The sequence below is a fragment of the Cavia porcellus genome, unplaced genomic scaffold, assembly GCF_034190915.1.
Source record: "Cavia porcellus strain 051 isolate PalLab524CR breed Dunkin Hartley unplaced genomic scaffold, mCavPor4.1 scaffold_8, whole genome shotgun sequence".
Classification (NCBI taxonomy): Eukaryota; Metazoa; Chordata; class Mammalia; order Rodentia; family Caviidae; genus Cavia; species Cavia porcellus.
The window spans coordinates 92986633-93047580 of record NW_026947491.1 but is presented as its reverse complement, the minus strand read 5'-3'; the positions used below and the strand labels follow the sequence as shown (position 1 = coordinate 93047580).

The following is a 60948-nucleotide window of genomic DNA, read 5'->3' as shown; positions in this document are numbered from 1 at the left end:
CTTATTTAGCTTGCCTTTAATTTTTCTTAACATGATTCTTTAAAATACAATTAAGTTTATTGGTACGATATACGACGGTCACACTCATCGCAGGGAATTTGTCCCTGTATGGTACACCTCGGTTTGCCTTTTTTGTCCCATTCCCTCCCTTCAGCCCTGTTTTCCCTCCTTATTTACAAAGCTGTGTTTCCATTTGGTTCCTTCGTTTCCCATTTTTCTCAACACGCTTTTATAGATGCAGTGCCCTGTTATTACGTAGTGTTAGTTACATTTGTCCCTATGTGTTGAACACCTTTGATAGGATTAGGACAGTATTTTTTACAAATCCATTTTCCATTTATTTGTGAATAATATGAAATAGAGTTCAATTTTATGACCACTCATTCCATGAGACAGTCCTGGAATTTTTTTGAGAGTTAGGGTATTTTGTGTACACAGCTTGTTTTTCTGGTTCCTTGCCTTGTTACAGTAAAATAAAACAACATCCATCCCGTACTAGTGCCTGTAGTCTGCCATTGAGTAGACGCACGAGGGAGAGAAGCCTTGTTCCCGGATCCGAGCGGGACATCAGCGGGGTCACCCTGTGTGTCACCACTGAGCCCGGTAGCTGGAGCCGCCCTTTGTGGGCTGAGGAAGTCCTGTTATGACCGGAGCCGCGGGAGACAGGAGACCAAACTCGAGCAGGATCAGCTCTCAAACTTTATTACGTACAGCGAACCGGACCTAACAAGGTCCGCCACCCTCAACGTTGGTTCCTCTTCTGCCCGTTGGGGGCAGGAACAACCTCTTATAAGGGGAAGCAGTATCCAATCACAGAGAAGCGCGCCTAACAAGCTGATAGGCTAGCGTCACGGGTAACTGGCCAGATATGACAATTTGGCGGGCTTGTTCAGGCCGGGAAGAACCCGGAAGCAGGAAATGGGCGCCATCATAGGCGGCTTCCCACATCTTCCCCTTTTTTATTTATTAAAATAGGATGGTCTGTGGGTCCCTCCAAGGTGTCTATGACGTTGTTGCTGTTAAACACCTAGGAGTGGGCCTACCTTGTAGGCCGAGGCATGAGAGAATGTAGAGGTCTATACCCCGCTGTGCATTACCCTGTTTTGTGCATATCCTTGCACCAGGACCATGCTCAAGGTGAGTGGTTCATTTTTTCGCAGGGCCAGGCTTTTGTGAACCGAACCTGGATGCATATAGACATTCATTCCTGCCTTCCCCCCAACCTTTGGGGCAGATGGCACTGCAGTACCCTTGGTCTCGCATCTCAATGCCAATAATTTGACTCCAGAAGGGACCCCTGGCCTTATAGGCCATGTATATCTGAGTGGAGCCTGTCTTAGGTTGACCGGGAGGGCTTTTCCCGTCTTACCCGTCATTGGCTTGCCCACTCAGCTCTTATAGCTGATGTTCTGCAATGTGAAGGAGATATGCGGCGGCCTGCTGGCCTGATGGGCCACCTGCTGCCATTTGCATGGCTGCCATAGCTGTGACCTTGACCTGTTGCTGGGTTTGCATGAGGCGATCTAACAAGCATTTAATAACCACAAGCCCCACTAGGATGGCCACGGCAATCAGGATCCAAGTAGTCAGGTTGGGCCAGGAGAACCAGGAGGTGACGCGTTCCCACAAACTGGCTATAACACTGCCTAAAGTTGATAAATCGAACCTGACTGGACCTAGTTGGATACCGTCCATATTGTCAAGTTCCTGACCGACTATGAGGGACAAATTGTGAAACTTAGGTAGGTGTCTTGCAGCCAAGCTGTCATATTTTTAACAGTGTTGGTCAAATTTGTGCGAACAGGGGTGATTAATAGGAACCCACAGAATAGAAAAGACTCCAAACCAGACATTTTAGTTTGTAGATGGTCTCGGGCGCTGAGCGTCGGTCCCAGAAGGGTCGAGTCAATCTTTCCGGGACCCACAGCGGTTCGTGACCTGGTTCCTGTGGGAAGACACAAACCGCACCTCGGGTCCAGCTAACCACTGGATCCGGGCCCATCCATTGTCCTGTAAGGACATCTTTCCATCTCACCAGCCCTTAAAAAATTTATGGTAAAGAGTGCCAATGATATTCTTCCTTTGGGCGTTAGGCCGTGGCCACCCAATTCACGGCACAGGCGTGTCCACTCTTCTAAGGACCTATTTTTGTTAGTTCTTAGGACATCACGGCACTCCTTAGTGCACTGTTCAAAAATCAATTGTTTTATGAGAAGGTGGGCCGCCTCAGCATCTGGAAAAATCCTGTTAGCGGCCTCAAGCATGCGGGCCACAAAGTCTGAAAATGGCTCTCCCTGCCCTTGTATAATTTTTGTAAGGTGACCCGTATGTTCTCCCTTTCCAGCCAGTCGTCTCCAGGCCTGGAGGCCACAGCGGCTAATTTGTTCATAAACCTGGCGAGGGTATTGAGTTTGATCTTCCTCAAAGGCTCCTCGCCCTAATAGCATATCCCTGTTCCACTCTCTCTGGTTATTTTCCCTGTTGGCTGCCGCCTGCTCTACACAGAATTCCTCATTCCAGGACTTCCAATCTAAATATTGTCCGGGGGAGAGGCAGGCGCGTGCCAGCTGGGTCCAATCTCCAGGAGTTAAAAGCAGACCTGCCAATGCCTCTAAAAGCGCCATGGTAAATGGCGCATTGGGCCCATAAGCTGAAACTGCGTCCTTGATAGTTTTAAGTTGTTTAATTTCTAAGGGCTCATAATATCCTCCTCCTCCCCTGCCTCCTACTTGTACCGGGAATGCATGGAGACCGGAACACTCAAAGGGAAGCCGCGACCATACCCTCTGGTGGAAGGAACGTCCTCCTCCCTCCCCAGATGGGGGCGCAGAAGGCAACCCAGGAAGTAGCTCTCCCTCTAACCAGGGCGGTGCCATAGGTTGTGGTGGCAGCCCAGGGAGCAACTCCTCTTCCGGCCACGGCGGTGCAGTGGGGCCTGGCGCCCTGAAGGGGGTGATCGTGGGTCGCGAACTTGCCAAAGGGCGGAAGGGCTTAAGCTCCTCCCGTAAGGCGGAGTAGCTCGGGCAGGGTGGTGTTTGGTTCCCCTTTTTATCTTCCGGAGCCCTAAGTTCCTCTTTTAATGGTGTAGGAGGGTCATGCTTAGCAAAGACGACCTCCTCTTCTGAGCCTTCCGAATCCGAATCAGAATCGGAGCCCTTGTGTTTCTCTGGAGGCCCAAAGTCAGGCGTGACTTCGGGCTCCTCCGAGCACTCGGATCGAGCTTTGTCAAGAGGCTGTCGGGCTGAGCAAAGCCCGGGGGTTTGTTCGTCCGTCAGACAAGCCCTAATCAGTTCCCACAGGGGTAAAACCATGGGATCCAAGCGTCCCTCTTCTCGGGCGCATCTAAGATCCCCTCCTAACTTCTCCCATGACGGGAGGGTTAGAGAGCCCGTGGGCCAAAACCAGGCCAGAAATCTCGAAAGGGTGACCCGGTTTATGTAGATGCCTCGGGTCCGCAGCAGGACTCTTAGGGAGTCAGCGAGGGGTTTGCGAGCAGCGTTGCCCACAATGGCAAAACGAAAGCGAAACAAATGCAAGGGAAAAAAAAAGAAGACCGGCGTCCACCCGTGTGGCGCTCAAAATCTGTTAGGTGCGTCCACCCAACCCAGGCGATCCAGTACTCACCTGTCCCGGGAACCGCTGTATCTCACGTAGCTGATCAGGGTGAAGAGAAGAGGCGCTCGGGGCCTTCCGTTGTTATTGGGCCAGGTCCTCCGTCGTACTGCAGGCGACAGCAATCGCACCTCCCGGCCGAAGAGGCACATCGCTGAGTCTTTTATTCCCCGTACGGGGGCCACCAGATGACCGGAGCCGCGGGAGACAGGAGACCAAACTCGAGCAGGATCAGCTCTCAAACTTTATTACGTACAGCGAACCGGACCTAACAAGGTCCGCCACCCTCAACGTTGGTTCCTCTTCTGCCCGTTGGGGGCAGGAACAACCTCTTATAAGGGGAAGCAGTATCCAATCACAGAGAAGCGCGCCTAACAAGCTGATAGGCTAGTGTCACGGGTAACTGGGCAGATATGACAATTTGGCAGGCTTGTTCAGGCCGGGAAGAACCCGGAAGCAGGAAATGGGCGCCATCATAGGCGGCTTCCCACACTGTTATATGCTCAGTTTGCTGAGAATTGTTCTGTTGTTACCGATAGTTGTAGAGATCTGCCTAGCGCTTCTTATTTTGAATTTATTAGTATAGTTTCCTGACTTTTCTCTTTTACTGTGTTAACATGGTGATTGCATCGATTGAGTTTTGAAAATTCCTGAGATAATTTCCACTGTGTCAGTGCTGCATGGTGCTTTCTGCATATTGTTGGATTTTGATTTGCCAATATTTTAAAACAGAGTTTCCGTGAGAAATATTGGCTTACGCTGTCTCTGTGTCTCTGGCTCTGTCTCGCCCTGTCTCCTCTTTTGGTTTAGTTTTCTGAGCGGTGCAGTGAGAAATGTTACGTTTCTGCTGTCTGCCTGCTCTCACGTCTTCACTATATGTTGGGTTTAGTTCCAGTGAAGCTGTTTGGATTTGGGGTTCCCTTCATGTGGAAGGGCTTGCAAGTTTGAGTTTAATTTCTCGCTGTAGTGTAAGGGTGCTTACGTTGCGGCTTCTTCTTGAGTTGCTTTTGATAATTCTCTAAGAAATTAGCCCCGGCTGCTGGGATTGGGCGTGTCATTCATTCCTGCCGTTTCGTGAGTTTCCTTCGTAATTCCTGAGGGATTTCTAGTCACGATGCTCCTTTTTTTCTTAGTAGCTTTCCTCTGTCATCTCCCTCCCCTTTCCTTCCTCTCTATCTGATTTTTAGAATTTTATCAGTACTGTTTTCCCCTTTAAAGAATAAAGTTTTGGATTCATCAGTTTTAAGGAATTGTTTGTTCTTTTGGGGGATATCTGTTCTTGATTATTTTCTTCCTTCCACTTACTTTGGGCTTAATTTGCTTTTGTTCCTTAGATTTTTAAGAGCATAAGTCATTAATTTTGAGGCTTTCTTCTTTTCAAATATAAACACTGACAGCTGTATGCTTTTGTTTAATAACTGCTGAAGCAGCATCCACAAATTCTGATATGTTGGGTTTTTATATTCATCTGGCTAAAATATTTTTCTGGTTTTCTTGTTGAGTGGCCCCCTCACCATGGGTTACTCAAGAATGGTGTGGTCTCATGTCAAAAGATTTTTGTGCTTTTTTTTAGGTATCTTCCTATTACTGATTTTGAAGTTAATTCCCCTCTCCTGAGATAAGCCGTTTTGTTTAATTTTGGTCTTTCTGACTTCATGGAAACTAGCCTCGTGCTCAGGAGCGAGTGTCCCCAGGCAGGAGGACACACTCAGCTGTGTTGGTGCTGTCCCTAAGGTCAGTTCAGTCCGAGTGATTGGGGGGTTTTCAGCCCTCCTGTCTCCCGGCTGGATTTTGGTCTGTATCTCCTATCAGTACAAACCTCACCTGTCGGAAGCCTCTATGGCTGAGAGAGCTGTCTGTTTCTCTTCTCTAGCTCGTTCACGTGTTTGCAGGACGTGCACATCCTGGATGGGTACAGTTGTGTCCTTTGTTGAGCTGACGGCGTCAGCCCAACAGTGTCCCTCTCCCAGGAACAGCACAGGCAGAGAAGTTTGACGATAGTACGGCCATTCAAGCAGTAAAGTTACTACTTTAAAGTGATTTTCAAATAAGTAAGTACAGTTACCCTAAAAATAGAAGGCATGCCTTTTATATGTACCCCAGTGTTACGTTTGCTGTGTTTTCACCCAGCGCGTGCTCAGTTTACCCTGGTTCTGCTTTTCTCCACGAGGAACTTTCGTTGACATGTCTATTGAGAAGTCAGCTGGAGGTGATTTCTGTCAGCTCCAGGTTTTAGAAAGGCTTTACATCGGCTGCATTTGTGAGGGAGGTTTCTTCTGGCTATCAAAGTTCAGAGGACAGCTTTTAGTCTCTTGTCCCCCGAAGACATGCTTCTGTCTTCTGCTTTGCGGGCTCTGGTGTGGAGTCCGGGCCGAGACTTCTGTGTCCGCTGTTCTCGTCTCTTGTGTGTGTGCGCTGCGGGCTTATCGTCAGCTTGGTCCTTGTGTCTCTAGCAGTTTGATTGTGAATTTCCTTGGCACCGCTGTTTGTTGCATTTTGTCTTCATCGACCTTTTTGAATCTGCAAGTTTAGGGTTTTCATCAACATTTGGGTTTTAAAATATGGTGTTTTTTTTTTTTTCTATTTTTCTGGCCTTTCTGATGGATTTCTGGTGATATCTAAGCTTTACCATTTGGTGCTGCGACCCAGTTTGGAGAGCTTCTGTCCATAGTTTTTTCCATCTTTTTACCCTCTGTTGTTTGTTTTAAAATTTTCACTGATCTTTTCTTTGATATTATTTAACCTGCTCTTAATTGCATCTAGTGAAGTATTTTTATCTGCATATGATATGTATATCTTTGTATTAATTTGTTTTCTTTCCTTTGCATCAACATCTCTTGACATACCCAGTAATTTTTGTTGAATGCGAGGCATTGTACATTTTATATTGGTTTTCATTGGACTTTGCTGTACCCCTGTACCCCTGTAAAGAGCTTTAGACTGTGAAGATATGGGAGTCTGCATGCCGGTCAAGTGACGAGCAGATAAACAAAATGTGGTATAGTGACCGGCGCAGCTCCAATGAAACAGGAGACAGGAGACGCTTTTGTGGACGACAGTTAACTGCTAGTTTATTTACGCGGGCTCTGGTTTATATATTTGGCCGTGACCAATCACAGGCTGCCACAAGGAAGCAGGGCGGGAATGGGACGCAGGCTCTGGCTACTATATCCAGCTGTGGCCAATCAGCAGTTGCCACAGAGTATGGAGTGAGCACGAAGTGCGCACGGGTTGGCTAATTTAAAGAGGGACGTAGCGCATTGCGGAAGCTGGCGTGGTCCTTAGTCCCGGGTGGGGTATGGTATGTTGAGCGCCTGCGCCCAACAGTATAGAGACACAGTGGAGGATTATCATTATACAGAACTGCAGAATTATTCCATTTCTAGGAAAATGGCTGTAACTGCAGGGCCATGATGTTAAACAAAAAGTCCCAGCCTCAGAAAGACAAGTATTGCGTATTTCCCCCAATACACAGGACCTATAAAACAAACAAAACAACCAAGATGACATGAAAACATGAAGATTCTCATTAGACAAGAGGAAGTGAAGAGGGGTGTGAGGGAGGCTAACAGCGGAGGGGATGTGACGGAAAGGCGTTATATGCATGTAGGAAAATCATACAGTGACGCCCAGTATTTTGGAAAGTTCAGATGCACATCATAGTATGTATAATGTATATAATATATATATGTGTAAAAGAAGGGGGGCTTTGTTTTGATAGGGAGTTAAACTGCACGCAGCTTTCTTTTTTTGGGGTCCCGTCTTGACATTTAAGTAGCTAAAGATCCATCACTCAGGTGCTGACCGAGCCCTGTCCTGGCAGTGTGAGCTCCGTGGGCACCACTGTGTTCCCCACGTGGGTGGCGGCGCCTGTCTACCCTGCCCAGCTCCTGGGGACCTGGATGTTCGCAGCCCCCCGCCAGCTCTGAGAGTCGTGTGGCCTGCAGCTGTCTGGTGACCTTTTGTACGTTTGCTTGTTTTTGTGGGTGTCTTCTTCTGGCCCCCTCACGTGCAGGTTCATATTTACCCAGAGACCCGGGATGCATGGATTTCTAGTGGCCTTTCCTCACACGGTCCCTACCTCTTCTACTCGGGTCCCCAGGTCTAGTGCCCTGGCCTCTCTGCCAAGGTGAAGCTGTGGAAGTGTGGGTTAACCTTATTTTTCTTTCTATGGATGGAGGTCCTCTGCATTTATGCATTTATTTTTGGTACTAGGAATCACACTCAGAACCTAACACTTGCCAGGTAGGCGCTGGACCACTGAGCTAAATCTCAGGCCCTGTTGTTTATTTTTGTCCTGGTATGTAGCTGGCTTTTCCACTGGGCGGGGACTTTTTTCCCGTTCTCCGTATCTCTTTCTCTCTCTCTCTTTTTTTTTTTTGTTAGCACATGGCTGCAGCAATGCAGCTTGCATTCAGCTTGGGGAGCGGGCACTTGTACATAATGCATCTGGATTCTGTCTTTTTAAATCCCCTTCCTTCCTCTAAATCTGCTTCTTGTTGATATTTGCATCTTGTTGATATTTCAATCTTATCAGATGATTAAATGAAGAAACTGTTGTGTCTATACCTAATGGAACACTACTCAGCTGTAAAGAAGGACAAATTAGAGACTTTTGTAGGATTTGGACAATATAATGTTTCCCGAAGTAGCTCGGACACACGAGCGTCAGGACCATATAGCAGCTCTCATCTGAGTGAGGCCAGGTACAAACAAGGCACACAATGAAGGCTGAGCGGAAGAGCAGGGCTTTTTGGGGGAGAAGCCAACGCTGACCTTCGTTTGTCTGATCACAGAAATAGCTGATGGCAGAACCCAGGTCGGACAGACTCCTGTGCCCGGGCCCTTTGCCTTTATTAAGCTCCTGTTTTTGTTCCATTCTAGAAGGAAGACAGGAGTCCGTCGAGTGCACGGGAGGCCTCCTGCTCCTGCCGTGTTGATGACGCGGGGGGAAAGGAGGAGGCGGGAGCTCCAGCGGGGCTGGCTGTCCTCAGAGCGCCCGCCCATGTTAGCTTTCTCTTGTTTCTTCCTTGTGACTCGTGGAGAAAGTAGGGGAGAGCTCCTCCTGCGTTTGTCCCCCTCACTGACAACCCTGCCTGTGTGGACTCTGTTCAGTGTCCTCCGGTCCCTGAGCCCGCAGTCCCCACAATGAGCACTACCCCGGAACTTTAGGGTGCTCAGAGTCATTCTCTTTTGGGGTCTCCCTTCGTCTGTTTTGGGTTTCTGCCATTTGTGACCAAAGGATTCTTGACTGATAGGAGTTAGAGTGAAACACGGAAGGAGGAGACAGGGCCGCTGTCAGTGGTAATCAAGGCAGACTTGGCCTTGGCTTTTATGGTGATTGTGGCCCACAGGGACGTCATTTCTAAGGCTTGATGAGCCAGAGTTCTGAGCTTCAAACACTGGAAGAAAATTCTGCCTCTTCTCAGCAGTAATGGACACTGTTTCAAGGCTACTTTGTAAGCACAGAATCTTTAGGAGGGTCAGATGTTGAGACTACACAGGAAGAAGCAAAATTCTGTGGAGGACTGGCCAGGTGGGGACATATCTTCATCTCTTTCTCCTTCCTGGGATACAATACCCAACATGCACAGCTGGAGGGAGGAGAGGTCTACTGTGACTCGTGTTTCAGAGGTTTAGGTCCGGGTTCAGCCAGCTTAAACACAGGAACATCATTATGGACGGGCCTGGGCAGAGGAAAGCTGCTCAGGTCACGGCAGCCAGGAAGCAGAGAGCCAAAGGAGGAGCCAGGGCAACAGACATGTCCTTCCAGGTCATGCCCCAGTGGCCTGCATCTTCCAACCAGACCCGCCTCGTAGCAGCAATCATGTATTGCCAGTGTGATTCAACCACTTTCCAAAAACCCTGCCTATGACTGCGTACGGCCTTTGAGGAACATTCTCAATCCAAACCACAGCTTCCCACCCCTGGTTTCCAAGACACGCGTGCCCATCTCTTTATGAAAATGCACTTAGTCCATCCCTAAGAGTTGCCAAAGTCTTAATAGTTCAAGCATTGCCGAAAAGTCCAAATTCAAAGTCTCCTCTGAGACTCAAAGCAAACTTCTAGCTGTGAGCACCTATAAAAAACAAAGAGTGTGGAACAGCTCCCACGTACAATGGCATAGGGAGAATATTCCTGTTTCAAAATGGAAGAGTAGGGGAAATAGAAAGGAGGCATCAACACAAGTCCAGTCTCCAGCAGAACAAACATTAAGTCCCATGGCAACACATCCACCACTTTGGGAAAAGAGGCAAATGCCAAACAATTTGTGTGGCCGTGTCTCTATAGCATTGCTGGTTGTAGCCGGCATGGCTTTTCTGTGGACTTGCTCACTGCCTGTGGCTTTCTTCGTGAGACATTCCCTGTTCCTGGCTTCTCCAAATTCGTTGGACCTTCATTGTACTTTATGCAATATTTTCATGGCTTCATGCACTGCCCTCTCAGGGGCACATTGCTTGGTCTTCTAGGCCTTCTTCTGAATTCTAGGAAGAAGTCCCTACAACTTTTGCATCCTGTATACTTGTAAAACCAACATCATGTGGATCATACCAAGGTCTGCTGCCCACCGGAGCAGTGGCCAGGCCCCGCTGGAACCTGGTTGCAGAGGCCTCTACCTGCTGTGCACTACAAGGTAAATCTTAGGGAACACAATTTCTAGGTGGATTCCTCTCAAAGCAAAGTCTTTTATTTTGGGTGAAGTGTGGGTTTTATTTCTTCCTGAACTGCTCTCAATTCATCTTCCCTGTTGTCTTTTTACAAAGTACTTGGCTCTTTTCAGCAACTAAGCTGTCTTGGGTCAAAATCTCTAGGCCCCAATTTTATTGGTGCTTCTTTTCTGGCCACCAGAAAAACTTTTCACATTATTAGCTCTGCTCTTCCGTCCTGCTTCTCAAGATAGACGTGGCCAAGAGCTACTACCAGAATGCATGCCATGGCCTCAGCATTGGGGTGTCATGAAATTTCTTTCATCACATTAATTGGTTCATGGCCTTTAATCTCAGTCTCATGACCTGAGCAACATATAGATAAACTTTCTGCCAGACATAACACATCATGCAGCCTGACTTCCAAGGACACTTTTGTTCCCACCTGAAGCTCCCCGATCCTGGGGTTTGTCATCTGAGTTTTTATTTGCAGTGAGAAGCTTCATCAAGCTTGGATTACAGCATTCTAGGGGTTCCTTAGCTGACATCCTCAAACCTTTCCAAACTCTTCTCTCAAAGCAGTTCCAGAGGTTTCTTAACCACGTGACCAGCTGTCTTCACAGAAATGACCTCACTCTTGCTACCCAAGTCTGGCTTAGTCATTTTTCGTATCCCGGGGACAAGGTATCCAGGGCCTGCAGATTCAGGAAGGAGAGAGATGCAGAGCAGAGGAAAAGTGCTCGTACCACAGAGGCCGGAAGTCAGAGGGAAAAGGAATGAGACCTCCAGGTCACACCTGCGACCGCTGCTTCTAAACAGACGTCACCTTCCCTTAGCGGTCAGCTGTGTCCCGTCGTGATTCAGTCACCCCAGGAGCCCTGCCTGCGGGAACAGAAGGTCTGTGGAGGGTGCTCTTGATCCAAACTATAACAGACCTTCACTGCCAGCTCTAGTAGTCGCAAACAGTGCCCTGAATCCTGCCAGGTGTGAGAGGTTGGTATCGGGAATCGGACATTAATGACATTTGTCAGGCTGCTTCTGGATGTTCGAGGTCTTGCGCTTCTCAGGATGCACCTCCTGTGGGATCTGCACCGGGGTCAGAGTTAGGCAGGGATTTGTCCAAATAGATGGTCCAATTCCTGCCCCCTAGCGCAAGAGAAGTGAATACCTGATTTCTATGGTAACCTTCACCTCACTGAGCCTCCGAAAACAGGAACTTGGTCAGACGCAGGAGGGGCGTCCAGGGATGTGAGGCAGCCAGATAGGTCGCGGTACCCGCGTGTCAATCACACCAGGAAAGGCAGTTTAAACCTGCAGTGTCTCGAGGCCTTGCGTACAAGATCTGTGGCGCGCGCCCCTTTGCAGGAGACGCAGGTGCGCAGGCTTTGCAGGTGCAGGCGAAGGCTCATGGGAAACCTTTCCCCGGGGAGTGAGCAACTGCGGCTGCTGCTGTTTGCTGGCAATTTCCTGTTCACAGAATAATTATAAAAACACAAAGCTTGCTTCTAGGCTGGGATCGGCAGGGTAATGAAGACTCCCACTTTGCTTCAGATTCTGAATGTATTGAAAGCCCAGCCCAAGAGTAAGCTTTATTATTAATCATTGCTAAGAAAGGAAAAATGAGAATATTGCTTGGATTTAAGGCCAGAATGAGGTTCTGGCTCCGTCTCTCTCCAGATGCCCCTGTTGGCCATGGCCATTGCCGGCAGAGCGAGGGCTGATGGCCGCAGTCCTCCCCTTCTCCTGCCCCCCACTGTCATCGCTCTTGGGCCACAGGGAACGGCCTGGGCTTCCAAGGGCAGGAGGGGAGCAGGAGAGTGGCTGAGAAAGTCCTGGATGGCGTGCCGTGCTCCCGTGCTGGTCTCACCAGACGGAGTCACCCTGTCTATGGGGAAGAAGGGTAGAGACAAGGAGACGTGTCCTCTATACCAGTGTCCTCTCCTGGCACGCAGGGAGCAGTGCCCTGTCCGTAATCAGCACAGGAGCCACGAGCACCTCTCTGACAACATCACTCCTGACGTCGGATGAGGCGTGAGCACTGACACTGTGTCTGCAGGGCACCCTAGAAACAAGAACTAGCACTCGCCCAGCATTAGTGACCTACCCACGGCATGGGTGCGTCCACTCATTCCTCACCAGCTTTTGCCTGGACCCCGGCAGCAGGCGGGATGTTTGAGACAGCAGTAAGTAAAGGCCGAGGCAGGGAGACAGGCTTGGGTGGCAGGAGCGCGGTGGCAGGGAGTCTGCAGTGTTGGGGACAGTGACGATGGTGTGGAGAGCAGCAGTGGTGAACTCCGGACGACCTGGGAACCCTGAAGTGCGGTCCTGAGGGAAGAAGGGAGTGTGTGGGGTTAGAAGTCTGAGGAAGCCTCAAGGTCTCTGGGTGGCCTGAGCACGGAAGGGGCCGCCAGCCAGGAGGCTGGGAGCTGGCTCTCGGCTTCACAGATCTGACTTCTGCAGACAGGCCGATGGCTTGGGAGCGGGCTGCGCCTTGGAAGGGGAGACAGTGGCACCTGGCTTTGGCGCTGTGGGGCACTAAGCAGAGTTGGGTCACGTCAGGCCAGACTTCTGGATGGTGGGACTGTGGGGAACGCGCAGGTGCTGTCCTTAAGTCCCTACACTTGCGGTCCTTTCTTATGGCCTTCCTGATGCAAAGTAATACAAACAGGAAATGTAGACAACAGGGAAAGCTCTGACTCCGGGCCAGGCAGGGCCCCGGGGTGTGCCACGGAAAGGAGCTCCAGCCGCGGCAGCAGAGAGATTCATGACGGAAGGTGGGGTGACTCTGGGATCCTGAAGAGCAAGGCTTGAACTAGCCAGGACCTACGAAAGCCAGGTGCCCTAACCAGGCAGAGCCCAGGTGTGGACTCAGCTGCGTGGGCTCCGAGGGTAGGCTTGGGTGTGAATTCTGCTCCGTGCCTGCTTGAGTCATTGCTTCCCGATTTAGAACCCTGAGGAGTGGTCTGTGTTCCCCCGGCCAGAGGGTTCCAATGTCGGGGAGCCAAGAAGCAGCACAGCACAGTGAAGCACCCCACACCATTTCATTTAATCCGTTCAGGAACCCACTTCCTGCTTCTCAGGTGGGGGAACTGGGGCCCGGGGAGAGGAAGCTACTTTCCCACGGTCCTGAACTTGCCCAGAGCAGAGCTGAAATCTGAACCTGGGCATCTAGAGACTGAGTGATCAGAGGACTTCAGCTCAAAGTCAAGGTTCTTTTCCCTTTGGGGTCAGGAGAGTCTTGACTGGGGTCTGGTTTTGAGTTCTCCTGGGGGATGTGAGGGTAGAGGCAGGAATTACTGAGGGCCAGGAGGAAGGGTTATTATCCGTGTTGGGTCAGATTTTGTGTGGGATTTACTTCACCTGAAAGGGTTTTCTCTTTGAAGTTCAAGTTAGGCAGGCAGGCCGTGGTTTTCCTCATTCAACTTGGCAGCCCCGTTCATTCGTGCCATGACACGGCGTGACAGCCGTCCCTCCGCCATGACAGGGTGACCACCACAGTCCCTCACTCACAGCAGTCCCTGGCTCAGGGGCCGGCAAGGAGTCAGCTTTTTCCCACATAACTTAACACAGTCATTCCTCGCCCTGCATGTGCAGTTGCGGGCTTGCAAGGTCCCAGGCATCTCGCAGACTCACTGCCAGGCTTCACCAGGACCAGGCAATGCACATGCAGTGCACAGCTAGGGCCCCAGAGGCTAGAAAGGCGAGCAGACTTCCATCCCAAGCCCCATGGAAGTGAGATTTGACGTAGGCTTCCTGGATGCAAAACTCACCCTCTGGCTTGTGCTCCAGGCTGTGTCGGGAAGTCCCAGGTGAGCTGGGAATAGTGGTTCTTTCATCCAGCAGAGGCCTCCTGTGTGCTGTGGTAGAGGATACAGCGGAGAACGCACCAGAGAGGTTGCCATGCTCTTGATGTCTGCATTTTAATAGGGGGAAGAAGCAATAAGTGTACAAATGAACAGTGTAAATTCGGACCATACCACTGGTTCAGGGAAAACCACAGTCGAGGTGCAGGGTGGGAAAAGCCAGAAGCTTGGGTTTGTCGGGGGCATGGGGGGTCACTTTCATGAGGAGAACTCAGTCTTTTTGGAGACACCAGGGGATGAGCCTCCCAGGTGAAACGGGAATAGTTAGGAAGGACACAAAGTCTCCAAGGCAGGAAGAACTTGTGAAGCTGAGGATTGCTATAAATGGCAGAAAGGAGGCTGAGGGATGGTGAGTGAGGGAGGAAGGTGAGATGAGTAAGCACTGGAGGCAGAGATGTAAACAAAGGTCACCTTGTGTGGGATTTCATAAGCATGAAGGGCAGAGCCTGTTAGATATCGTCCTCATCCCATTGGACACACAACTGGACTACATTTCCCAGCCTCCCTTGCAGCAAGTGTGGTGTCATGTGATCATTCTAGCCAATGGCAACTGCCAACCTCCATAGTCCCCATTGTTTCTTCAATATGGTGCCATTGGAGGCCATTGGTTTAAGATGGTGGAGTCATCAGAAGGAAGGAGTGGAAATCTATGTGAAACTGCTTGGAGTTGAGCTGCCCTTGGATTAGGGATACTTTATTTGGAATTCAGATATGCAAGGAAACAATCTCTTTTGGATTTAGCCAGTGAGATTTGGGGATGTGTTCAGTACAGCTACTGGGTTCCCTTAACACTGAATGTTTTCCCCAGTGCCTGGGAAGCCATGGGCAGATCTTCAGCAGAAGCCTGAGGTCATCTGAGTTAGGCTGTGGTTGATCTCATATTCCTAGCACAGTTTGTCAACTGCCTTAGTGGGGTGGGTGAAGGAAGCCAGTGAGGATTTCATTGTCTGCACCTGTGAGTTGTGCCCTGTTCAGTAGCCTGACACCCTTAGCACACCTGCGGATGTGGGGATAGTGGGTGATCCTGAGTGGGATGACTCTTCCTTGACGACAATCAGGTGTCAAACTCCTGAGCCAGTCTCCGTTGTCCCCTGGGACAGACCTCTCCGTTCCACCCCACATCCCTTGCTGGGGCCTGTTCCCTGCCACTGGCACAGCTCACTCTCTGTAGGTAGGACCCTCCCTGAGGTCCCCACGTGGGAGTGATTTCACTGCCTTGCTGGGGTCTGCCCCGCTTTCTACTTTCTCACTTGTGTCTGTCTCACTCCTGTCCTTGCTCTCCTAACTCCAGCCATCTTAGTACCTTGTTCTCTCCCTTGAATAAAAGCCAGTTTGTGGCAGCCTCCAGGTCTTTGCACAACCTTTCCATTCCTCTTGGAGCACTCTTGGCCCAAGCCCTTTGTGTGGCTGCTGCTTCTCATCACTCAGGTCTTAGCTCGAATTTTACTCCTCAGGAGGATGGCGTCCTACCCACCAGCGGACCTCTTCTGGCTCTCCAGCCCCACAGTGTCTTCCTGACACTCCTCATTTTCTGATGCAGATCCCAGGAAGGAAACCGGTGGGAAGGTGGGAGGAAAGGTTAGTGGAGCCATGCTGGGACCCTTGTCAGACCCTGGTGACTCAAGGCAGCTTAGCTGTGTAGCTTTACCAGAGGAAAGCAGGGAGGGAATTGAGCTGTGAGCTTCCCGACCTACAGCAGAGTGGAGAAGCAGGTGGTACCCTGAGGCTTGAGCAGGCAGCATGCCCTTGATTATTACCCAATGCTAGCCCCCATAGGGTAGACCCCTGGAGGTCAGGGTGCAGAGGTGGCTGTAGAGATCAATCTGATCTGTGGCATGGTGACAGGAATCCCCCGACTCCGCAAGATGTGCATGTCTCCCTGCTCCAGAAACTCGAGTGTGTTACTCTGTCTGACTAAAAGACTTCACAGGCATGATTAAGACGGTTGAGGTGAGACGCTCAAACAAACCTGGTTTCCTGTAAGTTGCGGGGTCAAGTATTGTGTCGCAGCCACATGGAAAGTGACTAAGAGAAGGTGATTGTCTTGGTGGGCCAATGTAACCACAAGGTCCTTATTAGAGGGAGGATCATGTGACAAAGCAGAGGTTCGTTAACATGCTGTGCCGCTGGCTTTAAAGGTGGAAGAAGGGTCCCCAAGCCAAGGAGGGCAGAAAAAACTCCCCTGGAATTCCCAGAAGAAAACACAAGCCTGAGCACCAGGAGTTCAGTCCTGTGAAACGCGTGCTGGGTATCGGGTGCCCAAGCCTGGCAGGTGAGGAGTTGGGTTCTTGAACCCACTCCGGCTGTGGTATTTTGTTGCGGCAACAATGGGAAACTGGTGTGGACTCGTGGCATCAGGCAGCCTCCCCCTCCTGCTGCTTGGTGACTGGCTGTTGTGCATGGGGTGTGAGTTATGGTTGGGTCTGCAGTGTCCCCCGAATGCCCCACGCATGTGGAAGGTGATTGGCTCATGGGGCTCCAGTGGATTAGCCCACTAAGAGCTCATAGTTGATGGACTGGAGGCCGGGCTTGGTTAGAGGTGGTCACCTGGGGCGTGGCCTGGAGAAGTTTATTTCCCGCCTGCTCTCCTCCACCCTGCTGTGGTGACTCTCTGGCCACCACGATGTGAGCGTCTGTCCGCTGCTGGACACTTCTGCCTTGCTGCTTCTCTCCTAGAGTCTGCCAACTGTGGACTAAAACTTCCAGAGCTCGAATTCATACAAACCTGTTCCCCTTACACCCACACCCGAGTTGTGGGTGTAAATATTGTGCTTGAGGGATGAAGAAAAGTGACCAAGGTGAGGTAATCACCAAGCTCTGGACTTGTGTTTTCCAGTACGGTGGCCACTAGCCACGTGGAGATACGTGAATGAGAATAAATTTAATACATTACATTTTTTAATGGTGAAGTTTTACATTTATTAAAAGTAGGAAACAAAACAAAAGAAACTCGGACCCTGCGAAGTTAGTTTGGGCCAAGCTAAAATAGGAAAAAAGGAAAAAGAAATACATCTTCCTGCATGGGGTAGGCTATTGTGGAGAGACCTGAGACTCTGCATCTTAAATTTTGAATGAATTAAATAAAAATTTCGGATGCCCGTCCTCAGTCACACTAGCCACGTTTTAGCAGCCCAGCAGTGCCGTGTAGCTTGTGGCCACCTGTGGGTGGCACAGACACAGGCCGTGTTGGTCACCGTGTTGGTCACCGTGGAAAGTTCTGTTGGACAGGTCTGGGCTGGAGGTATCGGGCTCTCAGGGGCCCACCAGGCTGGGGTGGGGCAGCCCGTTCTCCAGGTAGGCAACAGCGACGGGCGAGCTGGAGCTCACGCCCTTCTCCCCTGTTTGTAGTTCTGGAAAAGACCCATCGCCATTGATCGCCCTCAGAGCGTACCCCGAGCTTCGAACACAGGCACCCCACCCTTCTTACCACTCCCCAAGGCCATTCTAGAAGCCCTCTTTCCCGAGGGTCTTTAGTTTCCATGTTGTGGCTGCCTTGATATCTGTAATGGATTTGAAATGTTACCTCTTCATGGTCATTCTGACTTCGGGGACAGCTACAGGTTACCTGGGGCCAATCTGGTGAGTGAGGTGGGTGAGGACACACTCTGGGGTTTTTATTGTCCACCTTTCTGTCGGATGGCACTTGGCAGCGGTGTTTACCGTACAGTATGTTTGGTCATAGCTGGGGAAGACACTCACGGAGGGAGACGCCCAGAGCTGCGTCAGAAAGCGTCAGAACAAAGGGATGCGTGCAAAATGAAGGAGACTGACGGCAACGTGTCTTGTACCGTCACACGTTTTAAAAATCAAATATTCCCTGTATGTTTGGATCACCCTAAGAATGTGTGTGTTTGTGTTTTGAGATGCCAGGGATGGAACTCAGGTCCTCGAGCGTGTTAGGGAAGCTCTCTACTGCCAATCTACACCCCAGATTTCTGAGTTTCCATGAGAGTCTCAAGATCATTTTTGGCTGGAGTCGAGCATGCTGCCCAGACCTGGCCCCTAGCAGCTTCTTCTCTGTGTTGGGAGGAGGGGCAGGTGGTGGGCAAAAACAGTGACCCCGAAGTCAGACTGCCTGTTGGCGGTCACTTACTTTTGGACCTTGAACCACATACCGAACTTCTCTGTGTGTGAGTGTCCTCAGCTGGAAAACTGGGGTAATAGTTAGTTTGCTGTGAAGACTGAATGTGTTAATTTGTGGAAATTTCCAAAACAGTTCTTAGCACATAATGGGCTAATTTGCAGCAATCTTTACCACAGTTCTTGGGACATAATAAGTCTGTAGTGAGGTTCACGGAGAGAGACCAGGCTGTGTGTCCCTCTGCACAGTTCACAGCGCCCAGCTGGCCGTTCCTGGTCTGCACATTCGGCTTCTGGTCCTGCAGGCCCTGGATGTGGGGAGCCTGCCGCCCTCTGCTGCCTTCTCTTCTCTCCCCTTCTTTGGGGGTCTCCCAGCGGGGTCCCCACTGGTCATAGCTGGCTCTGGGGTTTTATAATGCAACTCCTGCCAGTTCGAGAGGAGTTTGCATCTTCGCAGATTTATTGCTCTGCATGAGTTCGTGCCAGCGGACCTGCAGACGAAAATAGCTGCTGTTATCTCTGTCACAGGAAGTGGGAGATGCCAGGGTCTAGACGCCGTGTGAGAGCTGTGGCTGCGGCTGTGACTAAGTCCACCCCTGGCCCCTTGTCTGCCGGGTCAAGGCCGGGGCCACACCGCAGCTGATCTGAGGCTTAGCTGGGTGCTGCCTCAGCTTGGAATAAGCGCACCCCAAGAGGGACGACGAGGCAAGGACCAGCGTGGGAAGGGTGGGCGCTGCTCTGGGGAGCAAAGACCCAGGTGGCCCCCAGCTCTGCCGCTTCCCACATCTGTGGCCTTGGGCAGGTTACTTCCCCTCTCTGCCTCAGTTTCCTAAGGTGTAAAATACTACCCTAGGCAACATTGTCGCCTTCCAAGGCTGTTGCTGCACATGGGATGTTTAAAAGGCAGCTGCGTGTTCAAAGCCCCTGCGTGCAGAGGGTGCCCAGCAAGCAGGCCTGAGGAGCCTCAGCTCACAGGCGTAAGCAGGCCACCAGGCTGGGGGAGACGGCTGGGGTCGTGCTTGTCAGCCGACGTGGAGTTTGCAAAAGAAAGCAAAATTCTGCCAAATGCTTCTGAACTTTTCTGAACTGAATTGTTTGCCAACAGAAGCGTTGGTGAACCAACACGTCACCATACTCATAACCTCCTTTCTTTAGTGCTTTCACGTTAGTAGGAGTCAGGTGCCGTAGTCCTGTCTTGATAACGGTTTGCCACAGTCGCCAGGCTAGTAGCTCTGGACCCAGGATGGCCCGGCCAAGTGCGATGGTCTGGTCTTCACATAGCAGGCGCAGAAAGCCATGGAGACGTTTCCTCTGTGCACGCTGGAACGCTGAGGTCCTGCCTTCTCCACTGCGAGGCCGGGAGAAGTGTCTGCAGAGGGCCCAAGGGGTGGGGCTTTGGCCCCAGTCCATAGCACTTTTACTGGGGGGGGTTGCAGGGTGGACTTTGCGACATGGAGCATGGAGCAGTCTGTGAGGGGGTGCTGGAACCCCACTCCCCTCCACTTCCCTTCTCTCTCCGCTGCATCTTGGTTCTGGAGGAGCCATTCTGTCACCCCCTCCACCTGTGGTGCCCCACGACGGGCTCGAGGGCAGGAGCTCAGTGGCCAGGGCCTGAGAGCCCCGGAGCCGAGCTGAAACAGCCCTGCCCACCCTTCGGGTTAGCTGTCTCACGCATTCGTGGTGGAACCGGAAGGCTGAGCGCCCCCAACCTGGTTCTCCTGGTTTAATTTGACCACCGACGCTTGCTGTGTGGGAGTGGGGCCATCTCTGCAATGCTGCAGAGCGTGGTTCAAACATGGGGCCTCTCGTGCTCTCCGCCTCTCCCTGCCTCTCCCTGCCTCTCCCTGCCTCTCCCTGTCTCGCCTTCCGGTGACTCACTGCTGACTCTTAGCTCTGTATCTTGGAGGTTTTTCCGCAGCGGTGTGTGTAACGTGTACCATCCTTCATGGCCACCGCCCACTGTGCCACAAAACTGCAGGTGTGATGTGACGCCATCGGGACTGTGTCTGGCCTCCCTCCTGGAAAGTGCAAGGCTGTCTGCAGCGTCTGTCCTTTAGCTTCACGTGTTGGCTTTCATGTGACAGGACTTCTTCCTCCTCCTGGCTTCTGAGCACTGCCACCCGCCCGCCCAGCAGCAGGAAGGCTTCTTCCCTTCTCCAGACTGCGGAGAGTCCTTCCACCTCTCCGCGCCCAGCGCAGTGCTCGAGATGGGGCCTGAAATACGCTGCGGTCACTTCCAGGGCGGCCAGGGTGTGTGCGAGCTGGGGGAGGGGAGGGGCCATCTCCCCTGGCCTTGAGGTGTCTGAATCCATCCATCCTGCAGTCGCCCCGCAGTGCAGGTTTTTATCTTGGATCTCACGCAGCTGGAGTTTACTTTTCTAAGGGGTGTGAGCTAGCATCTGATTTATTTTCCCCCCTTGTGAATGAACAGCTTTGTGGGGACAGCATCCTGGGTCATCTTTCCTCTCCCTTCCTGCTTCAATGGTCCCCTTTGTCCTGAAAGCGCATTCCCGTTCATGGGGCTGTTTCTGGTCTCCTCCTCTGTTCCTGTGTTTTCAGCCTTTCTCGTATCGTTCATCTTTCTGTTCCAAGGTTGGAACAATGCTCCTGGAGCCAATGCTACACTGGCAAAGGGTAAGTGTTAAAAAGACACACACACACACACACACACACACACACACACACACACTAAATATTTTTGAATGAGTTAACACAGTGAGTTACAGTAACGGATGTCTTACTTCATGATCCTGGTATTTCTTTGGTTATCTCTAGATCGGGTCTGTTAGAATCTGCCTGGGCTTTTGTAGCAAGCATCCTGTGGACGGGTGATGGTTTGTGGTCACTTCTTGCTTGGCGTTGGTAGCAGGTAATGAGTCCCCACTTGTCTGCTGAGTCACACTGCTTCGCCCTGAATTTCCACATTGCCGGCAATGGATTTTGTTCAGGCTGTGAAAGGCAGTGACTTCAGAAAGCACCAGGCTCCGGTCCTGCGTGACCCTGCTGGCCTCTGGGTGCCACTGGAGAGAGAGGTGCAGGCTGGGCGCTGTGCTCCATGGAGGAAGGAGGCATGGGTTCTGGGGTGACTGCCTTGAACTTGGGGTGCCAGGTTGCTGGGGTGTGGGTGTGTCTCTATGGAGTGTGTCCGTGTGGGGGTTTGCACGTGTCCGTAATGGCTAGTGTATGTGAGGGTGCCCTGTGCTTGTGTATGGACATGGGAATAGGCACACTTGCCTGTGAGTGTGTCAGGAAGTGTGTGTGTGTGTGTGTGTGTGTGTGTGTGTGTGTGTGTGTGTTCTGTGTTCGCTTGGGTGGGTGCTTGTGCAGGCACTGATGCCATCTCTGTGTCTCTCCAAGGCTGGCACCCGGATCTGACAGTGTGGTTTGGAGGAAGGCCTTCTCTCTGCCCTGCCCCTCCCCTGCCCTCCTGCTTAGTGTAGGACTTGGAGACCCTGATTTGACCCAGCTTGGGTCCCCGGGGACTGAGTTCGCAGGTGCAGGGACATAGATTTCCACGGTGGCCTTGTGCTGTACTTCCTGCTGGGAGTGTGGGGCTCAGACAGGGCAGTTGGTATGGTCATACACCTGGTGTCACTGGGACTGCACAGGCAGAAGACAAGGGAGCGAGATGATCTTCTGCCCAGGAGCCTGAGGGAGGCTACTGTCCAACGAGGCCCTGGCCAAGTGGAGAGCGCCACCGTGTCCTGCAGAAGATCATAGCTTACATAATAGAAACAAAATGAGGTGAAACAAATCCTCCGGTCCAGTTAGTGTGAGGGAAAAGAAAAATTTGTTGGCTCATGTAGCTTGCAAATTCAAAGGTAAGTAGCAGGTACAGCTGGATCCAGGCCTGACCCTTTGTTATGGATTGAGAACTGGTGGTCAACTTATCGCCAGCTGGATTACATCAGCATGCATTGAGTGAAGATGCTCCACCTGAGGAGGGTTGCCAGGATAAATAGGCGGAGAAGAAGAGAGGTGTTGAGAGGGATTGAGGCGTTAAGGAGGCATTGTGGGTTCTCCTACGAGCTGCTGTCTGAGCTGTTGGTTCTCCTGGAGAAGCTTTGGTCTTCACATCAAGCATTGCATCCTGGCTCCAGAGGGGAAGACATGTGCTGCTTGGTCTCCAGGATGAACTCGTCACGCTGCTTCCTGGCACGTACCCGACTGTGCTTGTCATCGGAGGAGTTCAGGGCCTCTGTGTCGCTGAGGACAGCTGTGGTGCCTTTCAGGACAGCCCCGCTCTTTGTTGTGAGTGTGACTTCTCGGCTCCAGTGTAGAACCCTCATCCCACTAGCACAGCTCCTTCATCCTGCTGGCATAGACTTTCTGGCTTCGACTGCTGACCCTTGGGTCTTCCTGGCACCGATCCGTAAAAGAGACTGGTGTGAGTCCGTCTTGTGGGTCTGGGCCTCCAGTTGGACTCATGGAGGCGTTGTCCTGAGCTCTGGTTTTTTATCTGGACTCATGTGGGACATTGCCGTGGGGTTTAGGCTTTTGACTAAATAATCTATGTCTTTGATATTGTGGATAGATTTCCTGCATTTTCCTATGTTAACTTCTGGTGACCATTATAAAAATATTATAAACCCCATGTCCTGATCTGAATTGTTCTCTGTGTACAACCCCTGACTACAACACCCCTCTTCTGAGTGAACCCTTTTCTTTGTCTCCACACTTCTTTCCCCTCTGCACCAGCACGCTTGCCTCGTTAGGGACAGGTAAGGTCAGCATGGTGGAGTAGGTAGCCAGTAGCTGTCAGTCACTTGGTATCCCCTTAGATCCTGCGAGACAGGACGCCACCTTCCCACATACGGCAGCAGGAAGTCTCAGGGAAGACGGGCTTGCTGGCTGAGGTTCAGTCTGCCCTGTGCAGTCACCGTGGCTGACGACACTCGTGGCTCTGGATGGCCGGCATGGACCCCGGGCCCAGCCCTGTGGCTGGAGCAGGGTCAGCAACTCTGTGACAGCTCCTGGACGCAGGCATTTCTGCCTCCTGGGAGAAGCATAAAGGATGGCTCAGTGTGCACAAAACAGGCGCCTAACTTGAGTCACCATCCAAGACTCGGGAAGCAACTTTCCCATTGTTCTGGATTCACCTCGGCATGGAGGGCATAGGATGAGGTGTGTGCTGACCTCTGTCTCCAGCCCCAGTCTCCACGGGCCTTTGCCGTAAGGTCATCGCTGGAAATTGTGTGTACAAAATTATCTCCTCCTGGAGCTTGGGAACCCGCTCGGAAAGAGCACTTCCACGGTCCAGACCCACTGGGGAAGAGGAAGGGAGCACTGGGTGCACATGCTGGAGAGGGCCATCGAGAGGGTTTGTGTCTGGCAGATCCCGTCCACATTGTTCTGGAGAGATCGCCCCAGCTGGGAAGGGTCCTGAACATTTTATTCCTGTGAGGAGTCACTAAGGCAACTGGAGAGATTATTTATCATGAACTCCAGAAGCCTTGTAAGAACTGCTCGGGCTTTTCTCTAAGGAGGACTGGACTGTGGAAGTGCCTTAGTCAGCGCAGGCTGTCCTGATGACAGGCCACAGATGGCGTGGCCTGAGTGTAGGAATTTATTTTCTCCTCATCCTGGAGAAGCCCAAGACCGGAGTCTGGCAGGGCTGTTTTCTGGGGAGGGTTCTCTGCCTGCCTTGCAGACAGCCACCTTGTCACTGTGTCCTCCGTGCTGGGGGAGAGAGCAGGGGAGCTTTCCTTGTAAGGACACATCCTCACGACCTCACTGGTCACCTCCACGAACGCAGTGGATCTCCAAATACAGTCACGCTGCGGGGGAGAGTTTCAACATACAGAAATTCCGGGGTGGTGGTTGTGGTGGAGAACATTCCGTCCATAGTAGACATGAGCAGATGTATTCTTGACTCCAGAGGATTTCAGCTTCCTTACATTGAAGATTGACTAAAACTGCACATGAATTAGATTTAGTTCGGTTTTGAGGAACCCTGAAACAAACTGAAAATTACAGTTGCATAAAAAGCTATATCTCACGCTTCCTTCTTCCACACGACTTCTGCCTCGTGACCCAGCATGATGGTTCTGGTACCATTGCTTCAACCTCCCAGGCATCGAGAGAGGTGGAGGAGACGGGGAAGGGCGCTCCTACTGTCTTCAGCTGGGACAGTGGTGCGAGCACTGTCTCCTTTTATGTCAGCGTGGCCAGCGCTCCCGCTCTGCGCTGACCGGACTAATGACCACCACGGTGCCTTCCGGTCTGACTCCCTGTGAGGCTCCCCGAAGTGAAGAGGGCCCCGAATGCTGGCCCTTGAGACCTTCTTCAGCATCACTGACTGCACACTTGTGATGGCTCAAGGCGAGGACTAGTTGAAATAAACGCGCGTCCTCTGCAAAGACGGGGGCTTGGGAAATGAGATGAGAGATGAGGTACAGGGATAACGAGTGTTTGGGAAGAAAAACCCACTTAAAACCAGCTCACACAGTCGTCCGAAGTGGGACAGTTTATCTGCTTGGTGCTATTTATCACTCAAAGCAGATGCAGTGCTTTTACTTTAGTTGAAGGTCACAGACTCGGAAGAAATGACCTCCAGGGAACGTCCTGCCGCAGCTCTGACAACCACAGTGCCTACCGCAGTGGATTCTAGGTTTGTCCCATCTGGTACTGGGGGCCCCCAGGAGCTTCCTTTCCTGTTTCCCTTCATCGAGGCAATGGCTCACCATGCACCGATGCCATCACAGAGCCAGATTCCAGGTGCCTGCTGGATAGGTCTCTCACAGGTCATAGCCAACGTGTTGGCCAGGACTGGGTTCCCTGAAGGTCCATCACCCCTTCCTGCATGGCAGTGTCACACAGACTGTCCTGTGTCTTCCAGCCTCCCCAGTGGATCCGCCTCTCTCTTCCTCTTTCTAAGGAACCAGCAGCATGGAGACCAAAATGTCCCCACCTTCATGCACCTGGGGATGCTTTTCAGCTCTGAGAGCAGAGGCCCAGGACCTCTCAGGACGGAGCCTACTATTCACTAAGGAGCCTGCTATTTTACAGGCCAATTAACTGGGGAGGCCAAGGCAGGGAAATTCCAGCATTGTGCAAGGCGGCCTCTCCCCCTCCTCTCTTTGTCCCCACTGGAGCTTGGGTCTCTGCCACCGTTTAAATTTAAGCTGATTTGCTATTCCACCATCTGCACTTTGATTATTTGAGTATTGCCTGGCTCTTGGTCAAACCACCGAGGAGCCCACTAGCCAGTGATTAAGTCTGGGCCATGATTGTAATGGTTTTATTTTCCTTGGGCCTCTGTTTATGGGCCCACTGATACTAGGGAGTTGTGTTATTGTAATTAGGTATTAACCTCCTAGAAATAATCATGCACAGCGAGGGGGCAGAGAGATGCTGGATAGAAGATGCCCATTATTTCACTCGTGCGTCTCTCCTTGATCTTTTATTTTGTTATGACAGAGAAAGAGTTGGGGAGCGAAGTACAGGGACTGCCTGTTCCTGAGTTCCTGGCATGTGGCAGGCATGACCTGGGCACTGCTCTTTGTCACGCATTTTGTTTTCCGTATATATTTTAATTAGTCCATGTTTACCGTGTGCAGTGATTGGTTCATCCTGAGGTGTCGGTGCAGGTACAGGGCACATCTTTGCTCTTGGCATCCGCTGTGCTTCCCCTCTCCTCCTACGGATGCACTTCAGAGCAGGCACAGAGAGGCTAAGGAAATTGCCCTTGGTCACACAGCCAGCAGGTGGAGGTGCGTTTGCTGGACTGTCTACTTGATGCCAAGCTCTTTCTTTGCTTGAGGCTGGCCACAGGACAGCCACTCAGACAAGCACCTCCCGCTCCTGTGGTCTTTGCTGTTTTGTGCTTGGGCTGACATCCCCAGCGCTGGACCTGTTCCCTGGTTGATGTTGCATCATGGATGAAGCCACGGCAGGTAAACATTCAGGTGGGGACCCGTGTAGGAGAATCACCAGGCTCATTTTGGAGGTAACTTAAAGACTGGGGTTGTCTCGGTCCATTTTCTCTTGTTCCTTCAGACCATGGTAGAGTGGGTGATTGGGAAGAAAGGAATTTTTTTAGGTCCTTGGTCCTGGAGGCTGGGAGGTCCTCGTACACTCTTGACCACGGATGGCCTCAAGCTGCCTCAGCTCAGGGCACGAAGTGGGAGGACAAGAAGCCTCGTGCCAAAGCAGCGGAACACTAGGAGTGGACTTGCTTTACCAAGACTGCATTCATGGAAACTGATCCAGGCCTGCAAAAGAAAGAGCTCGGTCCTGGAGACGGCCCACGTCCCACACCTGCTGCAGACCCCTCCTCCTGACACTCTTGCATTAGGCTCACATGAATCCTGGGGGCTCCACAGCCACATGACAATTGCTTCTTGGCTTCTTGGTGAGCGCGGTCAGGACAGAAGGTGCGCGGAGCAGTGAAGCCCCAGGCAGCGGCCAGTTCCAGCTCTCTGCTCATATCTGTGTCTTCCCGGTCTCTGCTCCTCCATGCTCAGGTCCCTGTCCACGTTCCCAGCCACTTTCTGTCCTGCTCATGCTACTCAGGATGCAAGTAGTTTATGTGGCACGTGACCCTAGGAAAGGTTGGGATCCATGACAGGACACACACTCAGGGTGATGCCACCCCAGGGCAAAGAGACTTTCCTGCTGTGGCTTTGGAGAATGCACTCAAGGAGTTCCAAGTTCTGGCAGGTGGAAGGCTGGCTGGTGTGCAAATGGTCCAGTCCCAAGAGGACATGGGACTGTCACTGGCTGTATCCTGATGCAAGGAGAAGGGTAGGGCAGCTGCGAAATACATCAGAGGGGCGACTTCCTGTCATTTGCAGCAGGATCTCTAAGGCGAACTCTAGCTAAGGATGTTGCACTTCTAGCCCCGTGGACCCGGTCTTCCGGCACGGGCAGGGACCCTGCTCACACCCCTGCCTCTGCCTGCTTGTCCTCCCCTCCCGCAGCTCCTGCTGCCCTTCAGAGAAAGGCTGTGTCAGACCAGACCGTCAGAAGTGGCTGCCGCTCTGCTTTGTGAGCCCAGCTCTGCCCAAATGCAGACAAAACTGTCTCTTTTAATTTTTTATGGTTGGATTCCGTCGTTCAGCCATCCCTGTCTTGTTACTTTTCCCATGGCTGGGACTGAATATCTGATACCCACAGCTTGTGGGAAGAGATGTTTGCAGTCTGTGGTCCTTGACACCAAGGCAGGGCGGCAGAGCAGAGGACAGGCTGCTCAGGGCATGGTGCACAGGAGGCAGGGAGTGAAGGGAGGAGCTGGGAAGGAGCTGTCCACTTCCCGTCAGGCAGGTCAGCTGTGACGCCGCTGTGAGCCAATCACCTTCCAGAGGCCTGAGGCCACAGGGGCTGCAGGGAGACCCCGAGACACAAACTAAAACAAGCCTCTACTCAGTGTTCCAAATACTTCTCCCTGATTCCCGTGTCGACTGCGAGGTAACTTCAAGATCATGATTGTCTCCGTCTGTTTTCCGTTGCTGAATCAGAATATGGGAGACAGGGATTTGCAAAGGATGGAAGTTTTCAAAGCAGAAGAAGCAGGAATCCCTGAGCCTGAATTTGCCTCTGTACTTTGAATTCCTAACAAGCTAACTGCAACCTATCTTTGTAGGTAGAGAAATAGATTCCAAATTTGGGAGAATATAGAGATACCTCGATTCTCCAAATTGATTCTTCCCACAGTTTGGGTTGGTTAAGAACCAAATCAAATTCAGTGGTTACAGGCAACGCAGAGCTTAGAGGGAAGCTGCTTCGGTGCGCCTCAGTTCAGTTTGTGACCACAGCTGTGCCGAGCGTTGCGTTCGTGAACTGAGGCACCTCCACTTCTGCAACAAAGAGCTAGACTTGAGCCACTAACCAAGGCTGAGCTCTTGCCAGTCACAAGCAACGAACCCATCAGCCCATGTCCCAGAGAGGTTAAGTAACACCTCCTGTGACTCAGAGTCCTCTCTGTGCCTCGTTGTCCTGTTTAGCCTGTGAATGCTGACCGCCCACCCCAGGGGCGAGCACTCCGGAGCCTCTTCTAGTCCCGAGTGCTGCCTAATTCATGAATCATTCTTTGCTCAGATCAGCTTTGTTAAATATTTTGCCTAAAATTGTGCTGACTGTTACTGGGTAATACTGACTATTACTGGCTTAACAGCAAACTTTGAAATTCTCTCTCCTGATTCCTTTGGGTCAGGGATTTGAGGAGGACTCAGCAGGCCAGTCCTGGCTGGAGTCAGTCCTGGCTGGGGTCTTTCTGGTGGCCGTAGCTGGGACATGATTGGAGCACGAGCTGGCTCAGGGTCTCTCCTCCGTCTCCATACAGCTTTAGCCTCTTTGGCAGCAGGTCGCTCTTCTGTGGACTCCATTAGTCGAGCAATCACGACTGACGTGCGCCCATGTTTATGAAAGGGGCGATGGACTCTTGGTGAGGTCGTGGAAAAGTTCTAGAAAAGCACAAAAGAGGGAAAGCATACGCAGCCACCTTTGGGGTCTGCCTCCTGTGGGGTGGCGTAAAAGGTTACGGGGGAAGAGAAGGAAAGCAGAGGCGTCTTTGGTAGGTTTAGTGAGTCTTGGTGAACAGTGAAGTGGGCGTATTGCAGAATGGGAACTGAGACAGACAGCCATCTATACTGTATTAGAGGCAGGAATCGCAGGACTGACCAACAGGAGAGTAGCGGAGAGCACAGCAAGGTACCGAAGGCTGCTGCGCTGCTGGGTGGAGCGGTGGGTGCAGTGCCAACTTGATGGGTTTTGGGGTCTGCCGGGGGATTGGTGGGGCACACTTCTGGGTGGTCATGAAGGCGTGGCCTTGGGTCCAAACCTTCCCCTCAGCTTCTTCTGTGGGACTGTCCTCTGCCTCTCCGCTCCACCGTGCTCTGCCGGCATGGTGTCTCTGCCTTGGATCCAGCCGGCCATGGACCAGCTACCTTGGAACCATGAGCCAAATTAAATCTCTTGTGCCCTAAGCTGCGGATGTGGGGTGCTGTGTGCAGCCACGGGAAGCTGACTGGTGCAGTGGGCTGCTCACTGAGGGCAGGTAGGAGGAAGAGCAAGAATCAGGAGTGGGTTTGTGGCTGGGTTTGGTTTTGGCCACCTGGAATCAAATTCATTAAGATCCTGCCAAGTGTAGGCCTTAGGGTCAGAGCGGAGAGGAGAGAGGCTTTATCTGGCTGTGCAGAACCGTGGGTCTGCACGGGAGCCTGGGTCAGGGCAGATTGAGGGCCATGCGGCAAAGGGCCCAGACTTGCCTGTCTATTGGGGTCAGGGAGGCATCTGTCAGACAAAAGCACTCCCAGGCCCCATCCCAAATGCAGAATCTTCAGGAGGGGCTGGGAATCTGGTTTTACCGAGTGCCTCAGGTGGGTCTGATAACCAGGCAGGTTTGGCAGACATCAGGGAGGTGATGACAGGAGCCGCATTTTCACAGCAAGAGTATTATGCACCTGCACCTCCCCAGAGCATGGCACCCGGGGGCTTGCGAGCTGGCACCCTCATTAAGAATACATCAGCCCTGAGTGGACAAATCTGCGCATGAATTCTGGCCTTGCTGCCCCCTACTACGTCGTCATGGGAACGTGCAGCGTCTCCCAGCGGCAGCTTCTCCCCTGGGAGGAGAGACTGATGGCCTTGCGGCGAACATGAGTCTCTGAGTGCATCTCACGGTCCCTTCTCCCGCAGAAAGTGTCTGGCCATCCACTCCAGCGCTGCTCCGGCTATCTGCAGTGAGCCTGGCTTTTCTCCGGCAAAGCCGAGGTCCCTACGGAGTGCCCTCGATTCAGGTACCAGCTGCGCGTGGAGTCCCCAAGCCAGCTGTACTTCTGTCCAATGTGGTTACAGATTTAGGGGCTCCCACCTTGAAATCCGGGCTTGACAATTCACCAGAATAACTCACAGGACTCACGGACACTTCATTACAGGATCCAAACGAGTGGCAGCTTCCCTGGTACATGCTCAGGGTTGGGGCCCAGCGGCCTCTGCCCCATGGGATCAGGGTGAACGGTCAGCAGCCCAGAAGCTGCTGGAGCTCAGGGGTGAAGGTTTTAATGGGGAGCCATTGCAGGCACGGTGGGTTAATTCCCTCCTTCCTGAAGACTGGGGAAGAGGCGGAGGGTGCCAGCCTTCTAGACATATGATTGATTTTTCTAGGAACCAGCTCCCACCCCGGGCTATCAAGGAAGGGGTAGGGCTGGGCCATTCCTACAGGACAGTGACATTCTTATCACTCCGGGATTGCCAGGGGTTTGGAAATGTGTGTGTGTGTGTGTGCACGCGCGCGTGTGTAAATGAATTTCTTTTGTTGCACCATGGTGGGGCCTTCATGTCCTGAACTGAACAATCTCTCTCCCTTTTGCAGTCCTTGGGGAAGGGCCTGAAGTCACAGTGCCAGATTCAGTAGAGAAGGTGGCTGAGGACCCGGGGTCACCTTTCTGTGAGCTGCCTTCCTGCTGGATGGCCCTCGGCAGCAGCGTTCACCGCACTTTTAACCATACTTTGAAGATACTCCTGAAAGAGGGCTTCCAGAACGGCTGCTGAGGTGGCAAGGCTGGAGGTCTCAGTGTGACGGAGGAGGCTGGAGTGCCTGGCACCGTGTCCTGTCTGTGACACCCTCGTGGTTTTGGACATTTGCCTTATTTCCCCCCATCTGTACACCACAGTGACCGGGACGGGCTGATGCCACAGAGCGTTGACCGTGGTACCCGGCATCGGGCAGGAGTTTCCTAAACGGTGAATGTGGTGGTAAAGTGTAGTTAGTAAAGGTAGCCATGGCAGTCACCGAGCGGGCGCCGGGGCAGGATCTGAGCTGTCGGCGCGGCCTGAGGATCCCCGAAGTTAACAGACTGCACCGAGGTGCTGGGCTGGCGCTGGAGTTTGTGGCGCACAGCAGCAGGTCTTTGACTGGGGGTCAGGCTGTCCCCAGCGCTGCCCCCCACTCGCTCTTGGGTGCAATGTGAAAACCGATGTGGCTGCTGAAAGCAGAGATTCTAGGATGGGGACGGGGCCTGTGTGCCGGTCGTCCCAGTTCTGTAGGCGGCGGTGATCACGTGCAGGTTGGAGGCCACTGTCCAGAGGCTACGTGAGAATAGAGTTGCCCAAGCTGCGAGGAAGAGGGACACTGGCAGGGCCTGGGTGGGCACCAACCTTCCTCTCACCCCTGAGGCCCTAACAGCGGTGGGTTTTGGGTGCCGGGTGCTGTGCCCTCTGGAAAGCTGGGGCCCAGGGCGGGTCGTGATGGGGAAAGCCAGTGTGGGCAACCCTGGGCCTCTTGTCACCAGTGGGCTGGGGCAGCCAGGGAGACACAGACAGGTGGGCAGATTAGACAAAGCAGGTGCCACTGGTCCCTTTGCTGCCTCTGGTCCCACAGGGACAGATGGTAACTGTCGGTGGCAGCCCTCTTGGGAAAAGTAGAGCACCAGGCTGGGCAGGAGCTGGCCCAGTGACATCAGCACCGACTGGGGTGATGTCAAGTGAGAGGGTCCCGGAGACCAGAAGGCCCTGATAACTCTCAGAGCCACTCACCCTCAGGAGCCTTGATTTTCTGTGTGGGGACTGAGTGAGTCTACAGCCTTCACACTGGGCTGCACCCCCAGACCCTCTTTTTTTTAAAATTTTGAGCCAGGGTCTTGCTAAGTTGGTAAGTTGCCTCAGCTGGGTTCAAACTTGTGATCCTCCTGCTTCAGCCTCTCTAGTAGCTGAGATTAAGGCGTGTACCCCAGCGCCCGGCATCTGGCACTTTTAATACAAAGAATAAGGGTTTTTAATGGGACTTCTAAAATTTTTCTTCCTGTTCCCTCTTCCCATCCTCCAATGTCATCTCTGAGGAGTTGCAGGCCTCAGTCTTGGCCTGTGGGCTGTTCGGGCTGGGTCTCCTTTGTCGGTTAGGACGGTGTCTGAGGCTGTTGTGCATTGCTATAACAGAGCACCACAGGCTGGGCAATTTATAAAGAAAATAAAATTGCTCCTCAGGATTCCAGAGGGTGAGTGTCCAGATGTCAGTGCACTGGCATCTGGAGGAGGGCACTGGGCAGGGAGTGAGAGGCAGCAAGAGAGGGTCAGCCGGGCCCACTGCCAGGATCCAAAGCTGCTCCCAAGACAGCAGCGTCCACTCATCCATGCCAGCAGAGTCCTCTTGACCAGGGTTCTGCCCCTAACACTCTGGGGGACACTCTAGGACCATGGCGGCCATCCTGTGAACTACAGGATATCTCTGCCTTGTCCCTCCAGAGCCAGTGACCACTGAAAATGTCTCCTGACGTTGTCATGTTGCATAGACTCAGAGCCAGGCCATACCGGCTGGGAGTTGGGTGAGCAGAGGGTTCCTAGGATGGGATAGGAGATTTGGGGACTACTGCTGGACGCTGGCCAGAGGGTGGGCAGTATAGGACAAGGGGGCTGCAGCAGCAGGTCTGGAAGAACGAGATCGAGGGCCCCAGGATAGGAGAGTCCCCGCCACAGTGGGTCATCTTGCAGGCTTCCCTGTCTCCGGCAATGCTGAGGCGTGGATAGGGCCGTGCAGAGTGACCTGGGGAAGGTGGGGGTGACAGTCAGCTGTGGGTGGCTTAGCTTGCTGGAGAGGTGCGGTGGTGGGGGGAGAGGACCAAGGCCGGAGTCCCAAGGGCCACACGGCATCTCCCTAAGTTACACAGATGGCTGCGAAGCCAGTTAACAAGGGCAGCACCACCCAAACCGAATCGAGTCAAAGAGAATCCTCTCCTTGTCCTGTCCTGCCCCTTCCTTGGGTGTGTGTGTGTGTGTGTGTGTGTGTGTGTGTGTATGCATGTGTGCACAGAATTGACCAGAGCAAGTGAGAGAGAGAGGGTGAGGGACAGAGGGACCTTGCGGCTCTTGCCTCCTCTGTACAGGAGGCCTCCTGGCTTGAGGGTGGTCCCTGAGGGTTCTGCTGTGAGGCCAAGCTCCACTTAAAGGAGAAACAGTTTCATCAGCAGCCAGAGCTGGGCTCTTGCTTCCTAAAACACAAAAGGAACAATTAATACCTAATTAGAATGTACACTCTGAAAAGCTAAGGGCCCTTCCCAACTCCTTCTCTGTAAGAGGTGAACAGCATGGATCTTGGGCTGGGCAGGCCACCGGGCTCTGTCTCCCATGCCCAATGCCACCGCTGTAGTGTGGACACCTTCATGGTGGTGTGGAAAGGGGCAGGCGTGGCTGTGGCCCAGAGGGGCTTTATTTACAGGGACAGCAGCTGCCAGGTTGATCCTGCTGGTGAGTGTCAAACCCTAACCTACAGGTTCATGGTCTGGCGTCAGGGAGCCGTGAGCTGAAAATCTGAAAGACGAAACCGTCTCCTCCCCATAGCTCGGCACGTTTGGTGAGCCAGTGTCACGGACTTCATGGCTCAGGTCCTCTCGGGGGAAGCCGCTGCTGTGTTGCTGGGGCCAGGTCAGGGACGGCGGGGCGGGGCCTGCCTTGCCGTCACCATGCCGTCAGCCCTCTGAACTGCTGCTTAGCAGGGATTACTGGGGTGGAAAGGAATTCGGCGGTCATTGTTCCTAGCTTTTTAAAGCTATGATAAAAATAAACTCCACGCACTGTGGCAGTTATTACCTTCGCGCCTGCTAAGCATGGGGCTCAGTGTCAAGCCCTGCAGTCCCCGCTATCATGAAGCAGAGCTCCAGAACGCTTCCAGCTTGCAAAACACACAAGCTCGGCTCCCCGCTTCCCACCAGGCAGCTGCCAGTCCGTTCTCTGTTCCTCTGCCTGACTGTTCCTGGTGCCCCACACAAGCCGAACCCGTGTGTCTTTGCATGACTGTCCTCTGGTCCTCGGCCTGACTTCGCAGAGATTCACCTGTGCGTGGCGTGCCCCATGTGTAAACCGCTTCTGACTCCCCTGTCCTCTGCAGGGAGATGGGGCTGCTTCCAGCTCTGGGCTGCTGTGCACAGAAGGTGGGGAGGAAAAGTCTCTCTGAGAAGCAGCTCTTAGAGCCTCAGATCTATACCCGGGAGCCGAATTGCTGGAGCATGCTGAATTAAAAGTAATTAAAATTATTTTTAATTTTTTGAGGAATGTCCATATTATTTTCCATGGCAGTTGAACCATTTTGCAGTCCCAACAGTGCTTTTATTTTTTTCCTGTTGACTTTATAAGAAAATGTGGATGTTTATTTTTATAAGTGAAAAGCAGCCTCTTCCATCTCTCTCTCCAACTTCCTTTGACCTAACTGATGAAATCATGGTCCGGGTTAAGATTTTCCTAGACCCCGTGGAGCACCCTGGCTGCCACACACTTGCCCCGGGATCCCCCCTGGGACGCAGCTGTACCCTCCCACAGGCTCTGCGAGGACAGAGTGAAGTTTGCCTCCTTCCCTTCTCCAGCCCCGCTGGTGACACACAATAGGTGCTCACTAAACGAAAGCCTGCGGATGAGATGGGCTGTGGCCCCCTTCCCGTCCTGTCCCCTCCTCCTCTCCTTCTCCGGCCGGTTGTCAAACGGCCTATTGGAGAAAAGGGCAGGGATGATGAAAATGTGGACAGAGGAGGGGGTGAGGAATTTTGTGCAAATGAACCACATTCAGCAACAGCAAATTCACCGCATTCTTCGGAGGCCTGTACAGATCTGGCAGACAAAACAGCAGCTTGTGAGTGGGTGTCCATGCTGAGTGTAACCCGGACGGACATTTCTTTTAGGGGTGTGGAAGGGGCGAGGTAGCCCTGTGTCCCCTCGGACAAGAGAGTCAGTGTCTTATGATTTTAAAGAGCCTCTCTTCCTCTATAAAGGGCCGATTGATGGGTCGGGAGGGCTTTCTCTCCTGAAGAGGGGACTTCCGCTGTGCTGGTGTCAGTGAGGGCGCCTGCTCCGCCTCTAGGCAGTGTCCTGGAGGTGGGCTCGGGTCGGAATCCAGCTCGGCAGCCCGCGTGCTCGGTGGTTCCTGGACAGCAGCAGGACGGAGATGTAGGTTTCCTTCCGCGAGGCATTTTAATTTCGAGACAGTTCCAGGTTTCTTGCTGGTGTCGCTTCACTGTGGCTGCTTACCTCTTCAGGCGTCACCATTGCTCGAGAGGAGGTTGCAGAGTGAACCGAGTTTATCTCAGAATTATTCTATATGGCTTCCCCCAAGAATCAAGGATATTCTCCTACAGCAATCAAAATTAGGCGGCCCATTTTGACACAATATTATGATTTAATCAACAGACATTATTCAGATGTCACCAATTGGCTGAAAACGGGGCGAAGCGCTCTCCCGTTTGGAGCCAGTGCAGGACTGTGTTGAGCTTTGTTGTCTCATCTCTTCAGCTCTTTCCCATCTTTAGGCTTTTTCTTCAGGACTTGGACATTTTTCAAGAGCGTATTTATATTACCTTTCCATTGCTATGACAAAATACCCGAGAAAACCAATTTAAAGGAAAAGAAATATTTATTTTGGCTCATGGTTTCAAGGGTTCAGTCCATAGTTGCTGGCTCCATTGCTTCTGGACCCGTGATGGGCCAGAACTTCATGGTGTCCTACAGCACAGTGGCTCACCGCGAGACAGGAGTAGGAGAGTGGAGGGGCTGGGGTCACTCTCCAAGGACGTGCCCCTGGTGATCTTCTTTCCCCAGCGAGGCTCCACCTCCAGCAGTTCCCACCAGCTCGCAATAATCATGCAGGTAAGAACCGATCAGTGGGTTAAGCCATGAAAGAGATCAAGCTGCATTCTGAGACTCACTCTGTAAGGTGACCTCGCCTTGTGTGACCAGCGTGGCTGAGCTCTCAGGCTAAGAGTAGACCTGCTGTACATAACTTGTTTTTTAAAACTTAGCTCCTGTTTTCATTGTAATAAACTAAGGACAGGCACACACATTAGCCTGGGACTACACAGTCAGGCTTCTCAGCGTCACTGGTTTCCACCTCCACGTCTTGTCGCCCTGGGAGTCTTCGGGGACAGTAAGAGGCAGGGAGCTGTGTGCCACTTCCCGCGATAGCAAGGCGGTCTGCAGACGCCTCCTGCCGTGCCTGCCTGGGGCTCCGTCACAGCTAACACTGTTTTTAGTAAGTGGAAGGTGGGTACTCTACAGTACGGTAAAAATTATGGTAAACTCCAAGGCCAGAGCCCACGAACGAGGAGTCACTCAGTGACGGGAGGTTTTTGGTTTCCTCAGGGTGTTATAGGACCTCTGTCGTATAAATGGATAATTTTTAGCCAAAAGAAATGTCCATACGAGGTGGAAGACTGGTTAGAGCTGCGCTTGCCTTTTGGGAAGGATGCAGCAAGAATGCACTGCGCACTGAGGACTGATTGAAAAGCCGATCATTTCAAGGAGTTTCACACTCCAGAATGTGAGGAGACCTGGAGTGGTCCTGGCCCAGAGCGTCAGATGGCTTACCTGACATGCGGGGCAGGGCTGTGACCTAGGGAGGGCCGTGTCCCCTCTCTGCTCTCTGTTCCTGACCTGCGCCTTGCTCTGAGGGGCGTGGTGCTCGTGTCCTGTACACTCACGATGTCCTGACGCCGTCCCCATGTTGCCCAGCACATCCTCATGACAACCTTACACGGGGAGGTGTTTTACAAGAGTTTTTCTCCGTTTACAGATGAAGAAGGAGAGGCACAGAGAGGCTAAACACAATGCGCTGAGTCCCACAGCTGGCATCGGTGGGGCTGGGCTTCCACCCCGTGACCGTATCTCTGGTCGTGTATTAATCGCCGCCCCAGACATCTCCTCCAAGTCCCACTCGGAGCGCTCACTGTTCATGAAATCCAAAGCAGGGGACACGGGGCGAGCCCCTGACTCAAGGCCTGGCACACAGTGTGCCCAAGGTGAGCATGGTTAACGTGTCTTTGATCCCACTGGCGTTTCTGTCTGCTGCTGGTCTGAGCAGGAGCGGCTTTGATCAGAAGCCGACGTGCCCAGAATGCAAGGCCACCCGCGGCCCAGCTGCCCTTCTGGGGGTGCTGGAACTCACAGCCGGGAAGTCAACTTGGGTGGTGGGCAGGACTCGAGAAGCACGGGACTCAGCCCCTGCTGGAGGCCAAAGGGGCTCCCTGGTACCCACAGATACCAGTGCCCAGGGGTGGCGAGGCCTGTGAGGGCAGCCAAGGCTGCTGGTGCTGGGCTTTGGAGGGCTTTGGGGAGCCTGCAGTCTTCGCGGCCTGTTAGCAGACTCCCCTTAAAGGGTGTTTGCATTCCCTGAGTTCCAGCTAAGTGGGAACGTGAATGTGTCATGTCGGGAGGAGGAGGAGGATGGGCACGAGGGGAGGTCATTAAGTGTTTGCAGGACCGACCTCCACCCCATCATCACTCTTCTCCTTGCTTGGGTGCAAAGAGAACCAAGGTTGCCTAGGTGGGGGGCCGTGGTGAGAACCAGGGCGCAAGGCAAGGAGCCCCAGAGTTCTGTCCACAGCACTGAGGGTGGACATGAGTGTGTTTACACGCGTTTTCCAGGAGAGATTCTCAGTTTTTGCCAAGCCCTCAAAATTTTCTGTTTGTTATTTAAAGCAGACAAAAGACTCCTGTGAGGGTCGGGCAGAGGAGAGACAGCGGGAGAGAGGCAGGGAGAGCAGGTCTCCGGCACAGCAGTTAGACAAGCGGGCACTAGGAGACCATTCACCGCTCTGTGAATGCTGAGCATTTTCTTCTAAACCCAAAACAAACAGATCCCCTATCAGTCTATCATGAGAACGCAGCTGCTCGTGAGGTGGGCAGGAGCAGGGATGGGTGGTGTGTGTGTGTGTGTGTGTGTGCACGCTCCAGGCTCTCTGGGGAAGGAAGAGACGAGGTTTTCGAGTTTCTTGTCCACAGAAGGAGCACGAATGTCGCTGCTGCAGCCCTCAGTGGGTCCCTGTGATCGTGAGCGCGGTGGCTGTGATGGCACCAGGTGGTGACAGAACCTGCCCTTGTTGGCCCTGTGGGCTTTCTTCAGCCTCACCAGTCTCAGCAGAAAGACCTGGGCTGATGGCCTTGTGGGCGCTTCCCCAGGCTCCTTCTCCTGCCCGACCCCTTACTGTGAATGTGCCATCTGGACTCCAGCCCTTCAGGGTCTCCCCGGGGGTCCCGCCCGCTCCCCGTCTGCAGGTCTGCAGAGTTTGCTCTTTGGCAGATGAAACGCGCACACAGCTCCTGCCCCTTCCGCCTGGACTAAGGAGCTTGCGTTCTGCTTCCCCGGTGACCCTGCTCTTTGCTTCAGAGTTCTCTGTAAGAGCTGCTGCAGCCTCTGCGTCTCCTCCCCTCCTGCTCTTCCAAGGCCACCCCGTTCAGACAGAGGCCTTTCCACCGACACTGCTGCCCAGCCCCCAGCGAGTGCCGACTGCAAGACCGTACCCAGCGGTCGGCTCTTGGCTTTTATTGGTCTTCAACTGAACATCAAACAGCTAAAATTTATTTCTTCTTTTCCCTCTTCCTCCTCTTTTTCTTTTTCTCCTTCTTGTTTTTTATGTTTTCTCACTGAAATACATCCCAAGCCTTTTAATATACATATTAATATATATAAAATTATATATATTTGAGAGTATTTCCAAGTTGCTGAATTACTCTAATAGGCCAACAATAGTGTCTGTTGTTGCCTCCTGGAGTCTGGGACGTGAGCCTGTGCCACCACAGCGGCCTTTGCCTCCTTGGTCTCCTCCTCCACCTGGCTGTCGGGTGTCCCCTCCGGGCTCACTCCCTTCTCTGGGCATTGTCCTCCTCGGTTTCCTTGGCTGGTTTCTTCTCTCGTATTACTGGAGAGCCACTGGGCTCGGACTTGGTCTCCTTCTCTGTGACGCTCACATCCTCGGTAATCCCACCCCCCATGGATGTAAATTCCATCCCTATGCTCTGAAACTCTGAAATTTAAATTTCCATCCCAGCCCTCTTACCTAAACAGCAGCCACAATATCTGAGTGCGTTCTCAGCATCACTTGTGTGTCAGATTTTCTTCACACTAAAAAATGTTGCCAGTTGAGGTGATTTCCACCCCACGACTGCTCCCCAGTCTTCCCATACATGGCCGGTGACAGTGATTCCATCCTCTGGTTGCTCAGGCCACAGTCTTAGGAATCTCCCTGGGCTGTGCTCACCATGTGCACTCCGTCAGGAAATCCTGCTTGCTTCTTCCATCTTGCTATTTCTTTCTTTTTTTTTATTTAAAGAGAAAAAAAAGAAAGGACATAAAAAAACAAAGCAGTAAAAGGGTACAAATAATACAGTATTTCAAGAAAAAATATACAATAAGAAATCACCAGTTAATAGGTCACACATTATCTTCCCAGGAACAGTTGTCCAAATTACAAAATTAAAGCATATAAAGTGGACATTCATACAGTGAAATTGGAGACAGTTCCGTTCAACGATCCAACAAAAGCTCAGTAATATGGTTTTCCATCCTACACACTCGAACGTACCTGCGGTTATATCCCTTAGTCCACCTTCCTTTCCTCTCTTTTTTTACAATAACAATTAGACATTTTGGGCTTTATTACTCCCACAGTTCTTATTACTTTTTTTGAAGAGAATAAAACCAAACGTGACTAAGCAAAACAGAACAGAAGGGTGGGCATAGCACATGATGCAAAAATAGAATACCAGGTGATCAAAAGTGGTTACCACTGTGCCTCTTGCTATTTTTAAACTGCGTTGTCTATATCATCAGGTATAATAGAATTGATGAAAACAGTACAGAACAAGACCAATAAAACCTCCACTGGAGACCTTGCAGGACTTCAAAAAAAGGATAATAGTCAAACCATAATGGGCATCATAGTGTATCTTCTTGCCTTCAAAGTGGTTGCCTATACCCTCAAACTTGGTACTATCAAACAAAATAGAATATAGAATAATCAGAACAAGATGGGGAGAGCAATACTGGGGTTCAAATCAGGTTAAAAGGAAAACCAAGAAAGTTACTATAATATGTCCCGCTATTTTTAATTTAGTTTTCCCTTAATTAAAAATAGAGAGAAAATAGATTAATTTTAAAAAAAAGCGGGGGGGGGGGGAGATTGAGATAAGAGAGGTCGTTGTAACATAACAACGCAGGGCAAAACCGAACCATTCAAGCATCATTGTGTTTCACCACCAGATAATCTAACGTAATAGTAGTTGCCATAGTGCCTCTTTCCTTGAATTATTTGAGTGTAACTTCGTATGCTATAACATCAAGCATATCAAGACAGTGTGAAGCCACTCAAGAGAATACAAGAATTACAGGGCATGTAGAACCAGCTAAGAGAAAACGAACACCCATTTCTTTATTCTGTCCTGCTATTTCTGTCCTGATGCAGACTGAGTTATGATTTTTCATCTTTACAAAGGTGCCAAGGTGCATGTATTAGAAACTAGTCTTCCAGTGTGTTAGCTTGTTCTTTGCCAAAAATCTCAACAGTTGTTTACTTTATTGTCAGGGCACCGACCCTTTTAACCTCCACTAGAGGGTCCTAGTCTGTGTAAATTTCTATCAGGTAGTTTTCATTCATTGCTTTATGGAATTTTCAGCGTCACTCAGAGGTGGTCTTCCATACACGAGTTTGCCTTTCAAACTGTTACCTCTGCTGGGTGCCTCGTTCTGTCTGCCTGCTCACTTCTAAGAGCCAGCGTGCATGAGTCCAGGGGAGTGAAGCGGGCGGGGGTAAGACTGACCTGCGCTGGGTTGTTTGCAGGTTTCCTTGAACCCGCCTGGGTGGGGCTGCTCTCTGCTTCTTTAGAGCTGGGAGCCAGCTCAGCAGCTGCACAGGGAGGAGGAGGAGGAGAAGCAGGAGAATCAGACTGAACCCAACCTCACTTTCACTGGTCCGCACTCCAGGGAGCTGTTGTTTTCTCCAAGAAATTTCAGCTTTATTTCCCAAAATAAACACAGCACTGTTGTTTTGTAGTTATGTGTTGCGACTTGCTTTGAGAATTAATATTTGGTAAAGCATTAGTTGATTCAGAATGTGACATTAAAAAGGTTTATGTCAGCCTTTTTCATTCAGAGTCACGGTGAATGGACACTGGGTGTCATGAAGGTGTACCACTGGTGATTTGCTACACACACACACCGTGATGGTCACTACCAATGGACACATCCGTCGCCACCACATCAGCGTTTGTGTGTGTGACAGGAGCACTTCCACTCTGCTCTCTTCAGATTTCAAGCATGCAGTTCGGTGTTTTTAAGTTACAGCCATCGGGATGTGCACAGAGCCCGGGAATTGCTTCATCTTATAACCAGAAGTTCATACCTGAGCTCCGATCTTTAGCACCACAGCCCTGGAGGGGGGTATGGCTCAGTGCCAGACTGCCCTCAGCCTTTGCTGTGGGAAGGGTCCTGGGATCGACCAATCCCTGGCCCCAAAAGAAGAAGAAAAACCGGCAGGCTAACTGGTTTTGGGGCTAGGGATGTCGCTCAGTGGTAGAGCACTAGGCCGACGTCCAGGGGCTGCGGGTTTGATCCCCAGCACTGCAAAGTTCACCAACAGTCACAGAATGGAGAGGATACTACTGGATTCACAGTCTGCCATGCGAGCTCGATGAATTAATGATTGCAAGTATAAAAGAGAAAGCAGAAGCCAATGGGAGCGTGGCACTCATCTTCCCATACCCTGGGATCTTCTGATTCTTACTGGAAAATGTCTGGAGCGTCACAGGGACCGCTGGCTCAGGGGTGCAGGGCCCCTCACCCCTCAGTGCTCATCTCCTCCACCCTCCGCTCCCTCACTCCACCGGAACACCAGACTCCTTGCTTCCCTGGGTTCAGTAGCCAGACACACCCTGACCTCTGGCCCTTTGCACCACCTGCTCCTTGCTCCGGGCATTCTCTCCCCAGGATACACCCAAATAGCTGCTCCCTCTCTTCCTTCAAGTCTGTCCCCCCGCCCCCCTTCAGCATGCCTTCAGCACCCAGGGAGACCTAGAAGCTGTCTCCACCCCTCCCAGCCCTGCTCACACCCCACCGGGGCCCATTTTTCCCTTCTTGCCTCTCAGCACCTCCCTCCGGGGTCTCCCTGCAGGGCCAGCTGCGCGAGGCTGGGCTGTGGAGCGCAGATGTCCAGGGCAGTGCTCAGCATGCCGTGGGCCTGAGTGGCCTCTGACGTTATCCTTCTCCACAAGGCGCAGATAGATGCCTTGTGAGCCCTCCTGTTCCTTGTAGAAACTCACGGCCAGGAGCTGGCTCTGCTTTCCTTCTTCCTGAGATGCTCCTTGCCCGTCAGCTTCCTGATGCACCCACAGATGCATACTTTTCTTTACTCTTGGTTGAGACTTCACCCCAGGCCTTGAGGCCGTCCTGATGAGGGCTGCAGTGACACCTTCTGTCCCCCGGGGCTCTCCTCGGGACTCAAGCCTGAAGCTCAGCTGGCTCCTGGGTGTGCGTGAGGTCCATCCTCGGCAGCCACAGTGAGTGAGAGACTCGAGATGCTTTGTGGTCGCTCTGCACCGAGCCAGGGTTCCTGGGCTCCTCCCACCTGACACCTGCACCTCTGCTCCCCTCCTCCCCGGCCTCGGTTTCCTTTCATTTGCAATGTGTCCATGTACCCTGTGTGCCACATCTCTGCTGCGAGCTGTGCTTTCTTAGAATGTTCCATAGATGGAGAAGCTCATGCGGGTGAAGAGAATACCAGGGCCCTAACCTAAAGTTGGTTTCTGGTTAGCTGGGTGAGGAGCGTGCCTTTCTCTGGATTCAGATTCCCAAAGAGAGGTGTGTGAGTGTGTGCGTTGGCTGCCACTTCTGCAAGCTCTGGAACTCGGGTCCAGGGCATACACTTCCTTCTGCACAGCGGAGGCAGAGCTTCTCCCAGGAAGCACGTAGGATACAGACTTTGCTGGTCTTCTGCACACTTGGAGGTGGCACTTCTGCCTTTGTGTCACCTCTGTGTGTGTTTACACAGGAGGCTTGGAGAAATACGGTTCTGTTTGGCTCCCGAAAAGGTTGCTTTTCACATGTCCATTCTCCCGTGTGGACTATCAGGGTCCAGTCCAAAGCTGTCTGCAGCAGCTCAGGCGGGAGACAGTGGATTTGGAGGCTGCAGATGCAGATACTCACACACCAGCCCACAGCCCTGGGGTCACATTCTCAAGCTGCAGTTTGTTCTCTACTGAAAAGGAGACACCACCACCATGGGGTACCCTTGAACCTCAAGAGTGCAGGTTGAGTGAACCTACCCAAAAAGCCAAATTCTGAAATGTGCCAGAACCTGGAACTTTTTGAGCTCCAACATAATGGCATGAGTAGAAAATTCCTCACCTTGAATCCCAGTTAAAACACAGGTGCACTAAAGGTGTATAGGAAACAAAAGTGGACTTGGATCCTACCCTTGAGACACCTGCAAATATTTTAAGATTAGAAATAAAACTCCTCACAAAGAAACACTTCTGCTGCCCATGCTTGTGGGTGAGAGATAGTAACCTGGAGGACTGACAGGGAGATCTTGAATGGCCCTTCCCAGTGGTTCCCTCCAGGCATCTTTCTCAGGTGGTAGCAACCCATCTGCCCATGCCTGCTGCTCTGTAGTCTGAGTCTCTGTGTGCAGCCTGTGCACTGTGCAAAGCTCTCTGGCCTGGAGGTGTGAGTGGCAGCTGAAACATGGCCAGTGCATCCCTGACCTTTATCTGTGTCTATGCCCAGGACCGCATCAGTTAGAGGGTGAGGCACAGGCTTGTGATTTACAGGAAAGGCAAGGTCTCCATGTGCCGGCCAAGCCTCTCATTCTGTCTACTGTGTGAATAAAGTCCTGCCCTTCAGATGGGCAGCTCTCTGCTCCATCCAGCTGTCCTGCGAAAGGAGGAACCACACACATTTAACTCAGTTCATCATCTCTTATAAAATACAAGAAGCCAGTGCATGAGGCAAGGCCCGGGGAATTGAGACGGGGTAGCTCTGCTTTCCCAGGCCATTTCCTGAGCTTCTCTTTTATTATTTAACAGTGATGGGAAGAATGGTGGGTTTATGTTACGGTTTCTGTCTCCATGTCCCCTAGAGCCTCACGCCCTCCTGGGTGGGGCCTTGGGAGCTGACTGGGATCTGGGGGCTCACAGCTGAGTTGGTGTTAGGAGGTGGGACCAGGCTGGAGGAGATGAGTCACTGGGGTGTGGCCCCCTGGGGCCTCTGCTCACTGTCACCACTGCTGTCAGCAGCTGCCCCCTGCCGTGCCACCTGTCTTGGAGCCAGCCGACTATGAACCGACTTCTCTACAAGCTGTGAGCCACAAGAAACCTCTCCTCCTTTGAGCTGTGGGTATCAGGTGTTGCATCTCAGTGCAAGAGAACTGATGAAAACGACTGAATCCATGAAATCTAAACTCCAGATCTTAGTGCTTTTTTATATCCACTTGGAAGTCCTATAGATCGCAATGCATTATGGTAATAGAGAGCACAGGTATGCAAAAACAAAAGCAAACAACAAAACAAAACCAAACAAGAACAAAACCCCCAGCCCACCATAAACCCTAAATCCATACAGAGCTCGGGGTTACACCATCAATCCTTGATGCCTTCAGTCACACTTGGGAGCACTTTCCAGCTGATTTAACGTGCAAGCCTCCCCTGATAGCATTGATTCTAGTGATAACACTGTCATACTCTTATTTCTGGGAAATATCTAGAGCCACTTCTTTGAATTATTCATTTTCCAACTGCTTTTTAAAATATGTTTTGCAATATAAGTGGGGGGGGGTCTAAGCCTGCATGCCGAAGGGCATTCCGGTTCACATCTGCATTTCTTTCTCTGTACGTCTGTTCACTTGTCTTCCTGCTGCTTAGCAGCTGGTTAAAGGGATGATTTCAGCCAGAGCCCACTTGATGAGGCTCCACACTGAGCTGCTGTCCCTTCTTAGTGTCTCTGACCGGTGTGTTTTAAAGGAGCAGGAGCGTCCTGACAGCGTGTTCATTTTAAAGTCCTAATGAGGGTGTAATGATGGTGACCTTGCAGAAAAGGGCAGAGAACCAGGGCTGCTGCTGACAGAGCCTGGGGACATCAGCATTCATGCTTTTCTATTCCCGGTAGTCTTCCTGACGCTTCATTTCCAAGAGCACGTAGTGGAAGACACGCAGAGTAGTGAGAGGTGCAGGTCACTCTAAAAGTGAAGTCCCAGTGGAGCATAACGAGGTTTAGGGTTAAGGACATGGAAACCGGGAGCGCATGCTGGCTCTTAGCCGGCCCTGGCTTGCAATCCCAGCTCTGCCACTGACCCCTCTTTAGCTTTAGTTCCCCCATCAGGACAGCGTGGCTCCTGGTGCTTCCTGCCCAGCACCGGCAGGGCCAGTGAGGAGGACCACGCGTGGACACTGGAAGCACCGCTGTCTGGCCACAGTGACGCTGGAATCCCGAGTTTCCCGTCTCCGTAATGTGTAAGTGGAGTCATAGTGGGGAAGAGCTTGGGGAGCTGGTCGACCTGAGCTCACGACACACTTTGACAGGTCTGCGCTTCCTCAGGCCTCCTTTCCTTCCTCTGGAAGATGGGAATGGGATGAGTATCCACAGAGTCATATAGGGGCGCAATAAAGCTTGGATGTTGGGGGCCCGGGGTGGTTCAGTGGCTCCTGTTCTTATGTGGTCCCACCTGAGGCTCACTGCAGTCCCTGGGTGGGAGGAGTAGGTGGGGGAGCCCAGCACTGGCCCTCTGGAGAAGTCAGGAGACCGAGTGGCTCCTGCAGCTCTGCCACGTGCCTCAAGTTCTTCCCAGGAGCTGCTCTGGGGCTCAGGGATTCCCCGGGGGTGTTGGTGTCACCTGGACCAATGTCTCCCCCCCGAAGGAGCGGGGCTTGGAATCCCACATTCAGGCTAAAACTTCGGAGTTGAGCAGTTCGATTCTAGTTCGTAGTTCTCGTATTTGTGGAACCTTGGGCGAGTTGCCTTAACTTTCTGAAGCTTAGTTTCCTTGTTGGTGAGCTGTGGATACTTACACTTGCTTTGTAGAGTTGATACGGATTAAATAACAAATGAAAACTGCTTAGGACCGCGAAGCTGGTTTGGGGGCAGCCAAAGCCATGCCAGCGTCCAGTTCTGTCTCCGGTTCCTGAGTGCCCGCTCCATCACAGGTACTGTACTGGTTGCTTTGAGACCCTGGATTATTTATTCCATAGAGTTTTTGAGTATTTCCTGTGTGGTTGACATCACAAGGTGTTTATCCATCAAAAGATTTTAAAAGTCTCCATACAATATCTTAGTCTGTTTTTTCCATTATCGTGGAGTACCACAGGGTTGGCAAGTTTTCCAGAGCTGGGTTTATCTAGCTCATGGCTCTGGAAGCCAGGATGTCTGAAAGCAAGGGGTCCAGATGTGGGGAGCGCTTTTGAGTTATCCTAACAGGAAGCCAGAGCAAGGGGCATGCATGAGACAGGAAGAGCAAATTGGGCGGAACTCACCCATTTTAAAAATCAGAAACTGGTGCTCAGTAACTAACCCACCCCCTTGATAACCATAGCAACCCATCCCTAATCCAGTGCCCTTGGGACCTGGGCTCCTCTGAAGTTTCCTCCCCGCCCCCACCATCACAGTGGTTACTAAACTTCAGCATGAATTTTGAAAGGGCCATTTACACCACAGGGCTGGCTTCCTAAGTGACTCAGCGTAACACAATGAGATTGGTTTCCCCAATTCATGCAACCAGCATGGTGCCAAAAACTTTGTGAACAACTGAAAATATTAAGAGCAATAAAACCTGACCCTGTGAAAGAGACCTGCAGCCCAGGCAGGGCCACTTGGACTCCTCTTTGGATTGTTCCTCCTTTCTCTGAACAGCAGCAGTGGTGATGTTCTCTATGACAGTATGAATCAATCTGCTGTCTTTGTGAATACATCATTACTGCGCATGCAGTGTGTGAGTTCTAGGGCTGAGTCCCGCTTGGAGTACGATCAGGGAAAGGTACAGCCAGAGGTTCTAATTTAGCGATGGCCGAGAAAAGCCAGATTGTACTAACACGGTAGTGCTTTGTGAGCGCACAGCTGGAATAAGACAGAGAAAGTGTGCGGGTCTCTGTGGGCTGCTGGGTCTGATTCCAAGTCCCGACCTGCGCTTCCCTAACCCTGACCTGGGCAGGTCCCTTGGCCTCTCTGAGTGCGAGTTCTGCCCTCTGGAAGCTGGGGCCAGGCATGATAAGTATCAGCTGCGAAGATGCTTGTACAGACACAGGCAGGAGGCACGCCCTCGGCCGCTCTCACCAGCAAGAGTGCTGTCACATCCTTGCACACCCACAAACCTCTGGGGTCCCTCCGTGCGTGTGTGCGTGTGAGAGGGCCTGCATGTTACCTGTGCCTGTGGCATTCCTACGGTTAACACTCCACTTGCCATTCCATAGCTGATCTGATCAGACATTCACTCAACACCCATCCTCCTGATGCAGGAACATTTGCGGATCACCTGCCGTCTGCCAGGTACTGAAGGTCAGGGCTTCTTTCTCACAGGGCCTGCATATCAAACATGCACAGGATTGCCAGGCAGGGGCAAGCTGTGGCATCACAAGGCAAGGCATGCGAGGACCTTCTCTCCTGCTCTGACGCAGAGGCGGACCTGTCCCCCAGGGCCAGCGCTGTAGCCATGAGATGGGACCATTCGCCATGCCTGTTTCTCAGTCTGAATTGGCGGAGAGTGCCCAAAGGAGATATTTCTGTTCTCAGCATCGAGCACCCCCGTTCTTCTGTGAAGCCCATGGGCTGGAAAATTAGAGGCTGGAGGTAAAAGGCCCAGCGGGCTGAGAACAGCTCGGCTTCTCTGCAGCGTCAGGAGACAGTCATCCCAGTGGTTTTGTGGCTGACTGGTCAAGCGCATGCCCCCAGGAGCTGGACCGGCAGGGGACAGCTGTTCCTGCAGCCACCGCTCCCTTCCATTATAGGGGAAGAGGTCAGATCAGCCTGACTTATTCCACTGAAGAGTCTGTCCTTTGCCATTTATGATTTGGTGAGTCCTGGCACTGGGAGAGATGAGGCACAGGTGGAGGCATGGCCTAGGGCCAGGGAGGCTCCAACACTGCAGGCTGCAGGCTGGCACCTTGTGGCAGGTTGCGAGGGTGGTGGCGTTTGCAGGGTGGGTTTAGCTGAGACCTCGATCCTGCTTCCTCTTCCCTCCCCTTTCCTGCCAGAGCTGACTCCAGCTCACAGACAGGGCCTTCCCGTATCCCCAGGAGCACACGCCATACCCAGCCAGCCGTCTCTGGAACTAGGGTGTGAATCCTGGCATTGTATCAGGTTCTCACAAATGTGGAGAGGACAAGGAGGCTGGAAGGGGCGAGAGGCTCCCACAGAAAGGAGCAGACGCTTCTCATGCTCTGTTTCTCTCTCCAGAGTGGCCAAGATGTGGACATCACTCGGGCTGTCCCCAGGCCTCCAGGTGAGGGTCTGGTGAAAGCCAGGGTGGCCAGCAGTCCAGCTTCAGTCAGCACTGAGCCCTAGGAGGCCCTGCATTGCTGTGGTCCATCTAGGAGCTGGCAGGGAAGAGGCTCCTGGATTTCCAAAGGGCCCTGTTGGATCTGCAGCGTGGCCTGCTGGTGTCCCTGGACTGTCTCTGCCTCACGTGTCCAGGGCCGCCTCTCACCTGCGTCCTCTCCCCTGGGAGCAGCTCCTCCAGCCTGGTGTTCCCGGCTCACCATTCTCCCTTCCCAGACTGTTGGGGCCGACACGCCACAGATAAACACTGAGTCACGGCTCCTTCTCGGCCTTCTCAAGCTCTGGTTCCAGGGGAGGACTGGAGGGCTCCCCACCTCGAGTGCTGGGTGGTTTTAAGGTGCGGCAGTGTTGAGATTGCTGGGAAAGCTGTGGGTGGGCTGGGGGCCAAGGACAATGGAGGGATCTCTGGGTCAGCGCTCTGTGGGAGCTTCTCCCCGGGCTCCCACTTCCGCCAGCTGGGAGAAGTGGGTTGAAATGTCACCAGGACCAGGCTGCAGAACAAGGACAGCTGAGCCATCAGAGGGCAGAAGCAGACAGACTTATCCCTGAGCCACAGCTTGGACAGTGGTCTGGGGCTGGGGCAGCCAGGCCAGTGGGGCTCAAGTCCCAGTAGGCGTCTGCAGGAAACAGCTGGAGCTTATAAGGGAAATCCAGTGTCAGATTCTTAGGAGAGAAGGAAGCTGACCTCCCACAGTGAGCGGCTCAAGACATGGCTGCTGGACCTGCTGGACATCGTTGAGCCGCCTGGGCTCTGTCCAGGCTGCAGATTTGCAAGGGTGGGAGGTGCTGGCTCCTAGGATCTTGGCCCATAAGCCGGAGGCCTGAGAATCTCTTAGGCTGCTGGTTTCTCATCGTGACCTGTAAACTGGAAAGCTCGGAGTGACCATTGAAGATGTAGGTTCACCTGCTGACGGATTGGTTCATGTCTTAGAGAGTTCAAAGTCTTGATAGTCCCGCAAAGGCATTTTCAAGAATTCAAGCATCCAGTAGACAGATCCACCTTGAGGTCAGCGAGCAACGAAGTCCTGCCTGCTGCGCAGCAGCTCTGCACACAGCCCATCCATTTCTGGGTTTGCGTGGTCCGTCCTGATAAATCTGTTAATGGGTAGAAAGAGGGCAGGAGGAGAGGAGGAGAGAGGGTGAGGGGAGCGTTATGCCAGATCTGATCAAAATGGGCAGCGTATGTTTGGCATCTTCATTACAGCGAAAGACACAGGGCCGTGAGTCCCCCACCTTGAACGCATCCCGCTGTTCTGCTACTTTCTGAAGCAGCTCTGAAATTTTCTCCCCTGAGCATCTTTTAAAAAAGGCGCAATCAAAAATATGGTGAACCATGCTGCTGAGTGTTGTCCAGCAGACAGGGAGGCTCACAAAGCACAGCATGTCCTTCTCCACCAGACTGGGCACGCTGAGACTTCAGGCTCTTTCCCACAGGCAGAATGACCATGGAGGGGCATGTTTGGAATCAAGCCAGGACATCAAGGCAGCACAGCCTAAGGAAGAGTCTGACAGAAGCCTGTCCAGAGGCAGTGACCTGCATGCTTTGGGCTATGAGTTCCACTGTCACGTAAATGTGACTGAAATGGAAACATGACCAAGCTCTCTTCCCCCTTAGCACCCACGATGAATTCTGATACGCTCTGTTCTGCCGCCTTTCGCATCAGTGTGGAAAGGAGCAGGTGGCCACTCACTGAGGGCAGGATTTGAAACATCGGGCTACGGAGCCTTCGCACATGGTCTCAATGACTTCTCACGAATGGGCTTGCCTCGCTGACCTGGCCTGGGGTGTGGACAGTGCCAGGCCTGGCCGGGCGGTCACTGTTGCCTGCTCACTGTGGGCCAGGGGGATGGTGAGCAGCAGACTCCCAGAGAGATCGTTACACAGAGATCTCAGTGAGGCTACACAGAGAGCAGCAAGGAGGGACGGAGGGTGACGCGTGAATCCCAGGTGTCCAGGCGTCTGTCCCCCGAAACACCACCCAGCCTTTCCTCCCCCTGTCCACCCCGCAAAGCTCACCTCTCCCAGGACGTCTTCTCCTGCCGTGTGTGCTCTCATCTCCTGGCCAGCCGGCCGGAGCCCCTTGTGTTACCACGTTCTATTTGTTTCGGGCATCCACGGGAGAATGGAAAGGCCTTACATTTCGCTACTTTTTGTGGCATTTCACCTGCACTTTAACATTTCTGTTTTGCACTGAATCCTTTAGATTATGGAGCTGACTCGGGGTCACGGGTCAAGGAACGATCAGGAGACGCCTGTCTCCAAGTCCTGTTTATGTTACCAGTTACCACTTGAGGAACCTGAGCCACCTTGGTGTTCTCCGGGTGGCCGTGTTCCCTTTATCTCCTTCAGTCCTGCTACCCTCCCCATTCTGTAAGGAGCGTTGACCTGTCCAGGAGGAAGCAGAACGCAACCAGGGGAGAGGCCCAAGGACCCAGGCGACACCAGAGAATTAGGGAATAAATGAGGAAGAGCCCACGGGGACACTTTGGAGTGGCCTAGAGGTCACACCCAAGGGACAAGAAATGTGGCCTTGTCCACTGTGTCACGAGAGGTGACACACCTTAGTTGACTCTGACTGTTAAGGAAGAACAACCCGCAACATCCTACCTTTGTAGAAAGATGGCAAGAATGACGTTCTCCACATTGTCCCCTCGGCAGGAAGCGGAAGCACCCTGCAGGATGGCACCACCCGGTGTGCACTGAGGGGCACACATCCAGGCATCGGAGATCTTGGTACAATGTCTGGCTGCTCCTGAACTTAACCTCACTCCAGCCTGGCCAGTGGGCGCCCCGGCATCACCACCATTTATTTCCATGGTTACCCAAGGGTCATACCAGAGGGCAAAGCAGGAGTCTTAGGGGAACTTCCAGGAGCCCCAGGGCCACTGAGGAGGCAGAGACACCACCAAGAGTCTATGAGGACTGGGCCCTTCTCCACCTCCGGGCTTTTCTGGGAGACTACGTTTCCCAGCCTCCTTCAGCCATGTGAGTGGATTCTGGACCACGGGATGTGGACAGGAGTGATGTTAGAAGGATCTAATGATTCCTGGCACTCAGAGTGGAAAGTCAGACCCACGCAGTACTAGAAGTGGTTCCTCAGGATGTACCAGGGAAAGTGGGGGGTCCCGGGGAGGCGAGGTGAACGTCTCATGGAAGCTCCCAGGGGACAGGTAAGAGGCTTGTGACACACTGTCGTAATGGTGACTCCCAAGGAACCCTCCTCCCGGTTGGTGTTCTTCCGTGCCCTTCTTCCACATGGACTCTGGACTTGATCACACGACACGCCAGTGGGACTTTGGCGGCAGGGTACACCGAGCTGCCATTGTCTGTGTCCTGGGGCTCGCTCTTAGGGAACACTGTTTCCCAGCTGAGCCGGTCTACAGCTGTGCGAGAGGGCCCGGGCAAAACCAGCAGAACCACCCGGGCAGCCCACAGAACTGTGGGAAGCAAAACTGCTGTTGTTTGAAGCTCCCAGCTCTGGGACATCAGATAAGTAATACAATATCTTATTCATGTTTGTTTCTCCAGAACCTGCCACACAGCCACAGCCCGCTTCTGTTGACATAAACTTTATTCTCCCAACAACCCTGTTGGGTAAGTATTACTATCATTTCGTGTTTACTTTTAATTATGAGAGTCACAGAGACTCCTGCTCATGCCAAGGCACGGTGCTGGGGGACCATCTGATTATCCTCGTTCTTATAGAAGATGTAATCAGGGCTGGGGAGATGCGGCAACTTGTGTGAAGTCCCCATGGCAAGACTCTGTCACGCACACTGTGTATTTACTCCTAGTGAAGAACTGGAAGCCTTTGCTCTCTTCTGTGTGAGAACTGCTAAGCGATCCCTGTGCACGGTGGCACTGTGGAACCCACATGCTTGGAAACTCCGGACAACTCCACAAGGCCCTGGCCCTCAGGCTTCAGGGCAGTCCGCAGAGATCTCTGCTTGGGCTGCACTGAGCCTGCCTCCTCCTCTCCGGTCCGCAGGCGGGAATGCTAAGGACACACCCGATAGCTGGGGACCACGCCTGCAGCGTCACACATGGGACTTGGGTCTCTTTGGGCCACCAAGGAGAGCCTCTGGATTCACCTCCTCGGGGCGCTGAGCGAGTCACCTGGCTGCTGTGTGCTTGCCACTTCGGTGTTGCTATTTGCTCTTGCGGCCAGCTCTGCAGGGCCCCTGCACTCAGCATGGCGAGATGCACACAGGGAGAGGCCCTGGGACCTGGGCAGCCTCACCGGCAGCTTCTTACACGCCGACGCCGCCCTCGAGCCGGCGAGGATCAGGTCTATGTTCACGTTTTTGTCTTCCTCTTTGTTTACGGCTTTTTGCTTCCTCTTGTCGAGCACGTGAAGGCGATTCCCGTCCCTCGCATGTGGGCACGGTGTGTCTGCGTCTCCTCCCTCCTCGCTCCATCAAAGCATCTTTGAGCAGCTTGTGTTTGGCAGTGTTTGAAGAATGCGGCGTGCGGACAGCGGAGTGGAGGGAAGCAAGGAATCCAATCAGGCCCAGATGTCGGACTCCCCCACCCCACACTGTCCACTGGGACACAACTGAGGGAGAGCCCCCGCGAGGGCTGCCAGGGCTGACTGCCCACCAGGCGTGACTGCCCTGTGTCAGCTCCACGGTCTGCGGAGGTCGATGGCTCCTGAGGCAGTCTTTGTCTCTCTCCGTCTGAAGTCATCCTGGGACACAGGTGTGCGTCCCCCAAAGCCAGCCGACAGAGGAGATGAATCAGCGTCCCTGAAAGACGTGCCCCGGAGCAGGCTGTCAGCTGCAACTCGCAGGAGGAGGAGCGAGGCGCCCCTCCTGACCGCAGCTGAGGAGAATGCGAGGCTCGCCCGGAGAAGAATCCCTGTGATTCTTTAAAGGAGGAATGCTACCCACAGATGTGCAGCATCTGGCCTGTGGTGGGGGTTTCCCTGCCCCGGAGGACGGCGCCTGGCTAGCTCATGAGCTGCCTAGAGGGGGTACACAAGCCCTTCCCCACTCGCGCTCTGCATCGTGGTTCTCAGACATTCAAGTGCAAGTCCAAATCCCTCTGCCGTCTCTTGCTGGGTCTGTAATGTGCTCCCCGTGTTCTCCGTGGCGCCTGTGTCTATGATTGAGACCCCAAAGACTCGTATTCCTGCCCCCATGACTTTGCTCTTGCCATTCAGTCTCTGTGTCTGTTTGGTCACCACCTTGAAATGACTGTCTCATTTGTTAGGACTTAGCACTGCACTCGAGGGAAGTCCAGCTCCAACTGGCTTTAAGCAAAGAACTATTGAATAAAAAGTTACTGAGGGACTGGGGCTTTAGCTCAGCGGCATAAGTGCCTGCCTTGCAAGCATGCAGTTGTGAGTTTGATCCCTGGTGCGGGGGGTGAGGTGGGGGTGGGGTGGGGTAGGGGAGTGGGAAGAAAACTTCTGAGTTTTCTGTATGACTTTTGAGGCTGGAATTTAGCTCAGTGGCATAAGCGCCTGCCTTGCAAGTATGCGGTCATGAATTCGACCCCCAGAACTGATAAAAATATTATTGAGTAATGTAACTTAAAATCTGGGACTATTAGATTTTGCGATTAGGTGCAGCTGAATCCAGAAGTTCAGAGGATTTTTTTCAGGACCTGGCATTAGCTTGTTCCTCCAGGCATAGACTGACTATGTTTTATCAACATTGGCCCCAGTTTCAAGCAGGTACCGGATGGGCTGACCCTGGCATCCTTTCTCTAGAAGAAGACTGCTCCTTTCCTAGTCTGTGGTCCTGGGAATGGGCGTGGATTAGCCATCCTGGAACACATATGTGCTCACGTGTGAGCTGTTCACAGTGTGGCCACTCTTTCTTGGGCTTGGGTCACATGTTCCCAGCAGTCCCAGGGAATGTAATCTTTTCCAAAGAATTTCAGAACCTTCTGAGATAAGGTTGAGTGGGCCTGGAATAGGAATTGTCAACAGTCAACCGGGCTCTCAAGGTCAAAGTCATTCTCAGGCTTCTGTCTTCAACTCTGACCTTGAGGGCTTTCCAGGGAAGCCCGGTCTGTGCTCCTCTTGGTCCTTATTGTGACACTGCAGAGCCGAGTATGGCTTTCTGTCTACCCCCAGCCTCAGACGGAGCACCAAGATCCACCACGCTCTGGGCTGGCGGAACACTGGTCGGTCGTAGGTGGCCAGTGCTCCATGCCTCACACTAACTGGCCTGCGCTCTGCCCACTGCCTGTTAATGGCTCTATAAGCTTTGGCCAAGTTAAGCTGTAGTGTAGCTGCCAGCACTTAAGCTGGGAGCCGGGAGGGCTGCCTCATAATCAAGTCTCTTGACCTTGACCAGCGGAAGCAGCTGCACAGAAAGGGCGCCGGACAGGATGACAACTTTGGGTTCGCAGCTCTTGCACTCCGGGTCTGCGACCCTGCAGAAGACCTCAAATGCTGGCACCGGCGAGCTGCTCGAGGTGGCGCGGAAGGCAAAACCCTGAGTGAAGTTGGAAAGTTCCTGGCGACTCCTGTAAAGAACTACAAGGTGGTGTTTGGAAAGTGACACTTGGATACACCCAGAAACTCCTTTAAAACCCAGACATAAGACTTTCCCTTTTCAGTGCACCAAGGAGAAGCGCCAGAAGACGCGGTTCAGACCAACGTTAACGCACCTTGCTTGGGTTGCACGAGACTCCTTCCTACCTCGAAGGTGGAAATGTCACGGCGATTGCAGGGACTTGTGTGTTCTCTCAGCACACAGCCTTGGGGACAGCAGGGGGTCACCTCATGTCAGGATGCATCATCAGTGGGTACAGTCCCCAAGATAGTCCTGCAGGCTTCAGTGGATGAGTAGGCAGTAAGATTGGTCCTTTTTCCTGATCAAAAGGGAGTCAAAATTTTTTTAGACAAACCAACAAAGAAATCCTACTGGTGAAATATCTGGGCTGGATGTGGTAACCTGCTCGCATCACTCAGGGAGCGCCCGGATTGTTCTATGCACTATTAAAACACAACCATACACACACGCAGCACTGCAAGACGGACAGCTCACATCATCGGCTTTGGTACATTCCAGGGGCAGAAGAATGTAGTGCTTAGATCATCAAGCAAAATCCTCTGTGCTGTTTAAATTGTTATTTGCCATTATTATTTTGTGCTCTGTTTCTCACGGTGTGTAATGGATGGATTCGTGCACATTGATTCTGTGACGGAGTCCCTGGTCTCTATCAATTTAAAATGCTGACTGGAGATTTGGAAGGTGGTGGGCTCTGGGCTGGGGACAGGAACATCCAGGGCAAGACAGGCGCGGCGTCTGGGCTCACAGTTTTACCAGTGCAGAAACAGCTCCTGGGTGGCTGCAAAGGTCGCAAGGCCAGTAAAGAGGTTGGGATTTGATCCCAGGCCTTCCGGCTCCCACCCTGAGCTTCTCCTCCGTGCTTCTAGCCGACTCAAGTCACTTCTCAAGCCGAAGGCAGAGCACTGGAGTTCATTACCGAATGAGCAGGCCCCTGGGACTGGCCTTTTGCCTTGGCATTTGGGATTTGGAATGGAGTCCGCGTTTGGTGCTGAACAGCTGCCTCCAGAGCCAGGACAGGGTGCAAAGGGGTGGAATGGTAATGAGGGCTCTGTTTGTGCCCGGGGCCACTCCCTGTCCTGCCCACCAGCCATAGTTGGCTGACCACCCTCCTCGGGCTCCCTATTGATTACAAAGAGATGATTTCTCCTGATGTGAGGGGCTGAGCCAAAGGCAGTTAGGACTGAGCCATTGCCCCCAAATTACTGCCTTCTAGACCGACGAGGGCGGGCAGCTTCCCTGTGACCCTTTGTCAAGGACAAAGAGGCCGTTTCTGCGCTTGCATCGCCCTGGTCCAGAATCCGATGTGTATGCGCTCCGTCCCGGATGTACCCCAAATGCTCCTTACCCCAGGGTCTCCGGCCCTCTGTGGAGCTCCGAGACCCCACCCTAGGAGGACTGCAGGCTGCCAAAAGGGCCATGCGGAGGCTTTGGTTTGCCCTGGCACTCAATCTGCTGACCAGGCCCACTGCAGGGCGCTGGGGCCGAGCCTGGTGCCCCTCCTACACGGGGCACGGCACTTGGGGGGTTGAGGAACCATCCTCGCCTTGAGGACAGTGGTGACTCCCTTCTGTTGCTGGGCCAGAGCAGGTCTCACTTTTTCTGCTGATCGAGGAGCGGCTCAGAGGGGACGACGCTCAGGTCAGGATTGGTGCCCGTCACAGTGATAGAAATAAAGCATTTAGTCCAAGGATAGCTGGCTTCCCACACAGACGTGTGTATTCACCCTTTGGAAAAATGTCACTAATGGTGTTTTAATAACGCTTTCTATGCCTAGGGGCCAATAAGAAGAACTTCTTATTTAGCAAAGCAACGGCCAGCCCCTAATGACGGGCTGAGTACCAGCTACTGGCAGGATCCGTAGTGGCTAAGTGCTGTGTAATTACCAAGCAAATTCATCATTATTTCTGTCTTATAAACCAGAAGATGTGTTAAATAATACTTTGGGGCCACTGGAGGTAATTGCCGAGCCCCATCTCCCTAAGAACGTGTAATTATCCTACGGTTACCCTGTGTTTACCGAGCAAATCTACGCAGTGATTATCTGAAGCCCAAATCCTGCCCTCAGCCACAGAAGTGCACCCGAGGGCAGCTGCAGCGTGGACTCAGAGTCACAGAGGACGGGGCCCACGGTCTCCGATTCCGGCTCTGCCCGCTTTCCTGGCTTCCAAAAGCCACGGGTGCGTCTCTGTGGGTGCGTTGTGGGCTCCGCGTGACCTCAGCCCCTGGCCTGGCCTCCCTGGGCTGCAGCATCCATCCATTCACCTGAGTCAGCAGGAGAGTGCCAAGGACGGGCCTGGCATCCCCCTCGTGGGTCTGGACTCCTTCGCTGAATGGGTGTCCATGCTGTCCAGCCTTTAATGGCCATGGAGATGATGGTGTCACCGTCAAAAACCCCACGTGCTCCTGCCCTGAAGACTTGGTCTCTCCCTCCTCTGGCTGTCTGAGCCCATTACCCTGCCGTCTCCTGTGGCATTTCCACCAGGCGCCTCCTTAACCCAGGTCCATCTCTGACCTGTTCTGTTGAACCGTTTGAATTCCAGCTCTGGGCTTGTTCATCTGTGCGTGCCTCACACCAAGCACAGGGACAGAGGTGCAGTGGACACTCATGACGTGTTTGTTGAATGAGTAGCAGTCCCTCAATGAACATTTGTTTTTTTTTTTTAAATGAGCCCTTTAAAGGGCTACTTGCCTGTGTGAGGAAGGCACTGAGCCCGAACCACAGATCTTTGTTTTCGCTAATGTGGGTATGTGTAGGGGAGCTGGACTCCAAAGAACTGCAGAGAAGATGTCTGTGTAGCTCCGATGAATGAACAACAGACTACTTAATTCAACACAAAGTGACAGAGGTCCTAAGCAGCAGGCTCCTCTCTGCTGGCTTCCTTGGGATGAACTGACCTTTGACCTTGAGGCTGGTCCCCAAGCGGGACCCTGAGTCCTTTGTTCCAGCAGCCCGAGCTTGAGGCTTGAGCGCAGGTTGCAGAGCAGCTCAAAGCAGCCTGTTAACTCCTTTGTCTGCGAGGTCCCCAGCTGGCCCCGGTCACCTCCATCGCTGTTTGTTTGGGGTGCTCTACGCCTGGGGTGGGGGCTTGGTATTAGCAGATTAGATTTTTCTTTCCTCATCACCAGCTGCTCCTCTCCCGCCCGACTCCCCCCCGCCACGTCCTTTTTACCCCCTTAATCTCAGAATCTCTTGGGGTGACTGCAGGCTCAGTGTGGAAGACAGGCTCTGGCCGGAAAACTCTGGAATGTGGTAACAGGAATGGGGCTACCTCCGCACAACTGCCACTTAAAAAGCTTTCCCACACCTCACATCTCTTAGTTTGACCAACGAGACTCCATGGCTGGCACTTTTGTAGCTCAGAAAAGCACGGCTCCAAGATGGCAGGTGCTCTACAGCCAGGAGGCGGTGGACCGGAGATGAGGGCAGCCTCCACCTCCTAATCACACGCTCTGTCCGAAACATCTTCCCTTCTGGGGCGCTCTGGAGGACACAGGTGAGCCGGCCTGCTGTGCACACGGTCAGGTGACGCGTGCTTCTAGTGATAAGCACATGCCCCCTCCCCTCCATTCTTATGGCATCTCAGAACTTTCTGGATGACGGAGTCTGGTCATGTCTTGATTTTGACCAAGATAGATGAGGATGAGCTAGAGCCAATGAGACAGATACTAATGTGAAAGCCAAATGTGGACGAAGTGACTCACCCGAATTCTGTCCATTCCACTTGACCAAAGGCATTCCAAGGCCGGGGTGTGCTCAGCGGGCTGCTCAGGGGTTCGGGGGTGATCCTCAGAAGCACCATTAAAGGAGTTTTCACTCTCTGGGAGAAGCAAGATGAATGAACTCTGACAGAAAGCCTAAGATCCCAGGGACATACCTTGGAATGGCAAGTTTACTTTGTTTTTTTACTGAGATACTTAGAAAAAATGAGGTTTGCTGTAGACCTAAAGGATGCCCCATGTTGCTGTGGGGGCCCAGCTGAGGCTAACCAGTGTTCATGTAGACTGCGGCAGAAGATAAAGACAACCATACATAACGAGAGCCAAAGTAACTGAGTGTCTCCTCGGTGTCAGGCCCCGTGCCCAGCGCCAGGACACGTCAGCTCATGCCACTGCTGGCCCTGTGTGACGGGAAGCTGGTCGGAACGCTGCTTGCCTAACAGTTAGGAATGAGCATCGCTGGGCGGCGTGACCTCAGTTGCCCAGAGCTCGCTCCCTGGTGATGGTTTCCGGTTCACACTCCGGTTCTCTAACCGCGTGTTACCCAGAGATCCACCGGGCCAGGCTTGGCCTTTGCACGGTACCACCATGCACGAACCACAGCTTAGCAGCCAGTCTTCCCTACAAGCCGCTGGAGCTCTTTTGGTTCCAGTAGATCCAGTTACCAACTGGATCCAGTTACAAGAGATCCAGCTTATCACTCTCAGCTGTGCTTCTTAAAATTCTCCTTGCCATTTCTATCACTTTTTGTTTGGGTGGTTGGTTTTCTGAGACAGGGTTTTACTATGCTGTTCAGGCTGGCCTTGAACTCACTTTGTAGCCCAGGCTGGACTCGAACTCACAGCGATCCTCCTGCCTCAGCCTCCCGAGTGCTGGGATGACAGGTGTGGACTCTATCACTTTTAACATCTCCCAAATTTCATATCTGTCTTCAACTCTCCTTTGTTTTCTTTAATGCTTATTCTCAGATTTCTACCAAAACCTGGGCTAAAACCCAAGTCCTTGACCCTTCATCTTCTCCCCACCTGTTGGGACTTTCTTTCTTGTCTTCCTAATAACCTTTCCTTTGCTCCTATTTCTTGTATTCTTACCCTGTGGATTATCCGACCCCTGTAATGGTTTCCAGGAAGTCAGCTGAAAGAGTCCACATGTCCCTTAGAGAAGAGGAGGAAAATGACAGGTGTCTAAAGCTTGGTCTCCTCCCTGGGGCAACGCTGGCCGGGCGAGAGACCGTGTGTGCACTGCGGTGTATTTCCTTCTCCGCTGTCCTCAACTCAAATGTGTGACGTCCACGTGTGTCGCTAGAGTCTGGGGATAGAGAGCAAGAACTCGCTGCTTTCACACACACTGCTACACATCGCGCTGGAAGTGAGCAGTGATTTGGGGAGCACTGGGGGGCAGGGAGGGGTGTGTGGAGAGAGAGGCCGCCTCGCTGATGTCATGTAGGAGTGTAAGGGGACTGAGATTTTGATTCCTCGAGAGGGAGCCTGGTATTTGTTCAGAAGCCTTACAGACAACGTGGAGATTTTCGTGTTTTCCCAGAAGAGGGGCCCACACAGGGGCCCGGTGTGTGCTGCCTGAAAGAGTAAATGGCTTATTTCTTGGGGATGTGTCCAAAGCCCCACTGCTCTGAGCTTGGATCTACAGCTGTTCACAGTAAGATGTGGAGTCCACCTCTTGCTGGAGGCTCTTCCTGACCACCCAGATTCATCGCGGCCTTTTGGGGACCCTGTGGAGACCCTGTGTTCTCGGGGCTCCTCTCCGCTTTGCGTGGAGCACTCAGCCCTGAGCCGTGGTTTCCTCTCTGCGGGTTGCTCCTTGTCTTCTCTGACTGCGAACTCTGCGGGGTGGAGGCGGCTCCCGGCTGGCCAGCCTCTGCCTTCCCCTGTGTGGTGGGTGGTGGGTGATCCAGGCTGGAAAGAAGCCTATGAGACTGTTTCGTTTGACTTGTGTATGTGCAAGCGAGGACACTGAAGCCCAGAGGTGGGCGACCCTGCGTGGCATCTCCAGCCCTTGTGACAGGCCAGGGGCTGAGCTGGGTCCGGAGCCAGCTGAGCGACACCCTTTGCACTGCAGCGGGCTTGTGGCTGACCATGGCTTCCCGGGAGAACCTGACTGGCATCCACATGGGCTCACCACAGGCTGGTGGAGGTCTTTGCGGGGGATTCTCCCGGTCACGTAGCCCCTTGTGCAAGTGTGGAAAGCGATGGAGGCAGGAGCTGAGAAAGATGCCTCAGAGGCAAAAATGAGGACAGAAGTCAGTCTGTCCCCTGTG

At 52.6% G+C, this 60948-nt stretch overlaps 2 long non-coding RNA genes across 3 annotated transcripts; both read left to right on the top strand.

Annotated features, from left to right (window-relative positions):
• Positions 1-11693: 11693 nt before the first annotated feature.
• On the top strand, positions 11694-40943 carry LOC134477427 (uncharacterized). Of its 2 annotated transcripts, none has more exons than XR_010049501.1 (5): positions 11694-11841; positions 29840-29940; positions 30516-30886; positions 36690-36915; positions 40732-40943. It is a non-coding gene; the product is annotated as an uncharacterized LOC134477427 (long non-coding RNA). The 2 variants fall into 2 exon arrangements; XR_010049500.1 differs by lacking the exon at positions 40732-40943 and adding an exon at positions 37898-39944.
• LOC134477426 (uncharacterized) lies at positions 20061-22796 on the top strand. The gene is made up of 2 exons (XR_010049499.1): positions 20061-20836; positions 20978-22796. It is a non-coding gene; the product is annotated as an uncharacterized LOC134477426 (long non-coding RNA).
• Positions 40944-60948: the final 20005 nt, after the last annotated feature.